The 72,089-nt window shown below is 39.5% G+C and overlaps 1 long non-coding RNA gene across 1 annotated transcript; it reads left to right on the plus strand.

Annotated features, from left to right (window-relative positions):
- The first annotated feature begins 2,841 nt into the window (after nucleotides 1-2,841).
- On the plus strand, nucleotides 2,842-30,215 carry LOC144589257 (uncharacterized). Its single transcript, XR_013545291.1, has 2 exons — nucleotides 2,842-2,886; nucleotides 28,539-30,215. It is a non-coding gene; the product is annotated as an uncharacterized LOC144589257 (long non-coding RNA).
- Nucleotides 30,216-72,089: the final 41,874 nt, after the last annotated feature.

Here is a 72,089-nt window from a genome sequence, read left to right on the forward strand (position 1 = left end):
GATGTATCTTTGCCGACTTTAGGAGTGGGCAAGGGAGGTCCACAGATGAGGACAGTGAGCTGGGCTTGGTCATGGTGTTTGTTGAGTTTACAGTCTACAGTTAGCCAGGCTGAAAAGATGTACAGTAGCAGTAAGAGCTGAACCCCAGTAGCAGCTTGTCCGGTGAGGCACTTTTCTGGAATTCAGGTAATTTCAGTAGAGTTTTCTAGCAGAGCATTCTGATTTCCACAGCCCTGTTATAAATCCTGGAATCTGAAGGACAGAGTCATAGCAGCTGCAGGGATATCAAACTGAAGAAAATATGTATAGTGCAGATAATTCGTTTCGGATTCTCAGGGATGACTGATGCCCATTGTGGTTAGTGGAAAGTTAGGTGCAGCAACCAATGGTGTGTGGACACACTCACAAACGGACGGGGTGAGGGGAGAGAAAGAGTCTTGAGGTGCACTTTGACCATTTTTAACCATTTCAGGTCCTTACTACAAGAGTGCACTTCCATCAGTTAGCACTTCAGATGTTTTTCTTTCTTAAAAAGCATTTGATGCCATTTATTCTGGATGCAAAGCAAAGGCAGAACCTAAAGGGGTGTGTGCTGATGGTTCTCCTCAGACCAAGTGCTGTTTATTGAAGTCCTCCCAACAGCACACAAAATCATGTAAATGCATTTTAAAAAGTTTAAAAACAACTCTGAAAGCCAATTTTGAAAATCAGTTTTAAAAAAACCAAAAACCATATGGAATAATACAATTTGGCTACCCAGGCATCTCCTTTCCCTACAAGTCTAGTGGTATTAAAGAAACGAATACAACAGTGTAGGCCATGCAATCTGATCTTATACATGCTTAAGGCCCACTGAATTTAATCCCTCTCATGTAAAGTGTGTGTAAGATTTCAGCCTTACTGTTACAAGTTCATTGGAAATTTGTAGGAATATTAGAAAGGAAGTGATTACTGAATATTGAGGGGAAAGGATCTAGAGAGATGTTTTTCTTGGATTTCAGCATTTGGCCACCTATTCTTAAGTAATTCCCAAAAGCTTCTTGTGGGAAAGGAAAAGCCTCCTTCTTCCAGCTCACAGGAACAAGAAGGTACAGGGAGAGAGAAGGGTGCAATCGTATCCTAGTTACTTCAGAGTAACTGCCTGAATCCAGTGAGGTTTATTTATGAGCAGCCTCACATTATTGCATTGTCAATTACGCTGGTCTTGATGGACTTTCGTGGGCTAGTGCTGTATCCTGGTGCAAGTTCTGCGTGAATGTTGAATGAAGAGGTAGCATGACTCAGTGTGGATGTTTCCAGAGTGTTACATGATGATTCATTACTCTGTGTAGACTTTCATTAAGCCCTACTGCTGACTTGTGTTTGATGAGAGTGTGGATGAAAGACAGGTAGTCTTAACCGAGCTTCCAGCTGGTCCCATAGGAATGTCAGAGAGGGTGTGAAATATCTCAGAAATATAAATGTGTGCTTTGTTCCATCATTAACCCCTGAAGAACGTCTGATGCTTGAGCCTGTGTTAGTATTGCCATCTCAATTTCTGAGAACAGAATTATACATGAAGGCTAATTTTTCTTTCTAGTTTCATTTCCCTCCCTCTTCCCCCCCCCAAAAAAAAGATAAGGAGGAAAGCAGTACTGGATTTCAGTCATCACCGGATCTCTTAACAAAATATTTCTAAGTATACACACTTCTAATCCTACACATTTCTTAGTGGATTGTGAAAAAGTAGATGGGTTTAGGACTAGGTTTACAACTTTTCAAGTGTAAGTGTCTATTTTTTATCTTGCTTCCCAATACAAATTATCAGTACACAATATAGAGCTAGGGAAAGGTTCCCCTTGACATATATTCCAGTCGTGTCTGACTCTAGGGCATGGTGCTCATCCTCATCTCCAAGCCATAGAGCCAGCATTTGTCCGAAGACAGTTTCCATGGTCACGTGGCCAGCGCGACTAGACACGGAATGTCGTTACCTTCCCACCGAGGTGGTACCTATTTATCTACTTGCATTTGCATGCTTTTGAACTGCTAGGTTGGCAGGAGCTGGGACAAGTGACGAGAGCTCACTTTATCACATGGATTTGATCTTACAACTGCTAGTCTTCTGACCTTACAGCACAGAGGCTTCTGCGGTTTAACCCGCAGCGCCACCACGTCCCTATTAATATAGAGCTATATCTATACAATTATATAGACATAAGTTTATACATATAAAGCAATTTAACATATACTTGTAGAATCCAGGGAATCAAAAGCATAGAATAGCAATAAGTTAGTTGAATAAGTTTGTGATGGAGACCAGGATTGATTCATAACATTTTGGTCACACAATGAGCAACATGGAATAGACAGGACTGTGCTTAATCCAGCAAAGGAGTTGGGATAGCTGTTTTGGTGTGGAGTTGTACATAATAGTGGTTCCTAATTGCTTTCGCCAGTTACCTTTGGGTAGAGTGGGCGGCATATAAGTTACATAAATAATAAATAAATACATAAATTAATATTTAAGGACATTTTCCATCCAAAGATGGCAGTGCCATTAGGTAGGAAATGAGACCATAGCCTCAAGTGGGAGCAGGATATTGGAGAAGAGAGATGCATGGCAGGCAGCTTGCCCTGATACATCTAGGCTACCCTCTTTCCTTCAGATGTGGTGCAGGACGTTGTTCTTTTCACAGTATTGAATAATAATTCATCTGCTAGTCTGGTTGGGTTTCTATATGGAAAAATAATGGCTGCCATTTTGTTCTTTGCCTCAGGCAAGGGAGATTCCTATGAACTCTTCTCCATGTATTTATTTTACAGTGAGAGCAAGATGTTGGGAAGAAGGGTCCTGATCTACCCTGTCTGTGGCTGGATGCAAACAGATCATTGTGGAAACAGAAGGTACTTCTTACATGGATGTGGTTCTGATGCCATTGGTTTTGCAGATCCCTCTTCCAGTTACAAACTCAAATTCTGTGTTGTCCTCAAGGTCCCTTGACCATCTGAAATGGCTTTGAGCAGGGATGGAAGAAGAGGGAAACAAAATTCTTGTACAATTGTTTTTGATTGTGGAAAATATGCAAATGTTCAATTGTGTGATATCTCAATTACAGGCAAAGTACTATGTCACTGAAGCTAGACCTGAGTCTAAGAGCAATAACACCACACTAAGAAAATCCTTGCAACAGTGGAAAAGGGCTGCAGTTATGAACTGCTCATAAATGTATTTTAAATATTGTAATGTGCATATCAAATCATCGCTTTAGGCTGCCACATCAACAAGTAAAAATACAGGCTGAGGATGGACATGTGGTGGGGAGGAAGGGTTGATTTTTGTTTTTATAGGCTGAGATTTATAGATTTTTACAGATGGAAATGTTTGGCATACTTTTTTTAAACACCTCCTTATAGTTAAAAATGGTTAAAAAATAGTTTGGAAGGCGTTTCCTAAAATTGGAAAATGAAGTAGACTTTGGCTATCTTCCTCTCCCCAGTACACTTAGTCTCTTTGAGCATTACATTTGGATGAACATTTAATATCAATAATTCTATATTTTATAGCTGTTGGATGAACATAGCTAAAAATTAATGTGTCTGTCCAAGAACATTTATGCATTTCACTAGAAATCCTAAGAATGTTTAACTACCTTCCTAGAATATTGCCAACGAGGAGTTTTTCCAGGACTCATTGTTAAATAAATCTACTAGAACAATAAGTATAGTATTTTGATTCAGAACTGAGGGGCACCAGTTCCAAAATTTTGCCCTCTAGCTCCATAATATTCCCTACATGCATTAGCCAGGTACCCCTGGTACCTATTGGTTGGTAGAACAGGAATGTCTCAAAGGTGTTTTTTTTAAGTGGCAGACTTAAACCAATGCAGTTAACAGTTAGAACAAGATGACCCAGGCCTCACAAGAAACTGAAAGATGATCTCTTTCTATCCACTGCTTAAAAAAAACACACAATAATTTACAGAGTGTCATTCAGCAGTACTTGCTGATGCAAACACTTTACTTTACTTTTTCTTTTATTAGATTTTACCCCGCCCTCCTAGACAGAGTCTACTCAGGGCAGCTTACATACATGATAAAAACATCACAATAACAAATATCATAAAACATTTACACAGTTTACTTTTTACAAATACAGCAAATACAGTATACTCACTGTTGTTAGCTTTTATATTATCTTTAAATCATGTAATCCCTATTGGGTCCTTTTAAGGAGAAAGGTGGGGTAAAAATATTGTAAATAAACAAACCAGGATTTAGGTATAATATGCCCCTGTGGCTATTGCTAGGCTCCAATTGCCATCATTCTCATGACTGGGTTACTGGGTATGATGGGAGTTGCCATCTGATGACAACGGCAAGGCTACAAGTTACCCAGCACTGGTTTAAAAGAAATGTGTTTAAAAGAAATTTGAGTGGGATTTGTGGGGGGAGGTAGTTGGCAAATATTTGACTTGAAATATTTGACTTGGCTTAGTTGTTTGAACCAATTAGGATTATTTGTTCAAACATTGTGGTGTGGAATCTACACTGAAGTGGATTAAGACAAGATGAACCATAGAATAGTTACTTTTTGGACTACAACTCCCAGAATCCTCCAGGCAACATGATTACTGGCCATTGCTTTGGGCAAAATGTTAAAGGTTGAAGTCTAAAAATATAACTATTCCTAGACCTGGGATAAGGAGGAGGAAGATGGGCTTGACTAGGGGCTGAAGAATGAGCAAAGTGTTAAGATTCGTTTTATGAAGTTTACTGAAAAATGAACACTTCTGTCTCCCACAGCTGCATGCAGAAGCTTAATACAAAAAACATTTTTAGCTGTGGCCTTGTAGAACCCTGAACCTAGTACTCAGATGACAGTTTTGTTCCTTGAGTCCTCAGATTCTAAGACTTGTTTCTGAATTCTGAGCATATAATTTTGCAGAAGCCTCACAATAAAAAAAGTCCGTTATCCATGTTTCCAGTTAATTGTGTCCTCAGATTACCCCATGTGATTATAACCTCATAGAACCATCATATTGATTGCATTTTGACTCTACCCAGGCATTTCTGTAGCAGTATGTGTAAGTGTACTTGTGTGTTTTATTTTTGTAAGAGAACAAATTTGTTTAATTGAGAATATTTTTGACAATAAATATTAATCACTGAAATAATGAAATATAATTATCTATAAAATGTAGATAACCCACACAGAAATTTTTAACAAAAAGGCCTAAAACAGAAAGGTCTATCTGTTGACCTTTTGATGAGAATAAAAAGTAGTGACATTAAGGAAATCAATTCCTGGTTGTTTTTTAAACATTCCTTCTTTTTAAATTTGCATGACGAAATTGTCGTATTTTTCCTGGCTGGAAGCAGGGAGAAAGAGGCTGGGGCTGCAAGAAAGCTGCTTGATACAGCTGTTGGGTCTGAAAAAGAACACTGGCTTGAATTAACTGCTGTCAGATAGGGGTCTGCTCCAGGTTGTTGGATGAGGAGATGTAGGGAAGTTGGTCATCACTCTAATTATGGTGGAAGCAGAGCTATGGTGAAAATAAGAGAAGGTGCAACAGGATCAGTGGTGGGGTATAGGCAGCATTGAGGTTGTGTTGCAGGGCCAGTAGATCTGGATCAGATATGTCAGCTGCTCTTAAGCAAAAGCACATGATATTCTTAAGAGTCATGAGCTCAGTAGGCTGCACATGTGTACAGATTTGCAAAACCATGTCCCACATGATCTTAAAATGGTCACTATGGGCTGTTCTACAAAGTGAAGAATTGATGCCTTTGAATTGTGGTGCTGGAGGAGACTCTTGAGAGTTCCCTGGACTGCAAAGAGAACAAACCTATTAATTCTAAAGGAAATCAACCCCGAGTGTTCATTGGAAGGACAGATCCTGAAGCTGAGGCTCCAGTACTTTGGCCATCTCATGAGAAGAGAAGACTCCTTGGAAAAGACTTTGATGTTGGGAAAGTGTGAAGGCAAGAGGAGAAGGGGACGACCGAGGATGAGATGGTTGGACAGTGTCATCGAAGCAACCAACATGAATTTGACACAACTCCGGGAGGCGGTGGAAGATAGGAGGGCCTGGCGTGCTCTGGTCCATGGGGTCACGAAGAGTCGGACACGACTAAACGACTGAACAAACAAACAAACAAACAAACAAAGTGTGAACTTTTGATGCTTTTATGCCTGTACACATACCTGTATTGACCTGCTGAGATGTGGTGTGCAACTAGAGGGGATCAAGACCTTCTATGACATGCACTCCATCTCTTTGGCTTTCCAGCAATCCCTGTAACTTTCTCTATTTTATGCAGGCTAAGAATGGGGGAAAAGAAAAAAAACATATCATTTTTCCAAATTCACAGGTATTTGTTTCGGGCATCTCAGAACATCACCTGACCATCTGTCTCCTGCCTTCATTCATGAACAACCATTTTGTATTGAAGAAAAATTTGCCCTTTTGGGATAAAACCTTTTCTTCAAAGAGGATAAATTTTATGATATCTACAGTCTATAGTATATTTAGAGGGAATCGCTGAATTCACTTGAGCCTCTGCAGCCAGAGTGAATGAGGTGATTCAAGGACTCAGGAGGAGGTGGAACTGCCTGGGAGGGAGGAGGTGGAATCAACTGGCCTTTCTGCTACTTTAAGAATATGTTATTAGTAATAACCTATTACTAGTTCACTTTTATTGCCCAACCTACTTGCCATTTATCTCAGATATCAAAGGTATAGATTGCTTTTCTTTGAAATTAAGTACAATAAATTGCCCTGCAATGTACATGCACTCAAATTCAGCAGTCTGTGGGACAGGGGCACCTGGTAGGGGTGGCTGAATCTCAGTAGACTATAGTAACTCCTTCTCCCCACCCTTTAGGTCTGGTCTGTTTCTGCATAGAGGCCCTGGACAAAGCTAAGAATAACCAATTCCCCCAGCTTCATCCAACCGAGTCTCTGTAATGCAAGCCAGGTTAGCATGTTCATTCAGGATTAAATCTTGGATGTTAGCTATCTTACCTTTTACTGACCTTGCATTTGTCACCTTCACCCCAGAGTTTTTTTTGTCACCAATGCTATTCAGGCTGTTTGATTTGAGAAACAATTTGGTGAAGGAAACCAGCACTCTGTTTTCTACCCTCCTTCTGTTACATCCTTGATGTCTCCCAACGCAGTATCTCCCCGTGCCCCTCTTTTGAAAACACATCCCTCCTTGACAGACAAAGACCTCATAACAGTAGACAATGTCGGGCAGATACAGGACACATTAAACACGTTCCTTCTTCCTTATCTACTCTCTCCTTATAAAAAGCAAACAAACATACAGACAAAACACCCCCACACTTCTTGTACACTCCACCCCCAAGCAAATGGTAAATTCACAAGAAAGAAAAATCAGGAGAACAAAGAGAGAAAAGAATAAAGCAGCTGCTTCATAGTCCAGCAGCAGGAAGGGCTTGGTCCTGATGAGACGCAGGGGCCCAACAGACTGAAGTTCTACAGGGGAAATGGAGGGACACAGCAGGCAGACGTTCCCTTGGCTCACACACTCCCGTGTCCTGGCAGATGACACACAAGACCCCTCTTCTCCTCCACTCAGGAATGTTGGCAGTCAGCTTTATCACTATGTTAAAAATGGTATGGATTTAGTTTTCCACACAGTGCTTTAGCTATGCCAGTGGACTAATTTAGTGTATGCTTATTAGACTGAGTAATGTCTTTGACATCCTCCATGACAAAATGTTGCACTCTGAACATCCAAATATGGTGTTTATATGTCCAAGAAAGGCACTGAAAACGGCACCTTTTTGCTCCCTGCCACAACGTAACTAGAAGACAGGTATCTGCTGTCGCATTTTTCCTGTTCTTGTGAGCACTGCAGGAATCCATCTTTTGGAGCAAAGAAAATGGATTGAGAAGGCAAATACCTTGATGTTACTTATGCTCTTGATCAGCAGGGGACCTCTGTTATAATGGTGCACCTGTATGCTCAGTAAGTTCTGAGTCTATTACTAGCAAGCTGTCCAACTTCTTTTCCAAGAGGCATCAGGTATACAATGGCTGAGAGTTTAAGGCAAGAGAGGTTCTTTGCAATTGCCTTTCATAGTTCGGGTATGAAGGCCAGGCACCAATTCTTAGTAAATCCTGACAGAAAAGTGTTATGATAGGGTCCCAGCAGTAGTTGTGCGGCGAGAACTCTAGGGGTGCCAACTCATTGTCATAGCCTCCAATCTATTCTAAGAAATGCTCTCAAATCGTGACACTTTTGAAATACCAATAATTCCCCACTTCTAATGTGTTCTGTGGATCGAATAATTGCACCAGCACACCCATTGCAAATGGCACAGCCTGCGGTCCAAGCACTGCATTCTTTAACTCTTCCATTTGTCAGAAGAAGAGCCTTGCTCATTGGCAGTTACTTGCAGCAGATAATAGATCTTTCTCAACCCCAGGGTTTTGAATTGACTGAAACCTCAGCTGTTGCGATTTTCTAGGCCTAATGAGGGTCTGCTGACTATAACTCCACTTATGTTTTCTGATGTGGGCAGGAGTCAAAGTCAAGATATCTCTTCATTCATTCCCCCTCCTCCAGTGAAAACTCAAAGCCCTACCATGAAGTAAGTCTGTATCTAAAAGTTACTTGACAGACTGGTAAGTCTGACAAATGTCAGAGAAAAGATCAACCGATAATATAAATAAATACAGCGATCATATCTGGGGAACTTGTAACTCCCTTGTTACAACGATTTCGCTGGGCACATTGCAACACTCTAGTTTCTAGGTATTATGCAAAATGCAAGCTGTGACCCAAATGAATTGTGTTATGACTCAGTAGAAGACAGTATTCTCCCATAGGAGCTTGCCTGGCCTTTGAGATCTCCAGAGAAGCTCCTTCCCTTCGTCCCATCATTCTTGGAAGCATGGAGATGTGAGAGTAGTCATTCCCTAGATGTGGCACTCCCTACCATGGGAGGCTAGGCTGGCATCTTTTACGTTTCCCTCCCACTGACTTTTTTATTACGTTAGGACTTTGGGAATTAAGCCTTGTTGCTTAATTGGTTGTTGCTTTGATTGATTTTTGTCTTTTATTGGTGTGCTGTTTCTGTTCTTTATTTTATTGATGTGACTTTAATAGGGTTGTACATTTGTTTTTATGTTTTAATTGTATTCATCTTATTCAATTTTATAATTGTTAGTTGTGTTGAGTACCAATCTTTCAGAGATGGCTGAAATATTTGGTTTAAATAAATCAAATCAAACCAAACCAATCAATCAATAAAATACATCATTTTTCTTAAGAGCTGAAAATTAAAAGATACTATGGTGCTGCTATTCCTGATGCAAATGATTTAAGAAGACACTAAATTAAGATGGTAGCTTCTAAATGTTTGCAAGAAATTTTTAGAAAATGAATAACAGAATAGGGAAGTTGCTTGTGGAGTATTTCTCTCTTTTGTTTAAGGTTAATTAATAATAACCTGGGTTTTTAAAATGTATTTACTCACACATTTTGGTTGTTGTAATCTGTATCAGTTACATAGCTCGCTTTTATTCCTCTCTCCCATTTTTTCACAGTTCCTTTGAACTATGGCTGTGGTTCTCAACTTTTCACCCTATAGTTATTTTGGACTTCACATTCTGGAATCCTTGGCTACTGGCCATTTTGCCAGAATGTCTGGAAACATCTGGGTAGCCAGAACTTGAGAACCACTGAACAAAAGCATGCTATACTGAAAAGAGTACTACAAATTTTGAATGACTGAATTAAACGCAGCATTAATCTTTTGGATCACTGCATGCTGTTTTGGAATCATTTTCAATATGGTAGCCATCACACTAACTGAGAGCCTAACTGTGTCTTCTATAAAGGACATGATTTTTTAAAATTGTACTCAAAGAAACCCTTCTTTGTCCCTGAAAATTGTAGTTAACTATTGACTGCTCATAAGACTGCTCCCATGCAACCTGAGATATTTTGGGTGATATTGATGACTTCAGGCTTGGTTGGGAACCAAAACTGCCTTGAAGAATGACCTCTGTTGGAAGAAGATGGACAGGCCTACAAATTCATTCCTCATATATCTTTCAGCAACTGACTGTCCAGGTTGAGGATCGTACTTTGGTGAAAGGCTGAGTCTGGAAGGTGGTGATTACTGATCAGCCCCATGGAAATTTGTGCTGTTTAACATGAACATGAAATCACTCAGTAAGGTTTTCCAGAAGTTTGAAATGAGGTGATGTGGGTATGCTGATGATAGCTAGTTTATTCCTCCTACTACTGAGATTCAGGTGAAGCTGTAGAAGTGCTGAAACCATGCCAGGATTTAGTAATAGACTGCATAAAATTCAGTAAAATGAGTTTCAAGCTTGATAGGACAGGCTAACATCTCAAGGAGTGGAGTAAAGAGTTCCACCTATTTGGACTAGGTTGTCTGTTCCTTTGAGGTTCCAGTTAGCAGTTTGTGAATACTGATCTCTTCAGCCCTGGTGGAAACCCAAGTATCATCCATGGCAAGAAATGCATTTCACCATCTAAGGCTGATGTGCCAGCTGTGACACCTCCTGGAAATATCCTAGTCACTTCTAGTCATATTGTGCAATTAACCTACAGGTTAGACAACTACAGCATGTTGTTTATGGAGCTGCTTTGGGGAACTATGCAAAAGCCACACTGAATCAAACCAAATACCTTTCTTGTACAGTTTCTACTTGAATCTATTTCTGATACTCTCTGGGCCTAGACTGACATCATAGCAGATTTCAGCCTGAGCATAGGGCAGCTGAAGAACAATGATGCTGTCTGGGGGAAGTACTTGTCCGTTGGGATATCCAGATATGCTGTATTGACTCATCCTTGTTCCAGCAAGCCTTTCTTTGTCTTCTGAGGTAGGGCACAGCAAAGGGGTTTCTTAGCCTTTTAAATACAGTACTTCTAATCTCTTCCAGTTTTATATCATATCCAAATTCTGAGGGTTGGTGCTGTCATTATGGGTTTGTTTTAATGCAGCATTTATTTTAAGAGTCACGGTGAAATATGTTCCTATTCTATAGTTATGCACAAATGTTCTGGAATAAAGTATTCCTTTAAAATGTTTTGAGCTCTTATAAGAAGTAAACTTATGGAAACTTTTTTTAAAATCTGGCATTTTCAAAATTATTATTTTGACTTAGAAAGCTGCTATGCTTCACTTGAATTATTTTAAATCATCCTATTGTTGTGTTTGAGTTATATGAACTCATGCAGTGTTATATAATACAAAAATGTCTGCCTTCACATTCATGATTAGTGATTCATGATTCATGTTTGTCTTCACGTTCCTGATTAGTCAGCATACATATTTTTACATCTTTGCTAACTAAACTAGAAAAGGCCCTGGTAGCTAAACTCTTCCTTTCTTCTAGTATATCTTATGAAAATATTGTCTGTTACCATTCATGTTATCAGTTACATACATGAATGTGTAAACCAAGATAAATTGCACAAGACCATTTGGGATTGGTCTTTTGTCTTCTTTGTTCCAGTGTTACATATATCATGCTGCTTCTGAAACTCATATTTATCTCTTGGTCCTAGGAAGAACTGTTTCCACCCTAAGTTATTCATCTCAAGAACAAATCCTGCCAAACTAATTTGATCTTATTTTTTGATCAGGTAACCTCCCTGGTAGACAGAGGGAATGCTGTACAGTATATGTAGTATATCTTGACTTCAGCAAAGCTTTTGACAAAGTGCCCCATGATATCTTAGCAAGCTAACTAGGTGTGGGCTGGATAGATCAAGGGTCAGGTAGATACACAATTGGCTACAGAATCATACTCAGAGGGTGATGATTAATGGGTCCTTCTCTAACTGTGGGAGGAGGTAATAAGTGGGGTACCCCAAGGCTTAGTTCTGGGCCTGGTGCTCTTCAATATTTTTATTAATGACTTGGATGAGGGAGTGCAGGGAATGATTGTCACATTTGCAGATGATACCAAATTGGGAGGAATAGCTAATACCATAGAAGACAGAAAGACAATACAAAATGACCTTGATAGGATGGAGCACTGGGCCAAAAGCAACAGAATGAAATTCAACAGGGATAAGTGCAAAGTACTGCACCTAAGAAAAAGAAACCAAACACACAGTTACAAGATGGAGGATACCTGGCTCAGCAATACTACAAACAAGAAGGACTTGGGAATCATCATAGATCACAAGCTGAATATGAGCCAAAAGTGTGATGTGATCACAAAAAAGGCAAATGCTGTTTCAGGATGCATTAATAGAAGTATAGTTTCCAAATCCTGTGAGGTGATAATCCCCCACTATTCAGCACTGGTTAGACCTCACCTTGAGTATTGTTTTCAGTTCTGGACACCACACTTCAAGAAGAATGCTAACAAATTTGAATAAGTTTGGAGGAGGGTGACAAGGATGATCAGGGGACTGGAAACCAAGCCTTATGAGGAAAGGCTGAAAGAATTGGGCGTGTTAAGCCTTGAGAAAAGAAGACTGAGGGGTCATATGATAGCATTTTTCAAATATTTGAAAGGCTGTCATACAGAGGAGGGGCAAGATCTGTTCTCGATCATCCCAGAGTGCAGGACATGCAAAAATGAGCTCAAGTTAAAGGAAGCCAGATTTTGATTGAATACCAGGAGAAACATCCTATTAGAGCAGTATGACAGTGGAACCAGTTACCTTGGGAGTTGGTGAGTGCTCCAACACTGGAGGCATTCAAGAAAAGCTTAGATAATCACCTGGGAAATATGCTTTGATTGTATTCCTGCATTGAGCAGGGGATTGGACTTGATGGCCTTGTAGGCCCCTTCCAACTTCACTTTTCTATGATTTCTGTGATCTCATCAGTCTTGGCATATGGGTGGAATGGGATATAATTTTATTCTACCCCAGTTAATCAGTGGCTCAAATCCTGTTGCTTAGCATAGTAAGTTGCAGCTTGATTAGTCCCACTGAATCAACAAAACTAACAGAACAATTAGTTGAGCAGTTCTCAAACCCCCACTGATTCAGTGGGCCTACAACTTACTATGCTCAGGAACAGGATTTAAGCCAAAGGAAAGAAACAACCAATCGCTGAAACCTGCAAATGGCTTCCAGGAGATAGCTGAGTGCCTAGCAGTGTATTGATATTATGGATCATTTTAAAAAGCTGTTCTTGATGCCCACTTAATAGTATAATGACAAATGTATAGCAATTTAAATAGTTCAGATAATGACATTTTTATTATGAGCATGCAATGAAAAAAAAATAAGACATTTGCCTGTGCCTTTTCTGATGCTTTTCACTAAATCCAGTGAGAAAATGCTTCTCTGGTATGCTGCATAAGATATGAAGACAACAGGCAACTCTATGAAAATTTAACCTAATTTAAGAAATTGAGATTCCTGGACATTCTGACCTACTTTGAAAAGGGCAAATTAGCACTGGCACCTTTAAATGCAGTTCTTAATGAATTCCATCTGCTACAAATGAAGAAAGCTGCCATAAACCGTACTGGACCGGAGAGAACATATTGCAGCACAGCAATATATAGTAAACACCAGACCTTTCAAAACTGCAAAGCTGGGAGATAATTTTTTCTGACTTCTTGAAGAACAGCCAAATGGCCTAAAGCTTCACAAGATCCTGAGAGCTCAGTGCAGTAAAGATGGTTCCATCTTCTTCTACGTCAGGGCAAAATGTCCTGTGAACTCACTCAGCTTTCATACATTTTGTGTAGTGAATCCTAAAGCACCAAGACTGGGATACAAAATGCACAGTGTTAAAAGTTTACCTTTTTATTCTCACATTCAGGACGTAAGATGGGAGGGAAGAATTTATAGACTAACAGAAAAGCTGGGAAAAGCTGTGTAATGCAAAATCCAACAGTAAGGGCCTCTCCGCGAGGCGTGAAACTGTTGGATGGGGCTCCTTTGCCCGCCCGAATGGACGAGGCAGACGCAGCCGTTGCTGCGTCATATGGGGCGAGGGGGGCTGGGTGCTTCTGAGCCTTGAGGAAGGCTGCCCAGCTCCTCCTCGCCCTCCTTTCGATGTCTGGTGTTGGAAGGAAGCTCCGTCGGTGCAGGTCCAGGTAGTTTCGGATTTGGCCGTGTGGACTGCGCAGCACTTTGGGAGGCAGCTGTTCATCGGCAAAGCCCTTCAGTCAGGCTCAACCATTTGGGGTCTGGGGGAGAGCAGACTTCATTCAGGCTAGTTATATATAAAAAAGAGAGGGGGAGAGAGTGAGAGAGCGAGAGAGTGACTGAAACGGAGGAGAGCAGTTTAAAAAAAAGACAAAGGGGGAAGCAGAAGATGAAACCTGGAAAGGAAAGTAATTTGTAATAGCATTTGGTTGTGATATGGTTGGCATCACTGAGGGCTGGGTGATTAAGTATACTGGGTAAGTACATAGACATGTTCAGGCTGCTGAACAGAGAAATTGAGGAAAAGAAAAAATACAAGGAGGAGGAAAGGGACAGGGAGAAGGTGAGCCGGTGTAAGCCAGACTGCTGTTGGGCGAACTGATTACCAGGGTTCTTTATATACACTGGGACAGTGGTTCATGCCCAGCCAGAGAGAGCCCTTTCATTAATCCAAAACATGGATATAATTTACAGGGCATATGTGGATTTCCCAGGGCAAGCGTAGTTGCTCTATGATGAAGGCTTCCATATGCAGGTGCTGCTGCATGCTACCATGCGCTGGGATGTGCCACACGATACACTATGGCTGCGTCTGATGACGCCTGCCCGCCCAGTTCTTAGAGATAGGTTTGACAGTGGCCATTTAGTACAAAGAGCACAACCAAACACCAGGTTCAACCCCACCTGGTCTGCTGGGATTTCAATGCCTTGGGGGGGGGGGCTGTAGCAGAAAGCAGTGCAGATTCAAACACAAGTGTTCCATTTGTGGGGGGCCCCATCCATCGGCAACATGTGCCAAAGGACGGACAAGGGGAGTGGGAAACAGGGAAACTGGAAGTGGGCAGGAGCTGCCCCCTGGTGGCTCCAATATTCAAAAAGGGAACCAGTCCAATAAAGTATCTTGTTTTGGATTGTTGGTTACAGGATTACTCCAATTGGGCGGGTGCTAGATTGTTAAGTGATGGTTTTCGGCATGGCTTCCATATTCCGTCTGTGGGGGACAGGGTGGCCACTTTGTCTAACAATTTATGGTCTGTTAAAGGGCAAGAAGACTTAGGACAAAAACCCATAAGGAAGTTCAGGAAGGAAGGGTGTTGGTGCCTTTTCAGACCCCGCCCATTGTGCACCTTCAGGTGTCCCCCCCCCCCCCAGGAGTTGTTCCGAAGAAGACACCAGGTGGATTTCTATTGATTCATCTTTTATCTTTCCTGGCGAGTCAGTCAGTAAATGACAAGATCCCCCAGGAGTTGTGCACCGTATGAAATACATTGGTTATGGGCAGGTGAGTGGGCTAACTCTGGTCACTTTTTGGTGCAATAATACATTGTTAACTCATTGATCACAGAGGGTAATGGTGTTAATTAGGGCCCTCACATTGCATTGTTTACAGTTTAATATAGTTTTTCAGGCTCGCCATGTCCCCGGAGTAGATAATTCCATTGCTGATGCTCTGTCCTATCAACAAATGGACCGGTTTGGGGTGTCGGCACCGTGTCCCGTCAACAGATGGACTGGTTTGGGGTGTCGGCACCATGGGTATGGTTTCAGCCGGACATCCTACCAGATGGCGTATGGAACCTTGGAGGATGGAGGCTAATAAAGCCATGAGCTTAGCAGTAGTCCCAAGCACTCACCACAGTGCAAGGAATATTTTGCTTTCTGTGAGAGGGAGGGCCTAGGGTACGAGTGGCCTTCATCAGATGAACAACTGATACAGTTTGCAATTCATTTACATGGGAAAGGATTGGCTCCTAGATCTATTTAAGGCAGGATGTCTGCCTTGGTTATGCAAAAACACCATGATGCAAGGGTTTCTCAATTGATTTTCGCATCAAGAACATGATCAAAGGATGATCAAAGGATGAGTATCGCTTGGTTCCACAAGTGATACTCATACTCCAATATTGTCTGCCATGCTAGCGAAGTTAGGGAGCACATGGGACATACTTTGCGAGGATTATTTTGAAGCCTGTCTCTTTAGAGCAGCAACGCTAATAGCATTCTTTGGAGCCCTGAGGATAAGTGAATTGGTGACTGCATCAAAAACAGAGATAGCACTATCCTCTCTGCAGAGGAAGGATGTGGTAGTATCAAAATACAAGATTGCACTTCACCTACACAGATCCATGACGGATCAGTTGGGAAAAGGACAGGTTATATGGTTAGGCCAGTGTTCTGAGAATGAGATTTGTCCAGTTAGAATTCTTGCAGCTTAGAGGAGATAGAGCAGGCAGTTTTTTGTGTCACAAGGATGCGTCACCGCTTACAAAGTACCAGTTTTGGAAGGTTACTTCCCAGGCCTGGGTACAAGGTTGATGGTGGCGAACGCATTCCTTCAGAATTGGTGCTGCATCCACAGCAGCTGCCCTGAGATATAATGTTGAAGATATAAAACAAGTGGGCAGATGGTTGTCTGGCAAATACCATGCCTGCGTTCGCCCATTACCAGTGTCAGGTGCTGCTGTGGTGTTGTTTGTTATTTATCATTGCAGATCCTGAGAAGCTGTTGGCCTGAGTTCAAGTTCTGTTGTGTGGGCACAGTTCTATTTTTTGGGTAGCCAGATATGCCACTCAGAGCAGTTGGGGTTGCAACCTGGTCATCGGATATGTGTTTGCAGTAGAATGGAGAGGCATGCTCTGGGACGGGTTCTTTGAACTGGCATCCTGGGGTACTCCGGGTGAGTTCCCCTGATATTCTGGTGATTCATTTGGGAGGCAGCGACTTAGCCCAAAGGTCGGGCAAGTCACTGATCCTCCAGGTCATAACAAACCTAAGGGTGTTTATGGCACGGTGCCCCAAAACACACATCATTTGGTCAGCAATTATCCCACGCTTGGTGTGGAGAGATATCTAGGACCCTAGGTGGATCGACAGGGCCCAGAAAGGTGTAAACACAGAAGTTGGCAGGGCAGTTCGGCAAGGCCTGGGGTCAGTTATCACCCATCCTCAAATTAAGGTTTCACAGCAGGAGTTATATAGGGAGGATGGTGTGCATCTTTTGGAGTTGGGTTTAGATATGGTCCTCAAGGATTTACAAGGGGGTCTTAGGGCTGAAATTGTCATCATGGTGGGGGTAAGGGACATACTAAGTAGTCCCTATGCCATGGTGGGTAGTGCTAAAAGATAAAGGTTAGCTGAGTTCCAAAGAAGGCACCCAAGGGGTGCAAAGCACACACACCCCTTAGAAGGCAGCAGCAGAAGTTTAGCTGATGGAAGGGAAGCTGGGGATGATAGGGGACTGTGACTGCCTCCTCATACGTCACAGAAGGGACGCCACTTCACACTTTCTTTCTCTTAACACGCTGCCACCAACCACACACATATATCTGACTCTTCAGACAAAGGTATGGATTTTAAAAATAAAAATTATTGTTTATTGGTACAACTTAATATAAGGTAAATCAATATAAGAACAGAATATGTCAATCAATAAAATAAAGAATCCCTTCAGTCACTCTATCACTCAGACCTTATCTAACACAGTACTTCCTAACATACATGCCCTAACTCAAAACCTGTCTTCCCATCCTAGCTAAACTCTCACACATCATTCACTCCCCCCTTATATACATAGCTCCACCTCCTGGAGTCCCACCTCCTGCCCTGCTATAGGCAGATGAGCTCCAGCATAACATTGATAGGCAGGTGACGTCATCGCAGCCGTCACAGGGACATGGCACACTTAAGGTTTGGAGGCCCGGATTTGGGGTACCACAGCTAGTGAAGATACGGAGGCGTGATGTATGGTAGGACAGTACAGTTCTGGTATAGGAGCTTGATTGGCAGTCTTGACTGGATGGTCAAGGTTAACTCCAGTTACAGACCAGTTTTAGCACCATGGTAGGCCCCCTTGTTAAAGGGAAGTTCTAAGTTCTAAGTAAATTAATAAAGTTGAGGCCCAGGTTTATTCCATATATCTGTATCTGTCTCATTATTTCCAGACACGTAATACCTTTATTGGATAACTAAGGGCTTGATCAGGAAGGCATTTGTCCCACTGTTGTTGTGCTGCAGGGAAGGGTTGGTTTGCACTTTTTCCTAGCAATTTTTCCTAGCAATCAGATTATGTAATTGGTAGAACAAATCAATCTGTCCCCAGAGTGCCCTAGCCTGCACTTTTTCCGTGCTTCTTTTTTAGTGTAGGTAGGTTCACTTTCTTTAGTGTGTTTATAGCATGTACAATTGCTGGAAATGGACTAAGAAGCAAACCTGAAGCTTTCAAGGCTCTTTCTGCCATCAATTTCTGGTATTTGCCTGCAGAGCCAGAGGTTGGGTGTTCAATTCCCCACTATGCCTCCTGTGAGCCAGCCTGTGTGGACTTGGGCAAGCAACAAAGTACTAAGATGCCCACAGAAGAAGGGAATGATAAACCATTTCAGAGTACAGTGGTGCCTCGCATTACGATGTTAATTCATTCCAGTGAAATCGCTGTAGAACGAAAACATCGTAAAGCGAAATTAAAAAGCCCATAGAAATGCATTAAAACCTGTTTAATGCATTCTGATGGGCTTAAAACTCACCGTCCAGCGAAGATCCTCCATAGGGTGGTCATTTTTGCTGGCTGTCTTGTGAGGAATCCATCCCTAAACACAGCGGGGAGCCATTTTATTTACCCGTTGGCCATTTTGAAACCGCCGATCAGCTGTTGGAAAATTGTCGTTTTGCGAAGAATCTGTTCCCGAAGCAGGGAACCGATCATCACAAAGTGAAAAAACCCATAGGAAACATCATTTTGCGATTGCAAAAAGTTCATCATTATGCGATTTCGTCGTTTTACGAAGCAATCGTAAAGCGAGGCACCACTGTAATCTCTATGTAGAAAACACTGAAAAGGGTTTACATAAGTCAGAACTGATTTGACAGCACATGATGATTATGATTTCTAGGACATCAGCAAATTGAACACCTTCCTGCTCCTCGGTGGAGGTGCAGAGGAAGTGACTCTATTTTGTTTTTGCTGTGCTAGACAATTGCTGATGCACTGCGTTACTAATATTAAAATAAATCTTTGCCGTGTTTGAAGTGCTGAGCAAGAAACTGCCTGCATCAAAATGCATGGCAAGGCAGATTTAAAATACAAAGAAGATCCAGCTGGGAAGGGGCTACTGATTATAGGTTTCTATTTATATATTATCCGATCCAGCACTATCCCACTTTCAAAGGGTGGGGCTAAAAAAATAAAAACCTGTTTTTTCAGAAAACAGCAGTGGGGAAAAAAACATACGAGAGGGCAGTTGTTCCTGTATCTTTTTCTTTTAATACATGTTTGGTATAATGAAGAATGTTAAGGGTATTTGAAGGTATACTAGTTATTATTTGGACTCGCAGTACTAATTCTTACCAGCAAAACTCAATGGATTTATTCCTTAGCAATTTTATTATTGAATGGAAATAGATATTGTCGTGAAATCTGCTGTTTGCTCATTGTTTTTTTTTTTTTCCTTTACAAATTGCTGTACTACACTAATGTTCCTACAGAGAACCTCTTTGGACATTTTTGCACTATGCAGTTGGAATAGAAATTAGAAGGAGGAAAATAAATAAATAAATAAATAAAAACAACCAAGGCTCTCCATATTTGCTCCTAACAGTCAGGCATCTATCAGTGAAATGAAGACTCTGTAAAAGCGTGCACCCAGATGTGTTCTGAAAGTGTATCTCTTAAGGTGATATGTAGCCTCACATAATTGTTTATTAGAGCATTTGAAAACTATGTGTTCATTCCCCGCCCATGAAGTTCATGCTTAAGACTGTTACATACAGTTCCATCTATACTCGTACATTACAGAGGTGGTTTAATCATCCGTAAGAAATTACTAGCTTCTCTGTTCGTGAAGCATGACATTTCAATTGCACAGCCAATAAAAGAATTACATGAGGAGAGCTGAAATGATTTACTGTATAGAAAGCCACAAGACCAAGGTTACCATGGTGAGCTTACCTTTCTGTGCAAACAAGGTCAAGTGAGAATGACCCATCAGTGGACAACCTTCAGTTCTAACATAGTAATATATTGCTCCAACAATGGTTTGTTGGCTTCCTTTTTAAATAAGTACAAACATTTAACCATTTTTGGAGTGGGCTGGGGAAGAAAAATCTCGACTCTGCATTTTCAAGGTCTAGGCAACAGTGAATAGGAAACCTACTGTGCATACATTAACAGTATTTTTTAAGAATCAACTCCAGAGAAATATCTTCCAATGCAGAGATTTCTTTATGGATTGTATTACTCATGAGGATGTGGAATCTTGGGATCTGCCTGATGGTCTTCACGAGGAACGATTTATAGGCCCTTAAAGATTTGTGTGTACACAAATGAAAAAAATAGAAAGAACCTGCTAATATTTTCTCCTTGTCTTTCATGGTTCATTATTAAACTTCTTTCTTCTATATCAGGGAATATAAGACTTCTTTCCTTTATATCATTTCTATAACAGGGTGTATCTGTCACTTCTATGGAGATATTGCCGAAGAAGAAAAGAACAAGAACAACAGCTGCAGATACAATTAAAATGTTTGAATAAAATAGTCCATAAGAAATGGGAGTGCTTATTTCTGCTCTGAACAACATTTTGTTGATGCAGAAAATGAAAACTATCCTAATAAATGTCTCTTGAATTCCATATGCTGTTAGGAAATGAAGCCCTTTGGGTTATGAATCTTGGATTTAAAGAGAAGATCATCAAATATTTAAGGTGAAAATGCAGTAACACATGCTAGCTGTCATGTGTAAATTTGGTGAATGTTATGACAAGGTTTTTAAAACATTCATAGTTGGAGTATTTTTATGAAAATATTCATTAATTCAAACCGACATTCATATTGGGCAACCTGCATTTGACCATAAAAAAAATCTAGACACACGGGAGATCATTGTTAGGCCAGAAAGATATGGGTGAAATATATAGCAATTGTGTTTAAATTATACATTATAAGGCATACATATTGGTATGTTGTCATATTATGCATTAAATTTAGTGAATAAATCAGGTTGTTATCATTCTGATGTTGCCAAAAGGCAGAAAATATGACAAACACAACTAGGCATGTAGATATTATCATACTCTATAATTCAATGAGCATTTGTTTTATGTACATTAACCTCTGTTAATAAAAATTACATTCATTTATTACCCCAATTCCATATGATAATTATAAAGGGTTTTTTCCTCCCTTGGAAAGTCATTGAAAAATATGAATAATCCATTTGTTTAATATCTTTATAAACAACATCCTACTGTAGGATTAGCCACAGAGAGGAAAGCATTATTGATTTCAGTAATAATTTTATAGTATTGCTACACTGCAATGCTGAAATGGCTAATCTAATTTTTGTGGCAGCTCTATGCATTTAAAGCAGTGCATGCATTTCCAAAGAATGTTGGATATAAGCTGTATTTATTTGATACCAGATGTTAATGGTGAAACTTCAGAAAATGCACCTTTTGGAGAAATGGCGGTAATGGTGTAACACTATTCTGAAATAGTAATCAGTAATCTTCCTTATTACAGCAAGAACTGGATTACAGTAAAGATTTAAAACAACGAACAAAGCCTGTGAAAAACTGCCTTTGCTCAGAGACTTACATCTGGAGACGTTGATACATAGCAGTTTATTACGCACACATGCATAGCATTTCAGGTATGTGGGACAGGAAGCAAAACAAAAAGATTTGCTCAGGAATCACCTCAGAATGTCATTCGACAGTATTCTCATGGATATATCTAAGTTTTAAGTGACGTTCTTTAAGCAAATTTACTGTGACAGCTACTATAATCTAATAATTATTTTGCTGTGTAATCAGCTCATACCAATGTATTGTTTCTTTCCTTTCCTTAAGCAAAGGGATTTTGCTTCTGTTTCCTGACTCCTAACAGTGTGCAGTAGAGGAATAAAACTGAGACAGACACGAGGGAGCGAGTGAACAGGGGAAGTGAACAGGAATTTGATGGGGGAGGCCCCTAACAACATTTTTTGTTTCTGGTTATGTTTATAAATTAGCATTGTTCAAGCCAGACAAGACAAAGGAAAAGGTACTCACAGTCAAACAGAATGAATGAATGAATGAATGAATGAATGAATGAATGAATGAATGAATGATATAGATAGATAGATAGATAGATAGATAGATAGATAGATAGATAGATAGATAGATAGATAGATAGATAGATAGATAGATAGATAGATAGATAGATAGATAGATAGATAGATAGATATCAGGGATTATAGAGGGAAGAGGCAATTCTGTGGTTGTGACATATAAAGTGTGTGCAATTTTTGTTTTCATACCTGACAACAATACAGCATGCACATGCAGCAAGTGCAAACCGGTAGCACTGTTGGAAGAAAAAAAGAAAGAACCGGAGCAGTAAGTGGCCATGTTTATAGCTATAAGAGATGAAGAGTATTTTAGACAGAACTCACAAGCAACAGCAGCCACCAAGGGAGGCACTGGAGATGGAAGAACAACAAGACGAAGCAGAGGAGGAGAATGCTGAGGAGAGAACAAATATAGTGGAGAAAGCGCCATGGGGGAAAAGTCACATAGTGCAAAAGAAGAAGACATTCTTCACCAGCAGAACTGCAAAACTGCTTTCAGATTCTTGAAGAGGAGTCTGCAATATGCAGAGGAAGACATACAGGAGACCCCCACAGGAGGACATGAGAAAGGCTAAAGCTCAGCCAAGTAGAATGACTGAAGAGGAGTAGTTGTAGTAGAAGATTCCCTACTGCTCGGAATCAAAACTGAAATATGCCAGGAAGATCCATGGACCCACCAACTATGCTGTCTCCATGGAGGATGAATTAGGGATGTGATAGAAGGATTGCCATCACTTATGAAACCTATGGACACATATCCCTTTGTTCTCATTCATTTGGGGACAAATGATACCCAAGAGGAACTATAAAGAAATTATGTCAGATTTTGAAGCTCTGGGAAGGAGAACCAAGGACTTGGGGCTCAGACAGTCTTCTAATCTATCCTACCAAGACTCAGAAGAGGAATAGAAAGGGAAAGAAAAATATTCCAGGTGAATTACTGGTTATGAGGATTTGAATTTTAGGACCACAGGCTATGCTTCTTGGAAGATGGATTGTTGGCAAGTGATGGGTTGCACCTCACAAGACTGGGAAGAATGTGTTTGGCCATAGCATGAAAAAATTTATCAGGAGGGCTTTAAGCTTGTGGCACAATTATTAAACTGAAATACTGCACCCAAAATTCAACCTGAACTTGAATCTCAGTGGGCTCAGGTAGCTTGCACATGGTTAATTCAGCCTTCCATGCTTCCAAGGTCAGTAAATTTGTGTACCCAGCTTGCTGGGAGTGGTGGGTGCAATGTGTAACCTGCAAAATTAAATTGTGAACTGCCCAGAGAGTGTTAAGTGCTATGAGGCAGTATAGTATAAGCAGCACATTTTCTTTAAACTGAATTGGAAAGGAGACAGAGATGCAAGCTCAGAGGAAAAGATGGACGAATGCTTAGGCACAATAAAAGGAACAGACAACTGCTGTAATGGGGCCCAATAATCATCATCATTAAAAATACACCAAGGAAAGCAGGCCATAAGCCTCTCAATCTCTGTTGTTTATTATGAATGCCAGGAATATGACAAACAAACAAGAACAACTGGAAATCTTAGTTCAGGAGAGTAAATATGACTTGATAGGGATGACTGACACTTGGAGGGATGCCTCCTATGTGCAACACAACAATTGAAGAATATAAATGTTCAAAAAGAATAGAAAGAAGAGAATTTGAGTCCCCACACATTCATGAAACTCACCGAGTCTGTGGATTTAGTAAAGCCACTCACTTACATTGAAAGCCCTATTAGTATCACTGTAAGTTGATTCATACTTGATGGCAAATAACACAGAAAGTTTTGAGAAAGCCATGCTTGTTTTGGAAGAGAAACCATTTGGTTGGTGCTTTGGATAAAGTTCCAGTCCATCAACAGGAAGCAACTCCAGGACTGAACTTACACCAGGTCAGGCGGTTCATCCATCAAGGCCAATATTGACTAGAAGCTACTCTCCAGGGTCTTGGGTAGAAAGAGTTCTTTCTCAACATCTGTGGCATGATTCTTTTAAGTGGAGGTATCAGGGATTGAATTTGGGAACCTTCTGCATGTAAAGCATGTTATTTACTTTTAAGTTCCATGGCTCTTCTCCTGTGGGATCTAGTGGGTTCTTTGAACTGCTTCATCTGTTCTCCTACAATATTATAATGACTGTACATTACACTTATCAAAGTGGTAAAGCAGTGTGGATTTCAAGTTGGCAACATGTTCTTTAACCTAATCCCAGTTAGTTGGCTGTGTGTCCTAGTTCACAGAGTATATGAAGACATGCTTTATTGGAGTCAAATTCCCAGCACACTTTAAAACTATCAAAGCAGAGTCATCGCTTAGAGCACTGGTTCTTAACCTTGGGTTACTCAGGAGTTTTGGACTGCAACTCCCAGAAGCCTTCACCACCAACTGTGCTGGCTGGGGTTTCTGGGCGTTGCAGTTCAAAAACATCCAAGTAACAAAGGTTAAGAACCACTGGCTTAGAGAAGCAAAGCACTGGAACTGTCCTTTGATGGCATCATCTTTAATTTTAGGTATTTATGATTTGTGGAATTATCTGTGTTTTTTTTAGTGTGAATTGTTGGCTGCCCTGAGCTCTTACAAAGAAGAATGAGACATACATTTAATTCTCCTTCTCTTTCTTTTCTTCTTCTTCTTCTTCTTCTTCTTTTTCCTCCTCCTCCTCCTCCATTTGCTACACTCCAGAGGCATCCTTGTTCCCTCTGAACTCAGCTGCAATCTGTGGAGTAGCTTGGTGTGTGGTGGGCATGCAGTTTCCCAGCAATGCAGCATTGCCATGTTTTGAATGCAAAGGACAGCATGTCACCTTTTTTGGTTGAGTTTGACTGTGAAGGTTACTCACTTTACTGTCATGGTAAGGAGAGTGGAATCCATTCCAAGTTTTAGTCTGAACTTTACAAGAGCTAATCAAGGGACTGAACCATATCCCCAGTACTTTGAACAAGTTCTTGAAAGATCAGACTAAAATCTGGAGTAGATTCAGCACTCCCGTGACTGCACAGTTGGCAATCAAATTTGACTGACAACGCTTCACTCATGCATGCATTGTAATTGACAGGTCAGCTTGGTGAATGTGCATTCTTTTCAGTGAACTCAGGATCCTGAAATGAGAGATTTGAGATTTGATACGGATATTATAGATTATGTATAGTTGGTGGAGAAGGCGTGGTAGTGAAATGTGACTGGGGCAACATTTCTTGTTTGAGAAATCAGACTTCAAATAAATCCTGTGCTTAAATCCTGAAGATCAATTCTGAAACAATAGAAGCTAATTTGAAAAAGTTGTGAGATGAGTAATTTGCCCATTGTGATTATAAAAATTGTGAGATCACCAATTCTTTCATTAACTTTCAATGACAATGCAGTCAATAGAAGAATCAAAACAGTAGTCTCCCCAGTGGAGTGTACTGGCTTCTATTTTGTTCAATGTCAACACAAATGACCAACCATTTCCTCAAGTTACCAAAAAAGTTATTGATGTGAGCAACTGCATCAATCATAAGCTGGAAGTGACTTGATGGCACATAGCAGGGACAATCCTTACCTCAACTTGTGTTCAACATTTTAGTTTCGTTTTTAGTCTTGGGTATGTATCAAAGGTACTGCAAACTCTTTAGCATTTTAGTCTGTGGTTTGTAGCCAAATGTATTATAGTTACTCTGGTAGCAGCTGTGATTAACGGGGGGGGGACCCCTCAGCCCTAGCTAATCTGTGGATTTCTTATCAAATTAATTTGTTGTTGTTTAGTCCTCTCTTTGTGACCCCATGGACCTGAGTACACCAGGCCCTCCTGTCTTCCACTGCCTCCCATAGTTGTGTCAAATTCATTTTGGTAGCCAACCGTCTAGTCCTCTGTCGTCCTCTTCTCCTTTTGCCCTCACACTTTCCCAACAACAGGGTGTTTTCCACGGAGTTTTCTCTTCTCATGAGATGGCCAAAGTACTGGAGCCTCAGCTTCAGGAACTGTCCTTTCAGTGAGCACTCAGGGTTGATTTCTTTCAAAATGGATAGGTTTGTTCTCTTTGCAGTCCAGGGGACTCTCAAATTAATCAAATTAATACTTGGACAATATAAATAATACTTAGTTTGCAATGACTGTTTGCAACATATAAATGACAACATAGCTGTCTTGAGAGTTTTTTTTCAGTAGAATTCTTTTTTTGCCGTACAATTACCTCTGTTATTTAAATGTTTGCAAGCTTGTGTGGAATGATTGGGCTAAAAGAAGCCGCACCAGCAGCCAATATAATCTCTTCAGGTGAAAATCAACATGAATTTAAACAACTTAACACAGGCCAGAAGTTCTTTAACTGACTCACAGTAAGGTTCCTCAAGCCAGGGAAAAGAAAACATATTGAACACTGAAGTGAAGAAAATTGACTGCTAGAATTCATTTTCATTCCAGGTGGATGAAGGGGAGGGGACAGGACAGCAATAACTTCATGTGACAACAACAACAAAAATATATCCTTACAGCAAAGAGATTGGTACATTAATTGCTCATATTTTTGTCCATTAATATAACAACCCAAATCAACCCATGTCTTGAATTCAGAGTATGGACAAGTTAATTTGGAGAAACTACCTTTCCCACATTATCCTAGCCATGTTAGTTGGGAGATTGTGGGCAGGGTGGTCAAAAATTGCAAAGTATTGCTTGAGTTAATACGAATGATACAAGGTTGATAGTTTTATTTGTGACCCAAGGAAGTTAAAAAGTTGCTCACATCTGTTTATGGGGGTATATGTCATCTTGAAGAATTTCATATAAATTGGGGAAACCGATTAAATGTTTGCCCTGACTTTCCTATGCCACAATTGCATGTCAGCATAAGGGATAGCTCTGCTAGATTAGAACAAAAACTATTCTACTTTCTACAGTGGCCATGTAGGTACCTATGGGAAACCCACAAGCAGAACATGCCAACAAGAACCTCGTCCTGCAATTGCTTTTTATCAGCTGGTATTTAGAGCAGTGGTTCTTAACCTTGGGTTACTCAGGTGTTTAGGGACTGCAACTCCCAGAAGCCTTCATCACCAGCTGTGCTGGCTGGGATTTCTGGGAGTTGCAGTTCAAAAACACCTGAGTAACCCAAGGTTAAGAACCACTGATTTAGAGGATGCTACCCCTTGTCTTGGAGGTGGCCTGTAACAATAATGGCTAATATCTATTGCAAAATTCCCTCTTCCTTCAGATTTTCCTTATTGCTGAGATTTCTGCCACTTTATTCTCTTTTAAACAATGTTTTAAAAATGTATTTTGCTATGCAGCCAGAAAAACTGTTGACACTTCTGCAGCTACTGCAACTTAGTTGCAAAGTTCAGTGCGGTAAGCATGGGAAACTGAGGTTCACTGATATCTATTCCAGTTCTTTCTGCATGTTTGGAATGGCTGCCTTAGACCACCTCTTGGTAGTATCTGTTGAATTATAGGATGAAGCTTGCCTATCCCACCTCATTTGCCAGGATTCACTACTGTATATAATACTTATACAAATTAAAAACTGTTAATAGCTAAACATAGTAATTGATTAACCTCCTGTATGTTTACAGCTCACTTTAATTGCTTAAAAACACCATTTGTCAGCTTCATGTTCTATTGACAATGCTATCGATTTATCTGATTTGGACTTTGTCTCGTCTCTCGTACATAAAACTCACATATGCAGTTCAAATGGGAAATGACTGTATTGATTTCCTTAACTTGAGCCCAAATGCTAAAGATTTTTGGATAAGCTTTCTCATTACTTAAGCCAAAATCAATAGGAGAGAGCATCTTTTAATGAAAGAGCAGTTTGAGCAACGTACTTCAGAAATGGGGTCCCGCTCATCCTTTGCTTTACGAATCGATCTTCTCGGTTCCTTAAGTGAGGTCCAATTGGTTGACATTGTGGTTTGTCTTTGTGTGTAAGCTTGCAGCTTCAGAAAAACGAAGACAAGCAACGGAGACGGCAAGAAGGAAGCACTTTCCACTGCAACGGAAAAGAAAAAGATGGTTTATTCTCAGCTAGGTACAGCATTTTAAACCCATGGGATTAAACAAGAATATGCTACACAACTTTGGATTTTTTTTTGTTTCTTTGTTTGTTTGTTTTGTTTTGTAGCCAACTTTCAATATGAGCATGTTGAAAACTGTTGGGCTTCTCAGTCTTCTTTCTGGAATTGACCTACTCTTCTTGTGAAATTATGTACCTTCAGTACTCCTAGAGATATTGTACATTAGCAAGATATTGCTTTGTTTGGGGATTCCTATGCACAACAGCAATGACTGTTATTGTAGCTTGTTAAATCAATATGGTCTCTTTTTCTTTTTTGTTTCAGGAGCCTTTGATTTACTGGTTTCAGAATGTACACAAAGACAAGAAGCTATGTGTGAAAAATGAGGAGCTAAAGGCGGAGAGTAGCAGAATGGATATAGAACATCGGGCAAGTTATATGGGCAGGCCAAACGTCAGGTACTGTACTAAGATATCATTAACTGCCTTGGACTACATAAATTAAGCTGATTACGCCTTCACTTAATTAACTGAGAATGACCTATTGATGTATAGGTACAGTAAGATAGAGACTATATGCTGCTCTGAACTAGATTTATAGGGTTTCAATTAGTTCTACTATTGACTTTGACTCCAGCGAAAGAAAAACTTTGCTTATATGCTCAGTAAATTCTGTTTTTAAAATTACTGCAGTATTTCCAGTTACCAAGTTCATTTGAGATTTTTTTTAATAGTCACATTAACATTAAAATCTTATGGTAATGATGCCATGGCTTATCGCGGTTAATTCTGGTTATATTTTTTTTGCTTGTTTGTTTGTTTTAACTTTGATTTACATACATATGGTTCCTGTGATCCATGGCTGCTATCCTGTACATTGCAATACAGCTTCAGTTTCATTTGAGCAGCTCAACTGTCTGCAGGAGCACATCCCATGACATATTTAGATGATGCAAAACTTTGGACTAATAATAATGATAATTACTTCATTATGAGTCATATTTTATCAAGTAATCAAAAAAACATTGAGAACGAGGATTTAATAACATCTGTTTTAGTGAGAAAATGGTGCTAAAATCTAATATGCTTTAAGAGAATGTCCTGTAATAGACTATGCATGAGCATTTAATTTACAACTGGTATGACATTACAGGTATTGAATTATGGATTCAATAATTATTGATAGTAGTGTAAAGGGAAAAATATCTTTTCCCCCTTCTAAATAAAAGGATATTCTAAGAAAGGAGAATAACCAACTTTTTATTGTTATTTTGTAAAAGGTTGTTGCATTCGTTGGTGCAAGCATCTCAGGCAAAATCCAAAGAAACAAAACAAGACAAGACAAAAACATATTTTAATGTGAGCTTTCGTGGACATGCCCACTTCATCAGACATATGGAAACAGAATGAAATGTTGAATGAAATATTAATTTCTTACTAAATATTGATCGGCAGATCATGGAGAGATTCACAGTGAATGTAATGGGCTAGTGTGAATTCCCGTAATAGTGGTAGTAGCAGCAGCAACCCTAGGGTATGCAAGGTGATGAAAAATGCAAGGGTGATTATTAGGATGTTAAAATCTTTTCTTGTGTTAGTTTGGTAGCCTCCCATTTCCTACAATTTTTGTTCAAATCTGAAAGCTGTGGAATAGATCCCAAAACCTGTCTTTTGGTGCTGAAAACAGAGACCTGGCAACTCTAGTACTGTTAACAACCTAACTGCAGGTGGAATGTTGAACATGGGATCCATCCTCACCAGTTCACATTGAAGGGATAGGTTCCGTAAGTGTATGCACTCTATAATGTTTTCCTTGCTGTTGGCTCTTTGCCTGTGTGACTTTGAAAGACTAATCACATGGAATCCAATTACAATGTCAATCCAGCTAGCAGCTCTTCATCACTCAGGCCTAGCTTGATTTTTTCAGTGAGCAGATTAATCTGTGTTAATTACATTCAGTCACATATTTAAATGCCTTTGGCTAAGTGTCCTGTTTTTAAGACCTTGCCAATTAAGTGAGAGCTTGTGGCACATGGAAAACAGTTTTGTGCATGCACTGAATCCAGGATTAAAGATGATGGCCTGGCATTACTCTAATGTTTAGAACTGCTCACTCAGTGGTTTAGGTATCTGGCTATGGAGCCAGAGGTTGGGAGTTTGATTTGCCACTGTGCCTCCTTGATGGGCTGGACTTGATGATCCATTGGATCCCTTCTGCAATTCTAAGATGATGATGATGATGATGATGATGATGATGATGATGATGATGATGATGATGATGATGATGATGATGATGATGATGATTATTATTATTATTATTATTATTATTATTATTATTATTATTATTATTATTATTATTATTATTCAGTAAAGCCCTGATGCCCATGTAATGTACACATTCTAATCTGCATGCCAGTCTGGCTGGCTACTGCAAAGAGGTACTTGGATCAGGACTGAAATGTTTTATGGTCTAGTTCTGAGAAGTAATATTAAAAATAAGGACATGATTAATTAAATTTGAACTTGTAAGACTTCTTCACATATGAATAATTGTAAATGCGTTCTTCAGCAGCACTTGCTGGGCTATGGGGAATATTGTTTTGAAATACAAATTCCAGAATCCCTTAGTCCACATGGAAGGAATTTCTCATGCTGAAGTATGAAGTCATACAGTTTGAGTATGATGAGGAAACAGTAATAAAGAAAGTCAAATGACAATGACAATTTAAAACATTTGCCAAGAGCTGTTAATCTGCTTCCTTAAATTCAGATATCAGTGCTTTTGCAAACATGTCATCTGACCTTTTAACTCCTAATGTTTAGGCTTGACTCTACGGCCCACTCACGTGCACCAGCTATGCAGAGAAATAAGTGCAATATAGTAGTAATAATAGTTATAATATTGAAAGCCAATATTATGGTTCAGGCCAACTTCATATAAATCAGGAATGTTGTTGTTATGATGTGCTATCATTATGGATGTTGTCTGAGCATACTTTTAAAGACTGGTGGTTAGCTCAAAGTCTTGCATGCTCATCTGAAGCTTTTTCAAAGGGTGATGATTTTGTAAGTGATAGCTGTTGATTTGCAAATCCCAACATTGCTTGGAAAGGTCATAATCTCTAGACAGTGATACAAAGCACAGTAACAGTTTAGAAGATGGTAGAATTTAGAGAACAATTTTCCATGTTCAGCTGGCATCTGTGCTTTCTACTGAATTGCTTCCAAATATTCCAGCTTCCAGAATTATAAATCTTACAAATATTTTTGAAAGATTGTTTGTCCCAAAGTATCAACTACAGGATTATTTTTTTCTGGCTAAAGTATCTTATAAATATTTCTGAAAGTTTCCCTGAAGAGTTTACCTGGAACCAATATCATCTAGAGACACATACAGGTGCATAGATACTATTCATTTCCCAACTTAAATTTCTGAATTGACTATATCTCAAAACTGGCTATCTCACAGCACCAGTTGGGACCACTGAAAATTAGCTCTTAGGAATACCTGATCTTAGGCATATACAGTGGGGTCTTGACTTAAGAACGGCTTGAGTTAAGAACATTTTGACTTAAGAACCGCTCTCATAGGAAAATATTGACTTGACTTACATACTTAGATTTGAGTTAAGAACTGAAAAAAACCCACGTGGGAGGCAGGGAAAGTGCAAAATGTGAACTTTCAGTTAACTGTTGGCCAGTGAAAAGGGTGCCTGTCTGCTTCCTCACTCCTCCCAGCGTTTAGAGAGTGGATTGGGAGACAGTCTTCGGACTGCCTGGCTCTGTCCTGCCTGGACTGTCTTTTCCCTGCCTTCCCTGAACCTTTCTTGACCTAAGAAACAAAATATCCCCCTCTAGTGGTCGAAGGCGGAATAGCAGCTTGCCATTAGTTTCTATGGACGGAAAAGAGCAGATACGGATCAAATGGTTTTCAATGCATTCCTATGGGAAATGCAGATTTGACCTGAGAACTTTTTGACTTGAGAACCGCCTTCCAATACGGATTAAGTTCTCAAGTCAAGACCCCACTTGTAGTTCATTCTGCTGTTAAGCATGCCATATCAATGGCATCTATGAGTTCCTTTCCATATCTGTAAACTTAGTAGTTCATGTCTTGTTAAAGGATCCCAAAAGCAATTCAAGAAAGCTTCTCTCTGTCTTTTTTTTTAAAAAAACACACAACTTTGGCTGGAACACTGTTCACGATGTGAAGTTATATCTACGTCAGGCATCATGTCTAGGGTTAGGATTGCACAATTCAATTGCACAATTAACTGTGAAGTTCACCTCATGATTGTTGTTTCACATACCTACAGGAGTGCTTTGTGGGGATTACTTCTACCCCACCACAATTTTTTCCTGACGCTTCTGCCACTTTGCACATGTAGCTAGGGAACAGGATTTCAGCCAATGTATTGTGACCAATGCTTCAAATAATTTGAGACGTGAGCAAGTCTTACAAAGGGAATTGGGTGAAAATGAAGTCCCTTTAACTGTATAACTGTGAAATTGTGATCCCTGAACAAATAAATGAGAAAGCTGGGCTTGATATGGCATGCTTAACAGCAGAATGCACTAAATGCCTAGGATCAGATGTTACTAAAAGCTAATTATCAATGGGCCCAACTGGTGCTGTGAGAAAGCCAATTTTGCGCTATAGTCAATCCAGAAATTTAAATTGGGAAATGAGTCACATCTATGCACCTTTATGTGAAGATGTTATAGGTTTAGAGACCTTTCCGAACAAACTTTCAAACATCCACGTAAATGGAATTGAGATGGAGGGGGGAAAGAAGAACCACTTAGGAAAAAAGAGTGGGGCATGGGAAGAAGAAATATAAAGCAGTTGGTGGCGGTAGAACTTAATGGGCTTCTGTTTGGGCAAAATCGACTATATTTGCTAGTAATAATATTAGCTCATTGATTTAGGTATCTGGCCACAGAGCCAGAGGTTGGAAGTTTGATTCTGCATTGAGTCTTCTATGAGTGGAGCCAGCTTGTGTGGCCTTGGGCAAGCTGCACAATTCCAGGGCACGCCCAGAAGAAGGGAATGGTAAACCACTTCTGAGTACTCGCTACCTGGAAAATCCTGAAAAGCATTGCCTTAAGTCAGAATTGACTTGACGGCATACGTTTATTTTAATAATAATAAAAATACCATGAATCTGCATTCCTGCTTCACAAATCTGAACCACTCATGGACCTTCTCTCACAAGTGGAGAGAGTACAACAGTGTTTATCAGGTGTTACTGCCGTACGATTGGCTCAACAGAAAGTACTTACAGCTTCTTGTAATGGCAGGGGGAAATGGCTATGCCACATTTGTGCGTAAGAAGGAGATAAAACATCCTCGAAATCAGATCTTTATTTCAAAAACTAAGATTGTTTATTGGCTTATCAAGAAAATAAAATAACACAGATATAAAGTGCAAAAATCCCTGGGTAGTCACTTTAAGGTTGCGGCCATAAACATTGTTTTAGCACGTTCCAAGGTAGGGGTTTCCTTATAGTCAGGCCCTTTCTCTATCCAAATTCCAATTGTCCTGAACCTACTTCTGAGATGTCCATTTCTTTGATAAATGATGTAGTAAAAACTGGGGTATTCCAAATTGCTGCACTACACAACCTTAACTATAATGCATTAAAGGTTTATCATACTCTGGAGATCTGATTACAGTATTTCTTGTGGTCATCTTTATGAGCCTGGTAAGAGAAGCTTGGGTGTACTGCAAAATTTGGCACAGACAGAATAACTTAATAATTTTTTTAACCTTACATGTAAGGAGCAAGACCCTTCAGATTGATTTCTGTCTTATCTTGTGCTTTGCCCTGTTTCTCTGGCCACATAAAAATGTCATGCCATGCCATAATTTAACAAATGTTGTAATTAAAACGCAATAATTCTCTTCATAAATGTGTTTCTAGACTATAATATAAAGATACCCAGTGCCCATCAGAATAGCTTGTGATGGTTTGACATGATGTAGAAAATAACAGATCTTAATCATTATTTCTTAGAAACTGAGGCAATAAGCCAGATAGTTGGTAAATTACTTCCTCTGGGGAGAGTGAGAGGCAAGAACAACATTGGAGACTTCTCATGGAGAGAGAAAACTTGAAAGCCTGTTTCTTGTCTCTGTAGAGACAGAGGTGTTCCTTGAGATCATGCTCTGTTCTTACAAAGAAAAACACACTGAGATGTTAGGATAGAGACAGTAGGATTGCCACCACTATCTCTGTTAAATATGAAATGCAGTTTGAGGACCCTAAACACAGCCTATGATTTTTTGTGTGTTTCTAGACATGTCTGCCTACTACCCAGCTGTCACCAATTTCTTAATCAATTTCTTGAATTGCTTTTGGGACCTTTTAGCAATTACCCTAGCGATGACAAACCTCAACAGCATCTTAAAAAGCAGAGACATCACCTTGCTGACCAAATTCTGCATAGTCAAAGCTATGGTTTTTTCTGTAGTGATGTATGGAAGCGAGAGCTGGACCATAAAGAAGGCTGACTGCCAAAGAATTGATACTTTTGAATTGTGGTGCTGGAGGAGGCTCTTGAGAGTCCCCTGGACTGCAAGGAAAACAAATCTATCAATTTGAAAGGAAATCAACCCTGAGTGCTCACGGGAAGGACAGATCCTGAAGCTGAGGCTCCAGTACTTTGGCCATCTCATGAGAAGAGAAGAATCCCATAAAAAGACCCTGATGTTGGGAAAGAGTGAAGGCAAGAGGAGAAGGGGATGACAGAGGACAAGATGGCTGGACAGTGTCATCGAAGCTACCAGGATGAATCTGATGAAACTCTGGGAAGCAATGGAGGACAGGAGGGCCTGGCGTGCTCTGGTCCATGGGGTCACAAAGAGTCAGACACGACTAAATGACTAAACAACAAAGCAATTACCTTAAGCTGTGTCACACAAGACTCAGCAACATATAATTTATCTGCCCATAGGGCCAGTGATGTAGAATTTTGTGTCTAACTTTTCTTTGTAGCTGTTTTGAGAATATATAATAAATATAGGCCTATTCAAGGATTTGGCCTGTTTATGTGAGGGTGAAAAGAGGATGGAGAACTTGGGGTATATGTAAGACCTGCCCCAGTGTCCCCATCCTTGGAGTTCTCAACTTCCCACACTGAACTTGGAAATTTGAAATCGCAAGGTTCTATTTACAACTGTTTTAATGCAAGTAGAAACCTAGGGGAGAGTAGGGGAAAATATATTGCAATCAGATGGTCTAATAAATTGCCTTCAAACCTCCTATGGGATTGAGGGAGCATGGCACTGGGGCAGGGGTTAAATGTCTGACTATATTTATTCCTAGCTTTTACTCTTCACTGTGAATGACTGAATATCTCCATGAAGTTTCTAAAAACCTCAAGCCACTGATTCACATTTACTTACCACAAGCCATGGATAGTTCAGTGAATTGAGTATCTGGCTATGGAGCTAGAGATTGAGATTTTGATTCTCCACTGTGCCTCCATGGAGAAGAGCAAGCCAGTGTGGCTGTGGATAAGCTGCTCAGTCCCCTGGTGCCTCCAGGAGAAGTGCATAGTAAACCATTTCTGATTATTCTATCCCTAGAAATCCCTGGAAAGGGTCACCATGTCGGAATTGACTCGATGACACAGAATTATTAATTATAAAGCATGTAAGACCACAGTATTGGAAAAAGTAGTCTAAAACTGAGATGAAGGCCAATTATTAGGCTGATTTTTTTAATATTTAGGCTTTATTAGGGGAAGTCAGATATGGTTATAGAAGGAGGAGGTGAAGGAGGATAAAAGCTAAAAGGAAGTGATTTGAGCTGAAAGGTGGTGCTTTCAGCTCAAAGCACTTCCTTGGACCTAACCACCTCCCATTTTTTTTATCTTGTAAGAACTTCATCCTTTCTGGGGTGAATGCTGAACTTTTAATTCTTATAATGCTTTATCCTATATCTATGGAAACCATTTAAATAAGGAAAGGAGCATGACACTGGGGCAGGGAGTGAACTGATAATTTTTCAGAGAGTAAAGTAATAATTTGGGCCTATGGTATGCAGAATAAATGCAGTAGGGCCTGCTTTCCCTGAGTATTCCAATTCGTATGATCCCTTTGCTTGATTTAGAGCCTAGTACCAAAATTATCTTCCTTTAATATCTTGTAGTATACTTGCACTTTTCTTGTGATTTAATTTTGGTTCTTATCATTTGAGACATATAATTTCATTGTCTGTTATGTCATTGTCCTTTATTGATCAACTGCATTTGGCCATAACAATCATCCTATTCACTATCATTTATTTATTTATTTGATTTATAATCTAATTTCTTCCAGAACTGAGACTCAGTTCAGAACAAAGTTAAGAACAGATACAGATAAAGGCAGATCAAAAGTTCTAATTTTATGTATTAAATGTTAAAAATATTTGCATCAATTAAACTGTAATATCAGAACACTGTTAAATTAAAAACTCATCTAAGAACACATAATGAAATAGTACAGCCACGATCAATTAGAAGTCTCTTTCTTAGGAGCCAGTCCCAAAGTATATCTGACTAGAAAGTGCTTTGCCTCCAAGTTGGAGAATAACAGGGAGGCAGAGAACTTACCACCTGTGGGAAGGAAGTTCCATTGCTTGGGAGAAGCCAAGAGAAATGCCCTGTCTTGCATCCCCACCAAATGTGCCTGTGATGGAGCTGACAGAAATACAGTGGACCCTTGACTTACGGAATTAATCTGTGTTGGAACGGTGGCTGCAGGTCAAAAAGTCTGTAGGTCAAGTCTCCATTGACCTACAGTGCATTGAAAACCGATTAATCCCGTAACAGCCGTTTTTGTTCCATTTTGTTTTTTTTCTGGTCTGTAAGTCAATTTTCAGGCTGCAAGTCAAACCTAAATTTTGCAGCCAGAGAAGTCTGTAACTCAAAAAGTCTGTAAGTCAAGCCATCTGTAAGTCAAGGGTCCACTGTATGTTCTCTTTAGCTACTAACATATCTATGTAGCAATTCTGTACTCATGAGTGATATCTGAACCAAAAATTTTTTAGAAGAATATGGCAAAGTGCATGTATAGGCACTTGAACAATCCAGATCTTTGTGTTTGCTCCACTGAAGACACAGAGTTGCCTTGTATGTTGGCATCTCATTTGTATCAATGACTGAGGCAATTGTGAATGTACAAGACTGCGAGTTCTTCGGATGTAAATGTGGCAGATGATCGTGTGTGTAGGCATTCTTCCGTCTCAAGAGACTATGGTAACGTGCTCTCAATAGAGGTCTTGGAACAGCATCTAGTGTGGCTGAGGAGGCCAACTCAAGAGTGACAATCTCTTCCACACTGAAAACAAATACAATCTGTCCCCTGTCCAGCTCCCTAATTTTGCTGGTTTCAGGACTGCCTCTTTGCCTCAGCCTGGGAGAGGCCATGATGCACCACCTGCCTCCAGGCTGAATGCTCAGATGTCAGGGTTTCCCATCTGTTAATATGGGGAAAGTTCAATATTGTTTCCAGTCTGCGTGCTTCCAGCCAGTGGCTCCAGCAGTTGGATTCTTTTGAACATCATCTGAGATATTTTTACTGTTTGTGAAGGAAAGACCTCACTGTACCAAATGTCTGAAGATTTAAGGTGGGAGTAGGGATGATTATGAGGAGGATAAAACCAGAATGGCTTATTTAGCTTTGGCTGTAGAACTGAATATGGCCAGAAGTATTCTAGTCTCACCCTTTTTTTTAGCTAAATGCTAATCTAAAATACAGGTTAGAGGAGTCTCAGGGAATATTGTTCAGAAGAAACTGAGAAATACATATGTAAGACAGAAGTGCAAACAGCAAAAGTAATTTAGCACTCTATTTAATGCTATTATAACAGATTAAATATTAACACATGAGAATAACCAGTGAGAAACAACGTTAAATTTTTATTCTGGATTTCAGTTACTGCCTGTCAGGCATAGAGGAGTTAGGGGCTGAAAGAACTCTTAGAATTCACTGCGTAGCCTAGAAGCAACTGATCATTTTCAGTCTGTTACCTAACAGGATTCTATGGGAGTTATAAAGTACTTTCTGGCATACAGAAATGTGTAAACAGAACATAGACAAAAAACATTACGATCATTGTAGGAGAAAATAACATAGAATGAGGGTCCTTTTATTCATATCATATGTTTTGTGGTCTTTCACCAATTAGCACTGTGGTTAGTCATCCCATCACTTCTAAGCTTACTCAGGAACAATTTCACATTTGAGTTGTTCTTTTTAAAGAAGTTTTGAGTGGCTATGGTCCAGAAGTCTTGATCTGCTCAGTTTAAGAGGGCCCGGAACAGAATTTGTCTCATTCCATTGTCATTTCGAAAGTTGTTTACTAATATAGTTGTCATCCTCTTTCCCCCCATTTCACTTGGACTTCAGCTCTCTACCATGTACTTTGTGTGTATAAACCTGTGGCCAAACACACATATTTGAGGAAGTGGATTGTAGCTTCACATGGAAATAAATCAGTCTTTTAATATGCCATAATGTTGTTTTATTTTTGATACCCATGATGGAACAGATTAACAAGGCTCCTTGTTTGAAATCAGTTCTTAGAGCTTTCTTCCCAAAAAAGAGAGTTCCAGCATAGGTATCTGCCCTGTTTTTCCCACAATGAAGACAGATTCAAAGATTTCATTCTGTTTTCCTGAAGACTCTTTTATTCTTTCTTTAACTCAGCCACTTCTCCAGCTGGTGCCTGACCTGAAGCCTTGAAATGAGATAGGAATTGACTGCAAATCTGTTACTCAATTTACTCACTTGTTCTGGATCAAGGTTCTCACCCATCTCATGTGATCCAGATATTCAGACATTACTGGAACACTGTGGGATCTAGTTAAAGAAAACAGTGATTGTGACATTCCACCAGTATATGAACTGCATTTTATTCATGGTCATTAAGAAAAGATCACAAGGAAATAGTTTTTAAAAATCAAAGTGCAGCTTTCAAGCAACCAAATGAGACCATTCAGTGAAGGTGTGTGCCTGACAGTGGTGACTACCAGGTGCCATTTTTTTAAGGGACAAGTATCACAAATTTCAAATTGGACACCTGTAAATTATGCTCTGAGAATAATTCTTGGATATACCAAAAAATGACAAGATAATTGTGATTTGTCTGTCAGTCGAGACACTTGTCCTTCAGGTTAGTTATACATAGTTGAACAAAAGCGGAAGGTGTTATAAATTGCTTTTTCTTGGAAGCAAAGCATAGAAAGAATTAGTATTTTCAAAATTTACACAGAATTAAAGATCTAGCACTTTTGGTTCCTATAGTATTTGATTTGGCTTTATAAAATTATTTGTTAAGTATTAAAAATGGAGCTCCTTGGATAACTCAGTGGGTTAGACGAACAGGAATGCATTCTCCTACTTTGCATCCTAGGGGAAGACCCAGTTTTGGGCAAGCTACATGATATCCCAGAGGGCCACCAGAGGGAGGGACAAGAAAAACACTTCTGAATATTTCTGAGAGCATTCTGGCTAGAAAACCTGGCAAGGGTCATCATAAGTTGCAGTCAACCTGACAGTGTTCCTGTTTGTCTCCCCCAAACACAGGTTCACTCTCTGGATACGTTTACTCTTTCTTCCGCTACCACCAGTGGATCTCTCAGACACAGTGCACCATATGTGCATCAGACACGTGCTGCCAATATAACGTTTATTTATCTAATGGTTTTTAAATCTCAGATGTTCTTTTATTATTGTTTAGGATCACTCATTAAACTTCTTATATTCGATTACACATTTGCTTATTCATGTGTTGTATTTACAGTGGTGCCTCACATTGTGACGTTAATTCATTCTGCAAAAATCATTGCAGAACGAAAACATCGCAATGCAAAATAAAAAAGCCCATAGAAACACATCAAAATGCGATTAATGCATTCCAATGGACTTAAAACTCACCATTCAGCGAAGATCCTCCATAGCGCGGCCATTTCTGGTGCCTCTTAAGCGAGGAATCCATCCCAGAAAACAGCGGGCGGCCATGTTTTTCCCCGGCAGCCATTTTGAAGCTGCCGATCAGCTGTGCGAAAATGGTCGCTTTGCGATGATAGGTCATCGCAAAGCAAAAATACCCTATAGGGAACATTGCAAAGCGATCACTTGTGTGATCGCAAAATGTTCGTCGCAAAGTGATTTCGTCACTAAATGCAGCGATCGCTATGCGAGGCACCACTGGACTTATTCATATTAACCAACTCACTAATATCCTCTGACTATCTATTTAGCTTTACTATTTCATTTAAATCCTTTTTCTCTACTTCTCTAACGTTCCAATTCTCTCTCCTTACCGTAACTCCCTCCAATTTCTCTCTAACTCCCTCGCTCTGTCTGTCTCCTTGACTCCACCCCTCCTGTCGTTTCATAGGCTCCTGCACTTGTGCTTCAGCTATGGTAGAACAGGAGTGACGTGGGCATTCCGCCACAATCATTATCAGAAACAGTATGACATTTTAAAATTGTATTTGCCTTGCTTCTATTTGTCATGTTTATCTTTTTGGTAATCTTGAAATCTGTACCCTTTTGGAAATGCAACGCATCATTTCAGTAAACTGGCATACTAAATCAACTATACAAATGGAAATGAAAGTAGATTTGTAGATTCTCTACTGTGCAAATGAAATTGTGCTAATTGAATTTTATGCATTAAAACGGTGAGGTAACATTAAAATGATTGTAATTAAAAGAGAGGTTTTTGTAAAATACAATCTCTGTGAACTCCCCACACCACAACTAACCTTTCATATTCTTTATCTAAACTTGCAAGAGAATGACTGGAACAAATTGGCTGAAATCTTGTAGTATGCCACATAAGCCTCATGACATCATCAGCCTTGCCTGTTGTTTGTGACCAAAAATGTCATTTTCTCCCATATTGGTGGCAGTGACTTTGGGCATGGAAGACTGACCACTTTCTCTTGATGAAAGGAATTCTAAGGAAGCTGTGGAGAGGGTAAGGAAATGGAAATTTAAAATTTACAAAAACCACCACAGCTAATGACATCATCAGCTTTATGTGATGTAAGTTCCACTACTACATTTCAGCCGTTATGAAATATTTCTTAATATGTGCTAAATAGAGGTTGAAATATTGTTGAGCAGCCACTAAGATGTACCAGCACAGTAGGAATGATATATCATTGGCAGTAGTAGACTGCTGCTGATTAGAGGCTTCCTTTTGTGATTTTGGGGTGCACCCAGCTTGGACACAATGCAGTGGGATCACGTCAGGAACCCTGCAATTGCAAAAAGAAGCCTTCAATGAGAGTCAATCTCCTGCTGCCAATGACATAATCCCTGTTGTGTGGGGAGACCCCATTCAACAGGATTTCATCCATAATACAATTCAGTTATGTATTGGCATTATTTCACAATATCTCAGCTTTGATGTCAGAGACAAATTAAAAAATATAGGGCCCTGAAGGACTAGCTTATATAAATATTTGTCAAATATATCCTAGGCATTAGTGAAATGTATTTACATATGTTGTAAGAAATGTGAGGTCATGATTTGTAATATTATTAGATCTTATTTAAGCCCTCAGATTTGGAAAATAGTATATGCTATGTGAGTCAAATGTTTCAAAATGAAAGCTGTTGCAAACAATTAATGATGGAGTTTTAGTTAAAAGTTTGCAAAATTTAATCACTTGCCAAAATTATTTCTTTATTTCTATGATTCCTATACAGTACTTTCTTTTCAAATATTACTAAGAAGCATTGTCTCATATGATGGCTCTCATAGTAATTCATTTGAAATAATTTGTTTCTGACTACATGCAAATCTTGTACTTACTTTGCTTCAAAAAGAGTTAACTGTACAGAATTTTTCTTTAGGTCAGAAAATCATTATGGGAAATTCTCAAACACCTTACACCTCCTTTGAAGTTGAGACCCTGATACTAATAGGGCTTCGTTTCTGGATTTTGTTACAGTTACTCCTGTAACTGTAGTGACTTCCCTGCTATATCATCTACAACAGATGGTCCTTAATGCTTGATCCTCCAGATGTTTCAGAGTACAGGTCCAACATAGGTCAGAGACTCTGACATCTGAACATCTCTACCTAAGAGCTCTACAGAACTTTGTAGAACTCTAGGGAAAAATCAGAAGCTAGTGTTCATCACAACTAGCATTTATCCCATTTGTATATCAAAATTCATCTGAGCATCAAGGTACAAATCTTTTCCTTGTTGCAATGATTCCAGGCAACTTCAGCTTGTCTTATTCTACAAGCTTTATTTATCTACATTGCTTTTATACTCCTAAATATTTCACAGTTGTTGAAAAATATCCATAAGACTTGCAGCTATGAAAACTCTAGGCACAAATGCTTATGAGAAATTACAAACAAAACCGACAACCAGAACTTAAGTTGTAGGCAGAACTTGAATCAGAATTTAATCCAAAATACAGGAGCATAAAAAGAATACTAAAAATACCAAAAAGTAATATTTTAGTAGCATTTTAAGAATACAAATGCTTACAGCCTAAAAGGGCATAATCAAAAAGTATGGAATACATATGTAAACATAACAAACTTTTTACAATTAAAAACCTATGAAAGTAAAATATTTTACTTAACCTTTTAGCATATCTAGACACACATGAAACTTACTCTCATTTGTCATCCAACCAAGGTTTTTAATTTTTCTTTTTAGATTGAAAATGCGTTTTCAATTTATAAAGGTAATATCCATGTTGTCCTGATCTGCTACTGCTGTTGCTGTTATTGCTATATGATTGTTGTTGGTATCTAGTATGTGTGGCATGGCATGTTGTTGCCTTCTTGTGTTGAATGTGGTTGTGTGTGTACCGTCCTATATTTATATATCTCTCAGATGTCCACACCTGCCCCCAATCTGTCAACAAACACTTTTTCAAGGCCTGCAAGTTTTCGGGGTCTCATGCACCAAGAATTTTTTAAATAGGAATCTCTCTTATTCCTGCATGCTGTGTAACTACAAAGGCTTGTAACTTGGAATCTGGCAAGCTGCCTTTATGATGATAAGCACAATTGTTACGAATAAAATTTGTAAAGCCTTGAGGAGTAAAGGCTTATAAAATAAAGGATATGGTACACCAAGATACTATAAAGTCAGAGAACTGTAGTTACAGAAAATACAAATTATAACATATGCAAATGCAGTCCCCAGTTATATTAACATATTGCAACATGAATACATTGTACTTATTTCAATACGCTTTCAATTGTATTTCACTTGAACATAGAGTGTTACTTATGTCATCACAATAGAATACTGTGAAGGTTACAGAGCTTGTCTATTTTGTTATCTGACATAGAAACAGTTAGTTACTTCCTACATTTTTATTATTCCAGACTTCATGGCTAAGTCTCCTTCATGAGCTTGCAAGACTGTTTTGTAGGCCTTATGCATACATGCATGAGAAATACTTTCAAGGAAGCTGTCCCACTAAATAAACCCTTTTAAAATACTGGCTTCTATACTGCTTCAAGCCTATGGCCTATAGCTAATAGTAAGAAATATACTGAATATGTGTATTAGTAGGAAAAATGGGAGAAATAATTTTACTTCATTCCCACCCCATTTAAATGTCAGATTCAATGCTTTCATTTCACGTGCAAGCTGTTCCTTAAGCTGTTCTACAACCTATTGCCCCACTCGTTGCACAATTTATTTTGGCTTTATTGGACTTGCTTTATATAACCCCCTCACTTTTACAGTCGTACCAATATTAGCTAATGTCGGTTGGCTTGAAAATTTTGTTTGTATGATCATTATGACCAGTGCTTTAAACACGACCTATTACAACAGCAAGAGAGCAGATATGGAAGCGAGAAGAGAGTAGAGTAGAGGTTGGAGCGAAATGACCAGCAAACAAATGAGACAGAGGAGATTTGAGGAGAAAAGTGAGAAGACTGAGGAGTTCAAAGGGGAACATCCAGCAAGCAAGTGAGAGAGGAGATACAAGGAACAATAGCCAAAACAGCAGAGGTTTCATTTCTAAATCATGGAAATTCTCCAGAAACCAAACACTGAGCCTAGTGGGAAAAGAGGCTTAAACCTATAATATAACTGTTAGCAAAATGACACTATTTCTACTTTTTCTTCTAGCACAGTATTGGATACAACCCCAAACAATTTGGTAGTTTAATCATTTTTCATCTGATAGATGACCAATGGATATATTTCAAGTATGTATCATCAGAAGCTCAATATAGGTGCCTACTGGTGGGATGTGGTGGCGTTGTGGGTTAAACTGCAAAAGCCTCTGTGCTGCAAGGTCAGAAGACCAGCAGATGTAAGATCGAATCCATGCGATGGAGTGAGTTATCATCACTTGTCCCAGCTCCTGCCAATGTAGCAGTTCGAAAGCATGCAAATGCGAGTAGATAAATAGGTACCACCACAGTGGGAAGGTAACCGTGTTCTGTGTCTAGTCACGCTGGCCATGTGACCACAGAAACTGTCTTCAGACAAACGCTGGCTGAACACCACGCCCTAGAGTCAAACACAACTGGACTAAATGTCAAGGGGAACCTTTACCTTTACCTATAACAATATTATTCAATTTTTATTTCACATGGAGCAGTGCTTCAGTGTTTCATATTTCCCTTTCCTACCTTCTTCAGATTCTATAAAATAACAAGATGTATAGCAAAATGAGTGTGTGCAATAAATATGGCATTAATCAAGTAATAGATGATTTTATAAACTCATCTAAAGTTAGTGTGCTGTGTTAGGCTGGTACATAGATAGCTTATCTTTCAGAAGATGTTAGGAATCCTGTTCTAGTGAAACAGATGCTTGACAGTGGGACCAGCCTGATAGTAGAATTCACACCTTTGGACACTTTTGTGCTACTTGATGTATTTTTGATGTATGTAAATGTAGAGTCACTTGTGAGCCCCTGGTGAATGGCTGCAGGAACCCATTAGGATCACAATAGTAGTGTAATGTTCAAAATGCTTCACAATGTTCTCTTTACAAGTTACCTTCTCCAAGTTGACAACCTCCAGATGTATTACTCTCATCATCCCCAATGAGGATGGCTATGTTGGTGGGAGAAGACTGGGATTTTAGCTCAACACCTCTGGTTGATGCCAGGCTAGGAAATATTGCCTTACATCAACTATATCCAGTAAGGCAATGTTTTTAACCCCATACTGCAGACACGAGAGCAAAAGCTGGGAGACAGCTGCTTGGGGAAAGCCACAAAGGACTTCCTGCCAGAGGGGAGGTTTGCACCTAGGACTTAGGGACATAAGAAACTGCCTTGTATTGAATCTGACCATTGGTCTCTTTCACCCAGTATTGAGGCAGCAGCTCTCCAGAGGATCAGGCAAGATATTTTTTCCCCCTAGGCCTTCCCGAATATCCTAGAGATGAAATAAGAGACTTTCTGCATGGACAGTAGGCGACCTGGTTTTGTGCTAAGACCCCTCCTTGCTTCCTGACTCATACAGAGTATAAGGCTTGCTCACAGGCTTTCAAGAGAAAATTGGATAACCATCTGTCAGATTTGCTTTGCTTTGGATTTCTGCATTGAACAGGGGATTAAACTGGATGGCCTTATAGGCCCCTTCGTACTTAATTATTCTATGATTCTACACCAAGGTGCAACAGTTGCAGCTTTGCATCATAATTCAGTGGGACTCAAGGTGGCATCGCTGCCTTAGAGCACAATCCTAGTTAGCCAAGTTGGCTGAGGGATGGTTGACCTGACACTAAGCCAACTGAGGTGTTGCTAAATCCAAACCATTCCCAACAAAGGGATATTGAGACTACCCTGTGCCTGGCCTAACTCTGTGGCAGCATGATACCTGTGAGACTGGGTTTAAAGGAGATTGGATCTGTCAGCTCCTACCCTTCTCCACTCCTTTCTGACCCTTTTGCTGGCTGAGATCTCAACCAGCACAGCAGTTGAGCCAAAAGATCAAGCTGTGTCAGCTCACCTGAGATCAACCAGCCCAAAAGGCTTCTGCTTATTCCAAAACCACTACAACTGGGAATCTGTGAGTTTGGATTGCAGCATAAACTGGGGAGTGAAACTCAATGCAAGATGGAGGAACAAGGCTAGACTAGTAGCTTTGGGTCTACACTTATCTGAAAATCTGAAACTTTAAAAATAATTTAAATAGTACTATGAAATAGATTGCATAACATAAAAACATTTTTCCTATTGAAAAGAAATGCATTTTTTTTAAATCAAGAGATACATTAAACATTGATGCAACCAACCTGTGATTGAACTTTCAGCATTGTCACATATCAGAGCAGCTGAAGATTTATTAGGCAATATAAAACTGGGTGTATACCGTAAACCTGATAGTAAATGACCTTTGCAGACAAAGAATAGTATCTCGTTTCTATATATAAGGAGGCTTGAAGAATATATTCAAAACACTCAACAACGGATGGAAAGAATTCCATAATTTAAACAAATCAAATTCTGATGTTTTTAATTCCCTCATTTAAAAAAATCTTAGTCTTATTCAAGTGCAGAACATACATAACATGCACAGTTAAAGGCAGTTTTGATAAATTTTTCTTAAAATGAAAAATTGCAGAAATGTCATCTTGTCATTTTTACTAGTATAGTCCAATGTTTAAGTCAAATAGACTAATTTGTTGCACCACTTGAATGATTTTTGTAAGTTTGCCGTTTATCATATATTATCAAATCTTGCAAAGCAGTCTTTATCTTAAAAATATTTGTTTGTTTGTTTGTTTGTTTGTTTGTTAAATTTATAGCCCGCCCATCTAGTCATATAGATTATTCTGGGTCTATCATATAACAATTTACAGTTTAAAATCATGACAATGTGTTACCAAGAAACACAATGATTCAAGATGGGAGACAACACAAGAAACAAAAATTCAGACAGTGGATGGAGGGAAGGCTTGCTTGAACAGCCAGGTTTTCAATTGGCATTTAAAGATGCCCCGGGGAGGGGCCATGCGAATCTCAGGACGGAGACTATTTCAAAGACGAGGAGCCACTGTCCAGAAGGCCTGGTTTCTTGTTTTTTTTCCTTCCGGGCCTCCCTCGGCGTTAGGCTCCTCAGTCTCACCTCCTGGCAAGATCAGGTGATAAAACATTATTCAAGAATAATACACATATAGTGTCCCATGAGAAAATACTTTCCCGAGTTACGTATTTTGATACAAGTTTCCATATGGACTGAACAAGCATCTGCAGGTTAATGCAACAATGGGGTAAAATTTTGAATGAAAACATGTACACTGACTTAGCATAGCATAGCATTCCACCCCTACTACAACATATTTTTATACATATCTGTTCAGAATTGTCCCACTGTTAGCAGCAGTGCTTAATCATAAAGTAAGTTTCTATGAGATCCATTTACCTGGAGAGAAATTCTTATCTGACATATTGGGGGGCTGGCTTGTAAGTAGATGTGCACAGGATCCCAGTACAATATTTATTTTTTAAGCCATGCTGAGGTTCTTGACTAAGACAATTGCTGTCCACCTCATAATTTTCAAGGCAGTTTTTTTTTTTTAGTTCTAACTGGAAGGAGGAAATGATTTAATGTATAAATTATGGAAAGTCTAGTAGACCAGCAGAAGTAAATACCTCTTGAAACGGGATGACGTCTGCAGACTGATAGAAAGGTTAACATTTTTCTACGATATTAGATCACTGGTTTTTCTCACATATGACTTTTGTGTTGATTTAAATACTCAGCTGGAAGACTCTCTGTTGATTGTTCAGTAGGCTGGGCAGCCTTCAGTGGACAATAATAACAATAAAAAAGCCTACTGCAGAAGAATCCCACCGGCACCATGCCTTTGTGACTCTTAAATCTGATTTCACAGAACTTGAAAAGAAATGCCCTGAAGCTTTAATGCAGCTCAGTCACAAAGTGGAAGTGACAAAAGACTGTAACACAGAAAAATCAAAAGCAACATCCACAGTATTTCAGAACTCATACTGTACATTTAGCCTAAGAAATAATAATAATAAAAAAAGATGCCCTTGGTTTTATTTATGTTTAAATGTGAGAAAATCATGCTATATGTTTTCTCCCATTCGTCTTAAACAAAGTACAGCCCCTATTTCTCAGAATACCTTGAGGGGCCTAGAATTTGTATTCAGTCCAGAAAGACATAAAGTGCTATAAAGAAAGCAGAGCAAGGGGATATAAAGCTTCTCAAGAATGATCCAGGTGTGGAAGACAAGGGTAAATGAAATTTCTTTAGTTGGGAGGGGGAGCCCAAAACAGCTAGGTTGCTTTCTCATAATCTAATATCCTCAGGAGAATCCAAAGACTGTATTTTGTGGGTATTACTTTAATAATTATTTAATGTCAGCTTCACCCAACAGAACAACCTCTTTGAAAGATTAATGGCAGTAGAAAAATTTGAAAATAAGTGGTTTAAAAGATTTTAGTGCTAGTCATATTGACCCTTTCCCAATGCTGAATTATTCAGTATCTATACAAAGATTCCCATTTATGGGGTACAGTAGAAAGCTTTTCTATTATTAAGGGTTCTAATTGTATCCACATCTGATTTTCTGAGTAGGATGGTTCCCATCTGGAAATGTCTGGACTCAGCAGAAAGGATTAGGATTGAATGGTACCCAAATTGGCCTTGTGGTGTCCAGGCCTTCAAAGGTGGAATGGAATGTGAAGCATAAACATTTTATAGCTGGTATTTTATAGTCAAACTTGGTTTGGTGCCAAAAGACTGATGCTTCATATACCTGAATATTTAATGAAAATCAGAACAAATATTTGAATGACATAAGATTCTTAGAGTTTAATGCTGGGAGTGTAGGACAGTTTTAAGCTTGACTATAAACATGAATAATCCATGACAGTGAAAATGCGATGCTAGAAGTTACAGGTACATAACAGTCTGATGCATATACTTTACAGGCTGATTCCTGAATGCAGACAGATTGGGATGTGCTCAAGCAAACCTGAAAAACTATGATGTGTTTATATTTATGCTCATTTGTGTGTTTGTGTGCATACAGCTATCACTGTGTTGAGCTCCATGTGTCTGACTGGAAACGCCACCAAACGCAAAATGTCCTATTATGGCCATTTTCTCCTCTGCATTTGACACCGTTAATCCAGAACTGCTCTGATTTATGTACTTGTGCAGGAGAGGTATACCTTGACCTCCAGAACCTTTGGACTACATTCCCCATCAGTTGTGATTCATGACCATAGACTGATTGGTTCTGATGGGGGCTGGAGTCCAACAGCACCTGGAAGCTGCAGCTCCCCCACCCTAACTGTAAATGGATAAATCTTGCATTTGAAGGAACTTGAGGAGCACTCTTTAACAGGGCTTTTGCTCAGTCATGGGAGTTTGATCCTGTATGTGGAAAGCCTTGACACATACAGGCTTTCCACATACATTTAAACATCTAGATGCAACTGCTATCAAAGGTAGCCTAGAGATTTTTCTTGAGCAATCATCACCATTCCGATGACATGGAACTCTACTTGTTACTATCTTCCAGTCCTGTGGTCCTTAATGTGGTCCTCCCATATGTCTCTCTGTTCCTGCTCCTCACATATCTATATCTGTGAACATATATGCACTACACAGTTGCAGCAGTTTGGTCTGCCATGGGTTATTAGGACAAGAAGCCCTAGAATTTTTGTTTGGTGAAGGTTTTGGAATTGCAAAGTGCTAGGGAGTTCTAGCACAATCTCCTCAGCTAAAGCACTGAACCTGTCTAGCAGAGGATGCTACGTACCTCAACAAACTACAAATCCCAGGATTCTGTGGAATGGAGGCATTGTAGATATGCTCTATTCAGGCATTCTAAATCCTAAATAGGTTTAGTGTGTTCAGAAGGGGAGTGGCTCTTCCCACTATCACACACGCCCTCCCCACAAAGTCTGATGAGGAGAGCTTCATCCATCTATGCAATGTATCAGGCCTTGGTGAGATAATCAAACCTGTTTGCATCAATGTTTACATCAACTGAACAAGATAAACAAGATGAACAAGATGTAATTTAAGGTTTTAAAGATGACCACCAGTATTTAAATTAAGCTTGAAACAAATGAGTGACCAGTGTAGACAAAACAAGCTTACAAGGACATCTGCAAGCGGGATCTGAAGGCCTTAGGAGTGGACCTCAACAGATGGGAAACCCTGACATCTGAGTGTTCAGCCTGGTGGCAGGCGGTGCATCATGGCCTCTCCCATTTTGAAGAGACCTTTGTCCAGCAGGCCGAGGCAAAGAGGAAGTCACAAAAGCAGCAAAATCAGGGAGCTGGACGGGACAGATTGGATTTGTCTTCAGTGTGGAAGGGATTGTCACTCTCGAATCGGCCTCCTCAGCCACACTAGACGCTGTTCCAAGTCCTCCATTTAGAGCAGTGGTCCCCAACCTTGGGCCTCCAGATGTTCTTGGACTTCAACTCCCAGAAATCCTGGCTAGCAGAGGTAGTGGTGAAGGCTTCTGGGAGTTGTAGTCCAAGAACATCTGGAGGCCCGAGGTTGGGGACCACTGATATAGAGCACATTACCATAGTCTTTCGAGACTGAAGGATGCCTAACTAACTAGTAGACTGAAGTGCACTAATTTAATATGAATGCTTCCTTAATTAAGACCAGATTTGCTTTCTCCTCCATACAGAACCAGCTGCAGGAGGATCAGCCAAAGCTTTTAGAAATGCAAGCATCACCAATACCACTACCATTTGTGTATGGTACAAATGGGAATGTAACATATTAAGGAATTACCCCAATTGCTACATCTACAGTTTCAGGGGATTGCGATCCTAGATAAAAACCTAGATGAATGTAAGAACAGCCCTACAATAAGTGTCCATATCTGCAAATTGAAATCAGAATTTCATATCATGACCAGAGAGCACCTAGTTTTCAGAAAGATACCTGCCGCATCAAGAGGCTGGAGGAAGCATGGAAGGGGAGAGTGAATCTAACATATTCCCCCTCCCATTATGTTTATTAAACCTACCCAGAAATAGAATGCCTGAAGGGGACTAGGGACTTATAAATACAATATTCCTCCACTAATCTTCATGTATTCTTTGCAATTTTATAAAAGATGTTTTCAAGTGGTGTGTGTGTGAGTATGTGAGTGTGTGAGTAAGAGAGAGAGAGTCAGAGACAGAGAGACAGAGATAACAATTTTTGGTATTTTTCTTAAATTCCAATATAATTGTTAACTATAAATCTCCTGGTTTTTTAATCACTAAAGTATGGTTCCTTAAGCTAACATTGCTATTTGGGGAGACTGCATCTATTGTATCTCTGAAGCAGTGTTCATGTAGACATACACAAGCTGTGAAAGGTGGATATGTCAATACTTACCCAGAGCATTGAGAGAAGAGATTCAAACAGAAGTAGAAGCAAATAATTTTTTTAATGTCCAGAGCATGGACAGAGTTCCTACTCCATTCCTCTGAAGATGCCGGCTACAGAGACTGGCAAAACATCAGGAAGAACAACCTTCAGAACACAACCAAAGAGCCCGAAAAACCCACAACAACCATCAGATCCCGGCCGTGAAAGCCTTCAAGAATATAAATTAATTTTTGTTGATGACAGGCGTAACCACTGAATAGTGGGACAGAACAAAGCAACAAGTCAATTACATGTCACCAAAAAATAGATTTTTAATTTTCTTGTGCCTTCTTGCCATCATCATCTTATTTACCATACAAAAAATTCTAATTTCTTCTAATGTATTAGTATAAAATTAGTATTGGGCTCACTGCTTGCTACTGAAAACTTATGTCACTCAATTTATGCACTGTATGGGAATTTCTCTGAATAATGAAATGGATGTAATGGATCCTATCCCTTGAATGGAACTTCCAAGTTCAGTTTCTGAAATACCAAAGCATCAACATCATCATTGTCGTCATCACCATCATCACCACCACCACCATCATCATGATTATCATCATGTGCCAACAAGTTGATTCCAACTTATGGCAACCCTTTCCAGGTTTTTCTAGGTACCGGATGCTCACAAGTGTTTTATCATTCTCTTTTTCTGAGCCTTCTGAGACCAGGCAGCTTGCCAAAGCCCAGACAGACTGGATCTTCTCCTGCAAGGCACAGTGGGGAATCAAACTCCCACTCTCTGGTGTTCCAGCTCACTTAGCTGTCAAGCCAGCTGTCCCTAACTTTACCTGGAAAACATTTTGGATTTTAGTTTTATTTCTTAGCAATGTAAAGGGCTGTATCCAACAATAGATGTCTGCTTGTACAAAAGCACAATCCAGCATGGGATTTGTGTGTTGCAATCTTCCTTTCTCCACAGGAGCCCAAGCACCCTGAAATGCCGCATCAGAGGGCTGAGCTATCTTCAAGATGGGCAGTAAAAATTATATATAATGCATTGAATTTAGACCCCAAAATAATGGAACAGAGCAATGTACTAGAGAAATCCCATGGAATTGAATTGGACAAACTCCCAGGCACATAGGTATAGGATTGCAGCATAAGTTGAGTTGAACAAAATATTGCAAAAAACTACATTGAAGCTTGAGTAACAGCTGAAATATATCTATTTGTCCAATACATTTATTTATTTGATTCATCAAAACCCCAGATAATCAGTGACATGTAAAGGCTAAGTAAAATATAATTAGGTTTGTGATCAAACTGAGCATAATTATGTTAGTTACAGTGTGGGGACAGGAAGGTTAATGTTAGTATTGGAAGACAGACCCTTTAACCTTTATGTCTTTCATCTGAATATGACTTGAGCCATTTATAAAACAAACCATTCTCCATCTTATTTCTGTCAGTATTATCATAGTTTTCCTTAGTAACAAATTATTTTTCCTCCTATTTTTGTGGGATAAGATTGGTAAAGACCTATAGACAGGAACTATGAAGTGGAATAAAACCATGGTAGAATTCAGTGTATTGGTAGTACCAATACTGTAGTCATCTGATAAATATTCAAAGTGTTTCCAATGTTTCCAAAGTGTTTCCAATGCTATCTATGGGGGGAGGTAGGTAGGTAGGTAGATAGGGAGAGAGCGAGAGCGAGCGAGAGAGCATCGAAGTAGCCATGCTCTAAAAACTATTTATATTTTCTTTTGTCCTAAAAAATCCACATTGAGAATGATTAAATCGTATTTTTCGCTCCATAAGATGCACCTCTCCATAAGACGCACCAAATTTTTAGAAGAAAACAGGAAAAAAATAATCTGTTTTCTTCTCCTAAAAATTGGTGAGCCTTATGGAGAGGTCTGCCTTATGGAACACACCCTAGAACCCTTTGGAGGCTCATCCTGCCCCCCACAGGGCCAGAGGGGGTGAAATCGCCACCTTCTGGGACTCTTCTGAAGCTTCCCAAGCCTCAAAAGAGTCCCAGAAGGTGGCAATTTTATCCCCTCTGGCCTGCCAGGGGGGGCAGGGTGAGTCTCCAAAGGGTCCTAGGGTGTGTTCCAGGACCCTTTAGAGAATCACCCTGCCCCCCCCCAGAGGCCAGAGGGGGCGAAATCACGGCATTCGCTCCATTAAAAGACGCACAGACTTCCCCCCCACTTTTTTTTGGGGGGGGGAAAGTGCTTCTTATGGAGCAAAAAATACAGTAAATGAAAAACATTTTGTAGTACTAAGCAAGATGCGGTGTGTATTGTTGCACAATTAAAAATACATCATCAATAGGTGGGAAGTAATAAGACATAGCTATTACTTTCTTTGTATTTTAAAATCTTCCTTCCTCTATCCTCTCAACAAAAGTCAAGCGAAGAAAGTGTGAGTATCCCAAGGTCATGCTATGAGTTGCATTCTGTGTGTGGATTTGAATACAGTTCTTCCAAGTCCTAGTTCTTTAGCCAGTGAAGCACACTGGCCCTCACTAGGTTAACCATTATGTGACTGCTGAGTCTTCAGCATAACAATAAATTTTCTCCCAGACCAGCTTTTTCCAATTTTAGAGCCAAGCTTGTGGAAATGCTAGCTAAAAATAACCAACTGTCATGTTTGAGAGAATTGGCAGGTGGGGAAAGGTTATGGCACAATCTCTCCTACTGATTCTTCGCCTCTAGTTTCCGTTCCCTCATCCTGGCATTCAGGGTAACATGGATTAGAGTCCATTTCATCCCTTGCAATGTCTAGTGAATTTTTAATTGTATTCTCCTATGCATGGATGAGGTGTTTGAGGACTTAAATAAAACATTTCCTTTATTTTATACATATGTGTGAGTGGTTTTCCCCATTGTTTTGATGTATTAAATCCCACTGCCAATGAACTTGTGTGGAATTGTGCTGTTAGAACTTTATACCCATTGAAACAAGAAAAGCTGAGGTGATTTTAAAAGCTTTTATAGAAAAATATAGCAGTGCTTTACAGATGGCTATTAAAATAAGGTATAGGTTTTAAAGTACAAAGATCACAAAGGATTTTTGACAGGTGTGGGTGTGTTTTAGAGAACGTGTCTGTCCTCTTGAAATGCCACATTTCTACCTCAGAGCTAACTTATTAACATTTTTTTCAAAAAATAAAGCATTGATGGGTCTGTTGTTGTTTATTTATTAAGCAGGCTAGGCACCAAAATGGTGGTATACATTATTATGCATCTGTTTATTCAGTTAATTTATATAGTGTTTTCTCCCCTGCAGGACTCCAGGCAACTCAACATGAATTTGAAAAACAGAAACTATTTTAATAACATCACAAAGTATAACATAAAAAGAGTATTGAGTACATCATCTCTTCAAAGTCATGCAAATAAACATAATTTATAAAAACAAAATATATTTTAAAAAACAAGAAAAAGCTGTACTGTATCAATCAGCCATTAAAAGGCCCTTCATCATAAGCCAATCAGTAGCAAAAGGCTTACTTGGATACTGGTTTTTCTTGCCAGGGGAAGGATAGAAGGGAGAGGGCTTAACATTGTCTTCTTTGGAAGGGGGTTCCATTTTATTTCCTGGTGACAATGTTCCTACTCAGAGTTCCAGCCAGGTAGCTCTGCATCCATGTAACAAAAAAGAAGATAGCGTATGGAAGGCCATCTCCCCATCACACCCTATTCCCCCGTCAAAGATGGTATAAAATTCTATTTACTATGATGAGTCCTCATTGGGTTATTTGGTGAGGAGGATCACCTTCTTATTTGCATGTGTATCTAAATTCGCTATAACTCTTTTCTTGTTTCTAAGGGAACATGTGGGCTCCATTTCTGTAGAAACTTACCTTATTGGCTGATGGTTAGAAGTGGCTGTATTTATGCCTGTTTATTTATACATGTATGCATGAACCTCTTTGAATGTGTCTGAGAGGTGTGATAATAAAATTGTATGTGTGGTGGAGATGACACCAACTTTATATTATTGATTACTTTTTATATTACTGTAATATTTCATCTGAGATCAATAATGTGTTTTAAACACATTAATGGCAGCCTGACTACAAGAACATGGCATACCATTCTCAAATAAATGATTACACAGCATTTTAAAGCCTTAAGAAATGTAGGATCAGTGGAAGTATGTTTGTGAGTTTTAACCATTCTATGTAAACCATTCCTTATCATCAGAGGGTTGTCTTTTGACACTGCACTGAGATAGAACTATACAGTAAATAATGGATTGTGAGATGCAGCCAGGCTTGGAGAAAATAACTATTTGAGGGATGGTGCATGAACAGAAAGCTGTAATTTTGACAGGTGGCAAGGTGTCGTGTCACCAAGCCCTTCTAAAGCCTCATATCTCATACCTATTGATTAATGGCTCTAATTAAGGAATGAAATCAAGCATGTGAAGACAGGGGATCGCTTTAGGTCCTTGTTTGGTAGTTTTCTCTTCCTGGCACACAACTCATCCATCTAAATATCATTGTTCTTTCATTTATTACAGCCGGATGATACCAAAAAGGAAGTTGAGAGGGTCCATGCTGAGCTTGTCATTCCAGAACCTGATTCGGTAAGAACTGGGGTAAGAGGAACTGCTGGAACAGCACTGGAAAGACTGCAGCCGTATCGGTTTGTAAAGCATCCACTAAAAAGAAGAGAACTTTGTGCAGCCTGCAACTGTGCTGCTCAAGGCCCAAATCCTGGTGCCAGGTATAGTCTATTATGTGTATGGATTGATCTTGAATGGAATGAATTCAGAATGATTCTGGGACTGAAAGTGACTCTTAAAGGTGCACTTGCTTACAAAGTTTTATATCTATTCAAGCCTGTTTATCTTGAAACTAGAGATTTTCCTTTTGGGGAAAAAATATATGTTCCACACCATCTACATACCTTTTGAGAAAAAAGAATGAGAAAATGAGGCAAAAATTGGAGGGCTTTGTTAGTAAGCTTAGCAAGTCACATTATATTAATGAATCTTGAATACTCTCTGCCTCGGTGCAAGTATGCACTCTGCTTACTAACAAGACCAAAAGTCTGACATTATGCTGTACAGCTAAACAAGTCCCTGGGGGCAGGGGGAAGCGACTACTTCCCCCTGAATTATCATCCTTTGCAGTCATTCACTGCTCTGGCTAGTCAAAGAGAGCCACCACCTGGTATCTTGAGCATGTGCGGAGTATCTGTATGTGGAAATGCTACCCTCTTTTTTTTAAAGGACAGAAGTTTGTATTTGAACTCTTATGTTATTTAATAATAGGCAAAAACTGGGAGTTTTTATTTAACTCTGAAGATGCATTCATTAGCATAGAATAATGGCAGAGATATATTCCAAATTCAGTTTTCCAAGTAACCAAGAGAAAAAAAATACTACACAAACTTATTCTTGCTGTCAGCTCATTAATTAACATAGGAGCAATATTGAAACTATCCAGCTCAAATGAGGATGTACAGGTTTAGTCATGTACTCTGGTCCCATTGTAAAGATTTCAAGATTCACCACCAAATCTTCAAAGCTGGCTATAGATTACAAAAGAGTAATGTTGTTTAATATTATATTGTTTATTATTATAACTTTTTCTATTTGGAGTGGTCACATCCTTTAGTGAGATCAAAAATCTCCATAAAAGGATGCGGTGCTGTTTTATCTGAAAAGTGGATTATAAATTGAATTTGTTTTTAATTTAAATTGCTTAAGATTGGAAAGTGTGAAAATGAAAATGTGGAAGATGCATGATAATACCATGATCAATGCTAGGGAATAATAATACATTACATATAGATTCTTTTTAATTTTTAGGTGGATGACATGTTATGTAAACACCTGACTATGAGAAAATTGCTAGTGTAGACGTCACTTATTTTTCCAACTGGATATTAATTTTATAGGCAATGTGTGACAAGAAAAATTTCATAAGGGATTGGTTAAAACATACTTGATTATGTAGCATTTTGTTAATTGTATAAAATATCATACATAAGAAGCCATGAAAAACAAAGTTCCATTCCATTTATTTGACTGGCTCAGTTTCCTTCATTGCTCTTCAAAAATTAATTTTGCAGATTACATCATTGTTTTATTTATTTTTAAGAGCCCCCATTGAAAGATTAGGAATAATGATAAAATCATTGCTTACTGAAGCAAGAAGACTTTTAATCCGGCTATGCACATGAAAGATGTTACACACTGCATACTTTTAATAACGATCATTTAGAAGATAATTTTAGCATCCACACAAGAGAAAAATGGATTTTTGATGAGTTCTTATATGACCATATGTGGTATTAGTCAGTGTGAGGTATTGCTAGCAAGCTCATTGCTTTCAAAAATCAAAGTTAAATGGTTCATCTATCATCAGAATTTGTGTCTGGGCGACTTGTCTGAACATCAGTATGATTTATGGTTTGAATTGGAGGAGTCAACCATGCATGTTTCTTAGTTTATCGTTTTATGCTGTCTTCAATTAAATGTCTATAAACACAGTGATGGCTTTATGACACTGTCCATCAATAAAGACTATCAGAATTTTGCATAGAATATGTAATTTTCAGGAAAATAATGACCTTTTGACTTCAAAGTGTCCAGTTGTACACATGAGATATTTGGGAAGACTTCCATTTTAAATCTAGTTACATGTTATGCTAGTCCTGTAAACTAATTAAGATTGTGACTGTATTTTGCTTGATCCAAATCAAACAGAATTAGTATACAGATGTTTTAATGAAATTATGGACATAAGGATGTGCTGTGTGAGTTACAACTCTCAAAGGTGTTTATGAAATCTTGAATTTTTTTAATGATATGTAAACAAGTATACAATGAATTCTAGGCATTTGATTGCATATTGATTTGGTCTTTGCTTGTTTCACTATGTTGGAGCCTTTACTAAGAGACATAACATGTACATTAAAATTAAATTAAACCATGCTGCAAAATGGATGAATGCAAGGAAAACACAGGCTTTCATTTTCTTCGGGGACATTGAATAATGGTATGTTCACTCTTCATATTTATGATCTACTCTATTGCATTTGCAGGGGAAGCATATGGAAGCGGAACCATTTTTCTGTGCAGCTGTGCTCTCATAGAGATGCCATCAGCTATGCATTAAAAACAGTATTCCAGATCTTTAGGCGATAAAGAATAGTTTAATGACTGCACATTACACATTTTTTGCTATATTTTCTAACATGTCGGTGGTTAGAAGTACCAAGCAGCTGCGGTAATATTTAGTACAGTTGTATACCAATTTGTTGCTTTTTTAAAAAAAAAAAACATAGCTGGTGTTTATGAGAAAAAGGATTAGGTTCCCAGTTTTTCTCTCGTATTTTACAACACATAAAATGACAGCAGTGAGATTATGTATGTTAAAAATTGGGTCAGGATTCTGACTTTGTTGAAATGTGCGTTTGCCTGAGACAAACGTTCTAGATGTGTTGGACAACAACTCCCATCATCCCTGCCCATACTCACTAGGGCTGATGCCAGCTGTAGTGCAGTACAGCTGAGGGCACAACAGCTTGTGTTGAAAGGCTTCCATTCCATTTAAGGGAGATGATTTTTCTTTTCTATTGGTGCATGGTCTCTCATGAATTATAACATGTTAATTCCTGGAGACATGCAGGAGTGGTGAATCTTTGATACTTCAGGTGTTTTGGATGACAAATTCCAAAATTCCCAGCCTGTATTAACAGTGATAAAGGAACGGGGGGGTGGGTGGGATGAATCTCTACTTCAAAACATCTGGAGTGCCAAAGGTTTGCCAGCCCTGCATGACTAGAGACTATTTTGCTTGCTGGAATAGGCATGCAAAATGAATTTTCACAAATTGTATTATTCTTTTTCCAATAAACTCCATGTTTGGTACAAAACCCCTTCAATAAATCCAGAGATATATTCCATCCATTCAGTTTTCCACTGTAGGCGGAAACCATCTAAAAAGCATGGAGTGGCAGGCCTGAACCGCCAGATGTTTGGAATTTCAGTTTCCCAAAGCTCTAGCTAGCATGGCCATTGCCAAAGAACTGTGGATGCTGTAGGCTGAAATATCTTGAACACCAAAAGTTAACTTATTCCCGAAGAAATAAGAAGACAAGGCAATGTGAATACAATAAAGACATATTTCATCTTCTCTCACTTCTGTGCTTGGCAACCCACCCTTTCTTTGCCCATTCACTGTTACAGAGGCAGCTCATGACCACTGTGGTTGGTTGGACTAAAGGCACAGTAGGCAGTGGATGGAGGATGAACAGTTCCATGGCAAAAATAAGAATTCATATGCCCATGGGTGTGTACCTATGTGCACATCAACACACATGCACAGAGGCATGTGCCCCTGAGTATGTGCACATACAAACATCCACAGACAGGGAGGCAAGCATTCATACATGCATACATGTACGAGGCAGGCATTTATTCAGACACCACTTCAACTGCATTCTATTCAGTCATGCTGCAGTTCAACAGAGAAGCAGAAACACACCCACACCCACCCCTCTTGCCCTCAAATTAGAAATGTTCCGCACCCTGTCCATCACACAAAGTGACACAACATATGATGAAACTGAGAGTTCAGCAGAAAAGGAACACAGGTGGAGCCTTGAACCTCTCGGCCTCAGGGGGACAGTGGGTTGTTGCGGGGAGTAGCCTGAGCCGTAACCCATTTCCCCTTATGAACAACCTGCCCTTCCTCTGCTTCTTCTGTTTACCCAACAATACTGAACCAAGAACTGTTCTAGTGCAGTGGTACCTTGGGTCTCCAGATGTTTATGGACTGAAACTCCCAGAAGCCTTCACCACTAGCTGTGCTGGCCAGGATTTCTGGGAGTTGTAGTCCAAGAGCATCTGAGACCCAAGGTTGGGGCCACTATATGAATTTTTCTTTAGATTCTTTCATTTGATAAAAAATTACTTTCTGTGGGTATTTTTCCTGTGATCAACTTTCCTTCAATTGTTTCTGGGGATAAAAAAGTAATGTTTTAAAGTTAGAATTAAGATGATCAGGATTATCTTTTTTTAAAACCTTGCCTTGCTTCCAGTGGCCCTAAGGCAACACTCATGGCTGTCTTCTACAGTTTATAGTCACAACAATCCTGTGTGGCAGGGAAGATTGTGCAGATGACCAGTTTGAGTAGCCCAAATTCAGAGTTTTGTGGCCCAGTGGGGGCTCAGTGCTAAATTTCCAAAGTCCTAATCAACTGCCTTTGGCCAACTGCCTCAGTAACATGCAAAAACAAAATATAATTCCTTTAAGTCATAGGTTCAAAGATACAGACTTTTCTTTTCACCACTACCTGAGGTAATTTGTTGGGGTAGAGCTGGGGATGGAACTGTCTCACTCTGATTTCATCTCCTTCTCTTCACCTAATAGGCTGTTGGAACAGGGAAGAAATCACACTTTCAGAGACCTGAATTCATCACTTACAGAGGGCTTTTGAAATTAGGTTAAGGGTTGGAAGAGATCAGGCCAAGGCCACATGCAACCCTAGGGATTTGAATTGTCCACCTCTCAGCTAATATTTTATTCTTCTAGTAAATTATCATGATGGCACATGAAAACTGGGCCAGACTGCCTGGTTGAAAACATCTACCAATTGTCAAAATTACAGTATATAAGAGAAGGTGTAGAAAACATGCAGAAAACTAGCTAATGTGGTGAGAATACTACTTCAGTAATAACAACTGATATCTTTGAATGTCATGCATTCAAGTCTGATCTAACCCAGAAAATTAATATAAGGGTATCTTGGGCTGTATTCTAAGGCATTTCGTGGTTGTTTCACATGCTTTCTTTATCAGGCAAACTGTGGAAGTTTTAACCTCATCCACCCATCTGGGACATTTAGTTACCCTTGATTTTTTCTTTGTTTTCTTGACAGATTCTACAGAGAATTCGATCTCTAAAGAAGGCATTCTGTCACATTCTTAGAACTGCACAGTTGAAGGGACCCTATGGATCATCGCACCATGCAGCCCTGGTCAAGGAGTCACAGTGGAGAATTGAACTCTCAAAACACTTGGCTCCGTAGCCACATACCAAAGCCACTGAGCTATCCATTGTCACCAGTGAAGTTGGAAACCACATTCCTCTATTTCAGCCAGTTGCAATATACCTTTTTGTGTGTATATGTTTATTTTCTTGACAGATGAAAAAAAGAGGTTGGGCCAAAAAAATGTCCCATCAAATATTCTTGTCATTGGCATACTTTATGTCCCAACTTGTGCAATATATTGGGAGAAAAGGTGTGCCCTGCCATTTGTTGGCAAAACATGATCCCAAGAAGAAGAAGTGTCAGATTGTGGTTGCTAGTAGGTTGACACACTTCGTGGGATCATCAAAGGGATCATTTTCAGTTGGTTCAGGTAATACAAGATGGGTAAATTTGCCCTTAAACCTAAACCTAATTCCAATAATTCCCATAAGGACAAAATAGAGTGGTCTTAATCGACGCCTAAAGTGGTCTCAATCAACTAGATAGGTGGGATATAAATAAATAAATAAATAAATAAATAAATAAATAAATAAATAAATAAATAAATAAATAAATAAATAAATGCTTGTGCAATGGAAGTTTTTTTTTCTTTTTTGTCTATCTGATGAAGGGTTATATCAGGAGCGAGAAAAATGAAGCCTCATGTGCCCCGAACAGTGGCAGTTTGGGAACATCCCAGCACCCTTGTCCTACATTCTCTTCCTTCAGATATAGCACACTGAAATACATTTTAAATCTTAAAATATTCTTCTTGTTGTTGCCAAAATCAATTAATACAACTCCCTGTCTGAAAATTCAGAAGCTCGCACTGAAGTAAATTGATTAGTCTTAAAGATATCACACTGTTTCTGCTCTTACTTGTTTTGTTTAGTTGTTAAGTCATGTCTGATTCTTTGTGACCCCATGAACCATAGCACGCCAGGCTCTCCTGTCTTCAGTTTGGTCAAATTCATGTTGGCAGTTTCGATGATACTGTCCATCCATCTCATCCTCTGTCGTCCCCTTCTCTTCTTGCCTTCACACTTTCCCAACATCAGCGTCTTTTCCATGGAGTCAAGTCTTCTCATGAGGTGGCCAAAGTATTGGAGCCTCAGCTTCAGGATCTGTCCTTCCAGTGAGCACTCAGATTTGATTTCCTTCAGAATTGATAGGTTTGTTCTCTTTGCAGTACAGGGGACTCTCAAGAGTCTTCTCCAGCACCACAATTGAAAAGCATCAATTCTTCGGTGGTCAGCCTTCTTTACGGTCCATCTCTCATTTCCATACATCGCAATTGGAAAAACCATAGCTTTGATTATGCGGACCTTTGTCGGCAAGGTGATGTCTCTGCTTTTTAAGATGCTGTTTAGGTTTGTCATTGCTTTCCTCCCATGAAGCAGGCATCGTTTAATTTCGTGGCTGCTGTCACCATGTGCAGTGATCATGGAGCCCATGACTACTGCCTTAGAGTAAGCTTCATTAAAGTCTGTGAGGATGACTCCTGAGTAGACATGAGTAGAAAGAGCTGTAGTATGAAATTTTGGCAATTCTGTGCTAGCTGCAATATCTGTTATTAGACAATGGAAAGGCTTGGCAGTGATTAGCCGTTTAAGAAGTTTTTTATATATATATAAGTTTTAAAATATATAACTTATTTATTCTTTCTTTTATTTGTTTACTTGAGTTATATCCCACCTTTCTCCCAATAAAGGGACACAAAGCTCCATACAACTACCAAAACAAATTGTCCCAAAAAAACTCACACCCAATATTCAGGATTGGTTTGTATTTTAATAACAAAGGGATTAAAATTCTAAAGCAATCTTGTGCATCTTTATCTCAGAAAAAGGATAACAATGTCCATCAATAAGTAGGAAAAAAACAGTAACTTTGATCAAAACTCAAAAGGAAAATATTTTTGAGACATAAATACGTGTGTGTGGGTGGGTGTAGACAAGCGCACACATGCGCTTGTGCACACAAACACACACAATTTATATTTATAACTGTTTCCATTATAATGATGAGTATTCCACTATCTTTATATAAGGCTAATAAATTGTTAAACATAATGGGAAGAAGTACTTAGAAAGAACCTCCATTAATATACTGGCTATTAGCATGAGGAACCTATTAGACGAAAGGTTTCAGTAGTTCTGAGTTCTAAGATTTGATTTTTAAATGATGAAACATCCAATAACCCAAATGACCCTGTGCAAACACATACATGGCATAAATTATTCCAAACGAAAGCATGAACGTTATTTGTTCAGCTGCTTTTGTGGCTGGAAGGTTAGGAACAAAAGCTATTATTGTTCAGTGTATTTTTTCACAGGAAATAGACAGTGGCAAACATACAGTAGTTCAACACATGAGATCAGAGACACCGTTTTTATAGTAAACTAAAAACAGATGTTCTGAGGGCTCAAGACCTTTACAGAAATTATTAGCTATGTTTGCCTTTGAAAGTAGAGAAAGTTTACAGAGACTCATGTACCTGATTAAGAAAAAGACGGGTTATAAAAGCTACGAGGGCATTAACGTGTTCAAGTAAAAATATTTGTCATATAGATCCTGACTCTTTTATTTAATACAATATCATGTATGAAAAGTAGAACATTACCCTAAATGTCTCAAAAGCAGCCATTTTCCTCTCTAATGAATGCTGTATCTCATCCATACACAGTCTATTTAATAGTAATTGCTATGTTTAATGACTTTTAATGTTATTAACGAAACAGTCATATGTACAAACCAATGTATGACTCAGAGATGTTCGTCAGTAAATAAGAGCTGCAAACATGATGATTTCAATAAGTTAAACAATTGCTTCAACCCGTAATTTCATTTTGTGTAATAAATGTATGCAATTTGCATATGCCAAGATGCATATATGGAAGCATATCTGAATTTGCATATCTTGATGTTTGTAAATACTAGACACACAAATGCTAAATCATATCTGGTGGCTGTATGGTGGCCATCTGTATCAGACAGTGATTTTTTATAACTATAGCAGGACATAAATAATATGACATATTTGAGTATGTCAGCAGAGCCACAAAGGAAGATTGAAGCCTTGTGTACATGCTAAGGCCTGTTGCAGTGTACTTCGTGTACATCTGATGGATTTTGCTTCACTTCAACTTTCCTGCCTTGACTAGCTCTCAGGCCTTCTGCTTATTCTGTCTCCTTCCCTCCTCAGTTAGGCTTCTCCGTCTTGTTCTTTCCATTTACTCCTAGACCTGCCCCTTACCTCAAGTTTTGATCTTTTATTCCAGGAACGAAAAACCTTAAGTCCTAGGGCCCAGTATGGCCCCCTTGGGGGTTCTGGTTTGGACCTCCAGGATTATTGAGAAGATGAAAATGCTTCCTAAATAGCAACTTCAACTGGTGACGTTTCTCTGTTATCTGACGTATTTAAGGTTAGAGTGCCTCTTCTAAGGCAGAGATGCTGGCAGTAAAAGCTTTAAGATAAAATATGCTGATATTTTTGCTCCCATGATTTTGCCATTAGCCCTGTCCATTGCTAAGAAGAAGCACCATAGAACTTCTGGAAAATCTAATCTGGCCCTAGAAGTTCCACCCCTTATTACCTTTCCTTGCTACTATTTCAGGTTCTTTATTTCTTAACTCTACTTCTTCCTCACCCATTTCCCCCACCCTTTTGTTGATGCTTTAACTAGGAATGGATACACTCACCAGCTTTACTTTCTCTCAAACATGAATTTTTGAAAAGCCCTTTCCATACCAAATGTATATTGAATTTTGGTATATTTTTTCCAGGACTCCAACCCTCACACCCAGGACTTTCCCATCTCTGTTCTGCCCACAATTTTCTACCCCCCTCATTATCAGAACTCAAGAAAAGGCTTGTCATGTTTTTTGATTCTGTATTTTTCAAGAGTGGAATTTTCCCATTAGTATTTATCTATATATACTGTCTCTTGCGAGACAGATTAGGGATTCTGTTGGTGTACCGCCCACCCTGCTGCGTACCAACAGTCTCCCTGCCTGAGCTGACGGAGGTAGTCTCAGACCTGGTGTTGAGGACTCTTGGGCTGTTGGTGCTGGGGGTCTTCAACATCCATGCCGAGGCTGCCTTGACTGGGGCGGCTCAGGACTTCATGGCCACCATGACAACCATGGGGCTATCTCAATGTGTCATCGGCCCGATGCATGAGAAGGGCCATACCTTGGACCTGGTTTTCTCAACGGGACTGGAAGATGGTGGTTTGGATGTGGAGGGGCTGGTTGTGACCCCATTGTCATGGTCAGACCACTTCCTGGTCAAGTTTAGTCTATTAGCTTCTTCTCCCCTCTCACGATTGCGCCTAAGCTCCCTCTCCCTGCTCGCTGAGCCCAGACAGCTCCTTGGTATACTTCTGAACTGCGGGTGATGAAGCAAGAGGGTAGATGACTGGAGCGCAGGTGGAGGAAATCCCATTGGGAGTCCGATCGAACACGACTTAGAGCCCATTATCGGGCCTATTTCATGGCAATACGGCTGGCAAAATGGCAATATTTCTCCAGCCATATTGCTTCCTCAGAATGTCGTTCAGCAGAGCTGTTTCAGGTGGTCCAGGATCTTCTTCAACTGGGAAATCTGGTGGAGGTCCCGGACTGCTCATCAGCTCCTTGTGATGAGTTTGCCATCCATTTTGAAGGGGAAATCACTCAGATTCGCAGTGGGTTGGACTCCACAGTTACTGCAGAATCAGAGGATGTGTCCAGTGCGCCGTGCTTAGGTCAAGTATTAATGGATGAGTTTCAATTGTTGAGACTTGAGGATGTGGACAGGGTGCTTGGATCTGTCCATTCTACCACCACTCCGCTCGACCCTTGCCCATCCTGGCTAATTGGAAGATCAGCCAGGGGGGCTCGCACCTGGGTCCAGGAGGCCGTGAACACCTCTTTGAGAGAGGGAGTGGTCCCTAGTGCGGTAATTTGAAAGATGCGGTAATTTGACCACTCCTTAAAAAGCCTAACCTGGACCCAAGGCTGGTGGTCAACTACCGACCAGTGGCGAACGTCCCTTATTTGGGCAAAGTGTTGGAGCGGGTTGTGGCCGGGCAACTCCAGGTGCTGCTGGGTGAAACAGATTTTCTGGATCCATTTCAATCGGGTTTCATGCTGGGTTTTGGAGACTGCCTTGGTCGCCCTGTATGATGACCTTTGCCAGGAGAGAGACAGGGGGAGTGTGACCCTGTTGATACTCCTGGACCTCTCAGCAGCTTTCGACACCATCGACCATGGTGTCCTTCTGGATAGGCTGGCTGGGTTGGGAGTTGGGGGCACTGTTTTACGGTGGTTCCGCTCCTTCCTGGCTGACCGTGTCCAGAAGGTGGTGCTGGGGGACAGTTGCTCTGCCCCATGGCAGTTATGTCATGGGGTTCCACAGGGCTCAATACTGTCCCCCATGCTGTTCAACATCTACATGAAACCACTGGGAGAGGTCATCAGGAGGTTTGGGCTGAGGAGTCAGCAATATGCCAACAATACTCAGCTCCACCTCTTGTTTTCCACCAATCCAGGTGAGGCAGTTTCTGTATCTGGACCTGATAATGGACTGGATGAGGGTTAATAAATTGAAACTCAATCCTGACAAGACGGAAGTGCTGTTAGTGGGTGCTTCACCGGACAGGCTGGAGGGCCATTTCCCTGCCCTGAATGGGGTTACACTCCCCCTAAGGGACAGGGTCCGCAGCTTGGGGGTGCTCCTGGACCCCAGTCTAACACTGGAAGTCCAGGTGGACTCGGTGGCCAGGGGCGCCTTCCTTCAGCTGTGGAAATTATACCTGCTACGGCCCTACCTGGACGAGCGGAGTCTCATGACAGTTACACATGCACTGGTAACATCCCGCATAGATTACTGCAATGCACTTTACGTGGGGCTGCCTTTGAAGACAGTCCGGCGACTGCAACTGATCCAGAATCAAGGTGCGTGGCTGGTGAGTGGTGCAGCCACCAGGGAACATATCAAGCCGATTCTGTATACGTTACATTAGCTACCAGTTGCTGCCCGGGCCCAATTCAAAATGCTTGTTTTGACATATAAAGCCCTAAACGGCTTGGGCCCTGGATACCTGAAGGACCACCTCCTTCCATATGAACCTACCCGGCAGTTAAGATCTAGCCAGGGGGCCCTTTTGAAAGAGCTGTCCCTTAAGGAGGTAAGAGGGACGGCTTGTAGACAAAGGGCCTTTTCGACAGCTGCCCCCAGACTATGGAATGCCCTCCCGACTGAGATTTGTCTGGTGCCGATGCTGATGACATTTTGGCGCCAGGTCAAAACCTTCCTGTTCCAGAAGGCTTTTAATTGAAATAATATTAGCTGTGGGTCCGATGGCAATTTTTATATATATTTTAATTGTATTTTAATTGTTCTAAATTTTATTGTATTTTAAATGTTGTAAGCAGCCCAGAGACCTTTGGGTAGTGTGGGCGGCATATAAATAAATAAATAAATAAATAAATAAATAAATAAATAAATAAATAAATAAATAAATACATACATACATACATACATACATACATACATACATACATACATACATACATACATACATACATACATACATACATTTATATTGCTTCTTTCCTCCATTTATCTCAAACTGGAATGCCTGACTCTTCAGACCCCCCACTTTATTCTCAGAAGAAGTAACTGGCCAAAGGTAACTGGGTGAGTTCCATGTAGTACTGAGGACAGGAACCTGCATTTCCCAAGTTGCAGCTGATGAACCGAGGGCAATTCAGCTATTCCCTATTAACTTTATGTAAAAATGCATTTGTATCATCCATAAAAAAACCCAAGCCATTTTACTAAGAACAGCTAGAACACTTTTCTGGCTTTAATATATAAAAAATAAAATAATAATGAAATACCACTTAAAGTCTTTTTATGGCTTGGAAAATACTTGGCAATTTTCTGTACTTGAAGTCTTACATTAGAAAACAAAGGCTGAAATCCTGATTCGCAACTCCACCAGCAGAAATGGTGATGATGACACCAGCTGGTGACATTAGTCTATAATTTCATTTAACTTAATTTAAAGCTTCTTATCCCTCTCTTCAGGTTTTGAGGCTCCCTGGGGATCTCTTTTGCCCTGAGGAAACATTTGAGATGATGGGGGAAGGAGAAGCCTTTGATATCCAGAAATATACACCGGCGGTAACCTGAAAGCCTCAAAGCCTGAAGGGAGAAAGGGGAACCTTTAAATGAATTTAAATTAAAGATTAACATTGCCAATTGATGACATCATCACAATTTGTGCTAGCAGAGTTGAGCCAACTGGATTCCAGTCAAAGGCAAGTATTGGGATCCTGTTGTGCACCAGTGAATCCTTATGTTTTACTGACATCAAATGCTCTTCTGTTTGTGTATGTGTTGCCAGTATATGAACCAAGTTACATAGCTGGCTTAGGCTTCCACAAGGAGGTCTTGGATGTCTCCTTGCACAAGCTCCATAAAGGAACACCGTTTGTTCTATATCTGTTGTATACACAGTTTACAGGATCACAACCAAGATGTAGTTTAATAAACTCCTTGCAGGTGGTGGTTGTGTTGAGTGTTAATGTGCATTATAACCTATTGTAAGGCAGCCTTAACATTTTTTCCAGTTTGTCTTAAAAAAAATCTAATATTTCAAAAAGAAATCCATGTAAAATACAAATGAAGCATCCAGTTAACAAAAATGTGTATAGAATATTCTTTAAGAGGAAAAATAAGTTGATAAAATAGGCCACATTTTCGTAAAATATTTTTTAACATGAAAAAACTTTTTTTTTCAACATTGCTACACAATTTAGCGAGCTAAAGCATAATAAGAAAAATGTCATAATCTGATTCAACTAACATAGCAAACAGCTTAACGGTTTTGGAATTTTTTTGTATATTACCTTGACCCTATACAAGGTTTATGTGTTCTTCCATGTATGACGAAGAAGGTGAAAGTACTTATGGAGGAACAATCTTGATTCCTACTGATTTGGTTTGCGTTTCAAAAGGTCAAAATAATGGTTGATATCCTCTTGTGCAATACATTGGTTTTTTTTTTTTTCACAGAGTCAGTTATTGACATCTGTGGATAAAGCTGGGAAAGCTTCCTGTCTGTAAGCTTGGAGAACTAGGGCTAGTCAATGTCATGATACCAGGGGCTAACTAAGCTGGTATGTTGCCTGAGTGAAAAAAACATATCACCAGCACCATTACATACAAAAACCTACTAGGCTGGTAAGTCAGAATCTGACTCCAACACTGTCTACTACCAGAACAGGTGAGGCCAGCAGGTTAGCTTAAGGACCACAGGGCAGGCGATACAGTGTATATGGAGCTCTGTTCCCCAGTACCTCACCTCCGCCACAAATGGGAGGTGTTAAGTCTGTGCTATATACTCGTTTTATTATTTGTATGTTCTGCTTAAGTATATAAACTGGCCCGAGTAGCGTTTCACTAAGTCAGGACGACTAGAAACTCAATAAATAAAATTTAAAAAAATAAATAAATTGCATTATCTGCTGACTTAATTGTAGTTGCCTCACTCTGCCTAACAGTAGGACCAGCTCTGTAAAATGCAAAGCTAAATGGACCAGTGAACTGAATCCATGTAAGTGATGTGACCATGTTTCCTTTGGTGCAAAGCACACTCTTCTTCTTGGAAGACAGAAAGCAATCTGCTTTTTGACAGTGGCATCTGTTTCAAGGGTTGTCCAGTCCAAGTAAGATTTAAGAATAAAGAATTAGAAGAATTCTTTTGAATTCTCTCCAGACACAAAGGTCACAGTCATCTTCATTCCAGTATGATGTATTGTAATTTTGTGTAAATTATGCCAATAATTTTAGTATTACTGTTGGAACATTTAAATTATCATATGCAGGTTGGCATCTTCTGTTGTCCTCTTTGTCCTAAGATCAGCCTTAAGAAGCCGGAGATTCTAAAAGAAATGAAAGTTTAACCCTCACCTCATTCATTGTTATGGGAAACAAAACTGAAACAAAGCAAAACTGAATATAATTGACATACTCATAGTGGAACAAGCTTTTCTGCCTATGATACTAGGATGCTTGGCTGTTATACTCTTAAGAAGGGTGTAAAGAGCAAAAAAACAGATATTCCAATGCGAATCACACAATACCGCTTCTCCAGTGGTCTTTCAGAATGATGGACATTTTGCTATACCAGTAGTTTAAGAAATGTAGGATGAAATATAAGATTAATATCTTCCATTCAGTTACATTTATACATGTAGGAGAGTGAGGTGGTCATGAGTAAAAGAAGAGGTTGCACCAGTTTGGATGCCGATGGATGGTGTTAGGTTTGAACTTGAAATTTGTCAAAAGCGCCTGACCTGTTTTGTACCTGAATATTTCATAACAACAACAACAACAACAACAACAACAACAACAACAACAACAACAACAACAACAACAACAACAACAACAACAACAACAACATAATAATAATAATAATAATAATAATAATAATAATAATAATAATAATAATAATAATAATAATAATAATAATAATAATAATAATAATAATAATAATCCCTTTGCTGAATTCAAAGTTTAGACCACCTTTTTAACTCTACAAATGCCAAATACAATGAGAAGGGGTACTGTTGGGGAGCTGCTTTATCTTAGGGTGCACAGCAGCTCTCTCCTCCACCCCATAGTCAAATTAATAGTCTTGATTCAATCTGTTTTTGTACATTTGTCTGAAGACAGATCACATTCCTCATTTGAATGTTCTTCCCCATTAAAAACACCATGTAAACAGAAAACTAACACAATAGGGGAAAGATATCCTAGGTCTTTGTTAACTGCATTAGTTTTCTATTTACAATGAGGCTGTCAATGCAGAGAGGAAAACATATTCATGGTGGGTGGTTTTTGTTCTGCTGTATCTGTGGTCCTCTCCTGGCCTCAAGATATACTGCAGAAGTCAGAGACTATGAGCTTGGCAGTGACAGTGAAATCAACCAAGGTAATTTTTTCATTCAGTTTTGAAACTAAGCACAATGTGTAGCACGTTCTTGGGTGTAGAAAGAAAACTTTTGTAATGGAAGTATTAAAAGTCTGTCCAGTGTGACAGGCTACAGAGCAAAACATAAGAAAGAGGCTTCAGGTTCTTTTGTACCTGTAGGCAATGGCCTTGCCCAATTCTTTCTGTAAAAAATCAGGTAGGGGGCACAAGATTCTTCCTGGCCTTGATATTATGAAATTTACATATTAATGGTGTCTGAAGATGTGTGTGGGAACAGGGAAGTGGACAAATTGTTGGCAACATCTGGTATATGGCAAGTTCCATTGTATTTCTGCAACTCCATTTTAAAAAAAGGAATTCTTTGTAATGAACAGTAGTTTCTCTCTGGTTTCTACTAGATAATAGTACCTATTTAAATACTCCTCGAAATGATTACAGTGTAGGGTTGACATGCTTGTTGACTGACATATTTGAAGAAGCATTTCTTACATATTTTTTTAATAAATCAAAAGAAGTAGAAATAAAGTGCACTTTGATAAATCATATATAAATATATA

The sequence above is a fragment of the Pogona vitticeps genome, chromosome 4, assembly GCF_051106095.1.
Source record: "Pogona vitticeps strain Pit_001003342236 chromosome 4, PviZW2.1, whole genome shotgun sequence".
In the NCBI taxonomy this organism is placed as follows: domain Eukaryota; kingdom Metazoa; phylum Chordata; class Lepidosauria; order Squamata; family Agamidae; genus Pogona; species Pogona vitticeps.